Genomic DNA, 72089 nt, shown 5'->3' on the forward strand with positions numbered 1-72089 from the left:
CTCGGGGTTCTGCACCAAATTTTGCAACAAGTGTAAAAGAAATGGTCATAGCGCGGCGAAGTGTGAGGTCTACGGACCAGGGGTTAATAGAACGAATGGAACAAATGGTGTCGGAACGAGTAATGGCGGAGGAAGTAGTGTCGGAGCAAGTTATGCCAATGTAGTTTGTTATAAATGTGGAAAACCGGGCCACATTATTAGAAATTGCCCGAACCAGGAGAACACGAATGGACAAGGCCGCGGAAGAGTTTTCAATATTAATGCGGCAGAGGCACAGGAAGACCCGGAGCTTGTTACGGGTACGTTTCTTATTGACAATAAATCTGCTTACGTTTTATTTGATTCGGGTGCGGATAGAAGCTATATGAGTAGAGATTTTTGTGCTAAATTAAGTTGTCCATTGACGCCTTTGGATAGTAAATTTTTACTCGAATTAGCAAATGGTAAATTAATTTCAGTAGATAATATATGTCGGAATCGAGAAATTAAACTGGTTAGCGAAACATTTAAGATTGATTTGATACCTGTAGAGTTAAGGAGTTTTGATGTGATAATCGGTATGGACTGGTTGAAAGAAGTGAAAGCAGAGATCGTTTGTTACAAAAATGCAATTCGCATTATACGAGAAAAAGGAAAACCCTTAATGGTGTACGGAGAAAAGGGCAACACGAAGCTACATCTTATTAGTAATTTGAAGGCACAAAAACTAATAAGAAAAGGTTGCTATACTGTTCTAGCACACGTCGAAAAAGTACAAACTGAAGAAAAGAGCATCAATGATGTTCCCATTGCAAAAGAATTTCCCGATGTATTTCCGAAAGAATTACCAGGATTACCCCCACATCGATCCATTGAATTTCAAATAGATCTTGTACCAGGAGCTGCACCAATAGCTCGTGCTCCTTACAGACTCGCACCCAGCGAGATGAAAGAACTGCAAAGCCAATTACAAGAACTTTTAGAGCGTGGTTTCATTCAACCAAGCACATCACCGTGGGGAGCTCCTGTTTTGTTTGTCAAGAAGAAAGATGGTACATTCAGGTTGTGTATTGACTACCGAGAGTTGAACAAACTTACCATCAAGAACCGCTACCCACTACCGAGAATCGACGACTTATTTGATCAACTACAAGGCTCGTCTGTTTATTCAAAGATTGACTTACGTTCCGGGTATCATCAAATGCGGGTGAAAGAAGATGATATTCCAAAGACTGCTTTCAGAACACGTTACGGTCATTACGAGTTTATGGTCATGCCGTTTGGTTTAACTAATGTACCAGCTGTGTTCATGGACCTTATGAACCGAGTGTGTGGACCATACCTTGACAAGTTTGTCATTGTTTTCATTGATGACACACTTATTTACTCAAAGAATGACCAAGAACACGGTGAACATTTGAGAAAGGTGTTAGAAGTATTGAGGAAGGAAGAATTGTACGCTAAGTTTTCAAAGTGTGCATTTTGGTTGGAAGAAGTTCAATTCCTCGGTCACATAGTGAACAAAGAAGGTATTAAGGTGGATCCGGCAAAGATAGAAACTGTTGAAAAGTGGGAAACCCCGAAAACTCCGAAACACATTAGTGAAGTAGCGTGAGGGTACGAAATAGTATTATTTTTAATACAAAATACTACAAAATATGACACAAGTTTTATTAATTTACGGATGGGATATACCTAAACCTTGCTACAACACTATAGGCAGTGTACCTAATCGTAGAGTAGTGTAGTTTTTAGTAAGTCCGGTTCGTTCCACAGGGAGCTAGTGATTACGTACTATATTTTTAACAACTATATTTATATAAATATATATATATATATATATAAGTAGTAATATTATTATAAAAGGGGGTTTTTTTACCGTTTAATGACCGGTTTGTCGATTTTATATTTTTAAGCGTAAAGATAAATGACAATAATTAAAGTGCGTAAAATATATAAATGACGATAAATAAAATAACAATAAATAAAATTGCGATAGAATATGAAATAAAAGGATTATGCTTATTTAAACTTCCGTAATCATGATGTTTAACGTTTTGATTTTAATTAATTGTTACTCGGGTTAATTGTCCTTTGTCCTGGTTTATTTGATACCTATCTGGTTTTTGTCCATAATAGTCCATCGGTCATAAATATAAAGTGCGAGTGTCCTCGTCAAATTACCCTTATACCCAAAGTCAAATATTCCAACTAATTAAGGATTTAAACTGTGACGCAGTTATCACTTCTGTCAACAACTACACCAGTTATCACTGTATGTAATCCACCCCTGTTTTGATTAGATATGAATATTAATTTACCCACTTGATCAGTTTGAATAATCAATTACCCAACCCGAATAATTAATTAAATGATTATAATAGATTCCATATGAACGTCACTAAATAGGACAACCATAATCATTATTAATTATTAGGATAATTAATTTGAAGATAGGTTCGACAGACTCCAATGAGTTGTCACTCAATTAGACAATACCCCCCCATCTATTAATAGTCAATAGTCCAATTTCCACAAGTGTCGGTCTTTTGCCCAAACCTTAATTATGGTACAAAATCCAATAACCCCATCTTAATATTTTAGCCTAACATCACGATTACTTCGGCTCAAATAAGCATAATAATAACTTAGTTACGAGACATTAAATTAAAAAGGAAGAACATAGCTTACAGTGGTGATTTTGCACGGACAGAATTTCGACTTAAAACCCGTAAAATATTTCTTACAATAACCCAACTAAACCATAACTTTATTATTAAAATTAACTTATATTAAAATTATAATATAAATATATATTACATATTACAGAAGAGAGAAAGAAATATGAAGAAAGGTGTTCTTTTCATTACACCGTGAATTTCATTTTATAGACAATTGGTGATTTGAAATTTTCACTTATGACCCCTTAACTATGCTCAATTAACAACTTTTTATTATTTATTATTATTCTTATTATGAATTATTTAAATATTATATTATATTCTTGAGCATAGTTAACTTGTAATTTTAGCTCCGTTGCGTCGAGCGTTGAAAGTTGGTTCATGTCTCGGTTCCGAATTTTCGAACGTCCTTGCGTACAATTTAATATCTTGTACTTTGCGTTTTGTAACTTGTACTCTTGTCATTTTTAGACGTTTCTCATCAATAATTTGAACCACTTGGATTGTATCTTGTACATTTGAGCTTTTTGGACGTTTGCGTCTTCAAATCTTCGTTTTCGCCTTTTGTCTTCGCACTTATTTATTTAAACAATTACAATGAAAATATAATACAATTACATATGAAAACCTATTATTTAGGAGGGATATTGCTATGAAATATATGTTCCTTTTTAGCCTTATCAAATATCCCCACACTTGAGCGTTGCTTGTCCTCAAGCAATACAGAACTTGAAATAAAAACATACATGAATCACTTTTTTATTCATCACACTTTGTACATCAGTGATTTTGATATGGTGGTATAAACAATGATAGTAACGATAGAACCATGGTTAAAGGTGGGTGTGTCATCCACAGTTGCCTCGGGTTTAGGTCAACGACACTTGCAATCAAATAGCCGATTTACTTTCGGTTTCCAAAGCAAAGTGCACATTTGAAAGGTGGTTTACAGTCCCACATGACTATGAAAATGTAGATCCTTAAGGAAATTGGATCTTTATGAAAACATTTGATCTTTTTGAAAATTTAATCTAGCTTTTACCCTAGGTAAGTTTTCCGGAATAACCCTTCACCGGTGTTTGCAAAATATTTTTGTGGGTTGTGTGGGTTTCAGATTTGAAAATTTTAGCTCAACACTTGTGGTTTTGTGTTACCCACTTGCTAACCTTGTATTAGGAAAGCAACACGTCCAGTTTACTTGTTCCGTATATTACCTTTCGGCAAACTACCGTCCGGTTGTAAAGGAAAGCGATGAACAAGAAACTGTTAAGGCAATGTCCCGTGACATGCTTTTAATTATGGTCCAAAAACGTGTCGGATGCTTTTACTATCCTTTGTAGGAGCAATAGTAAAGCTCACCCTTATAATTTGTCGGTTTGGCACAAGGTCCTGTCTCCGACCATGCTATGCAACCACCGTTCTTACGGTTGACACCCGATTTGGTTCAGGTGACCTAATGAATTCCAATGAATTCTCAGGATTTTATGTTCAATGGTAATGAACGCATTGAAAATAGGTTTTCAGAAAACAAATCGGTTTGTATTTTGATCAAAATATTTTCTCGTTCAAGCTCGAGTTTAGATATCATCGAATTCCATGAGTTTGAATTCTCAATCTTTAAGGTCAATCTCAAGGATTGAGTAATATCAGTCTTAAAAGCTGATTTTTAATCTTTAAGGAGATTATCCTTTCTGGGGATCTGATTCATTAGTCTTATCAAGCTAATTTGCACGGTGCCCCCCCCATTGTGCGAGATAAATCCTTCTCATGGTTAGGATAAATCTGACCACTTGGCGACCCTGTTTGATGCTGAGGTCCGTGGATTTCCTGCTGATTTTAGAGATGACTTTTCTAGATTTTTCGTCAACCCACAGCTGGTCTGGACGACAACTTCTTGACCTAAATCAAGAAGCGCGTGTCTTTTTCGGAAGACGTTACTTCCTTTTAATGATGGATTTGATTCATCATGTAGATCCATCTTTCTTTAAAATATATTACAGTAAACCGGGTAAAACTGATTAGTATCGTCCAAAGCAAAAGTACCTGCAATAATTCTTATACAAAAATGTGATAGATAGTTTTTAATTGAATAACTTGGTACATTCTCCCCACACTTAGCTTTTATTTATTCTTTTCTTTGCCTTTTTATTCTCTTCTATCCCATTTTAAATGAATTCAAGCGTTTTGGGTTGTTTCTCAATTTATGTCCTCAAGGTAACAATAATTTCGGCATTAACATCTAGTTTTATCATTCATAAATATGTATAAACATGATTTTGAATTCATTTAGTTAAAAAATTTTAAAATTTTCATAATATTTAGAAAATAAGCCAAGTATAAACCCGAGAGAATTTATAACCCTTCCCCACACTTGAGATCATGCAATGCCCTCATTTGCATGAAATCAGACTATAATTATAAATTCATGAGGGTGATTAGTGTAGGAAAGTGATTAAAAATACCCAGTTTGTAATTACAAAGCTCGTCGAATGATAGATGGCGCGCCTCATCGTTCATTCCTTCATTATTATATCACATTTGTTGTTTTGCATCTTGTCGTCAAAATCAGTAGCTTTTGCTGAACTTAATGTTAGTCTTTGAAAGTACGTTGTTTTACCCTGTTGTTTACATGATAAAATACAAACATATATACATATTTTTAAAGTTGGGTATATTACCCCACGTTCAAAAATTTATAAAATCAATTTTTTTTTTTTTTTTTTGCATACTTTAAATCAATAAAATTAAAAATAATGATGACCAAATTTTTCGCCCCGCCCTCGGGTAAAGTAATTTCAGCTCAACGTCCTAGTCTTCAACTCACGACGAATTTTAGAAATCATTTTTTTTCAACTTAATGAAATAAAGTAAATTTTTGTTTTTAAATTCACACAAAACTTAAAAAGAAAACATATTAATTTCATATAAAACCTAAAAAACAAAAAAATTCAGAATGGGGGGAGAAAACTAGTTCTTTAGTGTCTGCTAGTGGAAAAGACCAATCGGATTCCATTCTCGGAACTACACAAGAACAGAACAACTAACTCCAAACAGCATTTTCTTTTTAGAATATTTGAATCTCCTCACACTTAGGTAGATGTGGTGTCGAAATTGTGATTAACTTCATCGTCAATTTCTCTTGGTTCATAATCAACTTGCATATCTGTGACTTTTTCTTTAAGCCAGTGACCAGCTTCTTCCGTAATATCCACAAATTCAACTAGTTTCGCCTTTTCTTTAGGCAACAGATTGGATACTAACCGGTTACATAACTTAAAGTTTCCCTTACTTCTAGCATCACAAACCCGTTTAAAAAGTTTCTTCATTGAACTGTTAATAACGGGGTCATTTAATTTCGTATCAACAACGGGGTTCTTTGTTATCAGGTCATCATTAGGTGTTACTTCATTTTCCCCACACTTAGGCGGTTTATTATTGTTAAGCACTACCGTTGGAGTTGGTAAAACAACATGGTTCTTACCAATCGTTTCCGCTGGTTCAACGGTTTTGGTTGGTGGAGATTTAGACTTTCGAATCATAAAGGTGATCGATTGTTCATCATTACTAAGTGTCATTCTACAGTTTCTTACATCAAATAACGCCCCGGTGGACGCTAAGAATGGTCGACCTAAAATTAGAGGAACGTTTGAGTCCTCTTCTATGTCAATGACAATGAATTCGACTAGAAAGGTTAAATTACCTACTTGAACGGGTAGGTTGTCAGCAATTTCAACTGGGTGCTTAATGGTTTGATCAAGGAGTCGAACACTCATATCCGTTGGACTTAACTCACCTACACCTAATCTCTTATATAATGAAAGAGGCATAATACTTACACTCGCACCTAAATCTGCTAGTGCATCATACATGACACAATCACTAAGTAGACAAGGAACAATAAATTCACCTGGATCGCCTATCCTAGGTAGAGGTTTTGGTGGAACTGTCTTCACCGGGTTTACTTCTACGGTTTTTATTTCTTGCACTTTCTTATTCTTCTTCTTCTTCTTCTTTCCAGAGGTATCACAAACTTTATTACCTATCACTTGCTCATACTCAACTCCTTTTCTTGAAAACGGGATGGGTGGTTTGTATGGTGTCACCACTTGTTTTACATACTCAGGTAGTGGTGGTGGTGTAACTTCTTCATTGTTACTTACATCTAAAACCTCCCCATCTTCTGTTGCTGGTTTTTCAGAATTTGTTGAAACCATATTAACATTTTCATTCCGAGGATTTACTTCATTATTACTCGGTAGCTTTCCTTGTTCCCTTTCACTCATCAATCTAACAAGAGTACCTACTTGTTTTTCTAGATTCAAAATGGAAGCTTGTTGAGTTCTAAATGACTGATCAAACCTCTCATTCGTTTGGGTTTGAGTTTCAATAAATTGTGTTTGAGATTCAACTAGCTTAAATACCACTTCTTCCAGATTTGACTTCTTCTCGTCGGTTTGTTGTGGTGGTTAATATAAGCCAGGTCTTTGTTGATTGAAAGTGTTGTTTTGAGTTGGTTGGTTATTCGTACCTTGTTGGTTGTACGAGTTATTGTTGGTTCCATTTGGATTGTAAAGAATGTTTTGATTTCGATTGAAGTTTAGCCTTGGCGGTTGATAATTATTTCCCGACCTTTGGTTCATGTAGACAACATTCTCACGTTGTTCCATCGTTTGTTCAACATTACAATCTTTCGTTAAGTGTGGTCCACCGCATTGCTCACAACTGATTCGTATTGCGTGAATGTCTTTAGTCATCTTTTCCATTCGTCTCTCGAAAGCATCTATTTTTGCTGAAACAGAATCAAAGTTATGGCTAGAATCGGCTCTAGCTGCTTTAGATGATCTAACGATATCTTTTTCTTGGTGCCACTCATGTGAGTGGGAAGCAGTGTTATCAATAATTTTGTAAGCATCAGTTTCGGTTTTCTTCATAATAGAACCACCAGCTGCTGTGTCGATATCTTTTCGTGTAGCGATGTTTACGCCTTTATAGAAGATTTGCACTATTTGAAAAGTATCTAATCCGTGTTGAGGACATCCTCTCAACATTCTTCCGAATCTTGTCCACGCCTCATATAATGTTTCATTTGGTTTTTGCACGAACGTGACAATTTCTCCTTGAAGTCTCACGGCTTTAGATGCCGGAAAAAATCTTTGAAGAAATTTCTCAACTAAAACATCCCATGTGTCAATCGTTCCTTCAGTTAATGATTCTAACCAATCTTTGGCTTCTCCCTTTAAAGTCCATGGGAACAACATAAGATAAATAGTTTCATCCTCAACTTCTCGGATTTTAAAGAGATTACAAATCCGATTAAAAGTTCGAAGATGTTCGTTTGGATCTTTTTTTGTTGTACCACCAAATTGGCACTGATTGGTGATCATGTGTAGGATTTGTCCTTTGATTTCAAAATCTGATGCTCTAACATCTGGCTGAATAATGGCGTGGCCTTGGCCCGTGCGTGTGGCTCTCATTCGGTCTTCCATACTTAGAGGTTCCAGATTTTCCATAATTGAATTTGTTGAATACGAATCACTAGAAGATTCTGATTTAACGGTTTGTGGTTCAGGAGGAATGATTAGTGGTTCAGGATCTTGGAATTGTCCTTGAATATCCTCCGGGTTCTTGGTTGTGAGAGCCTTTATATTTAGGGTTTAAAAATTGGATTATCGGAAATTTGAGTTGGAGTACTTGGTCATCTAGATGATGATTCTAAAGAAAAATCAACGGCGATAATATTGGCTAGATGTCTTGATCGAGGTACAGGTAGTGAATGTATGAAAGGTGGTGAACGTTTTGCTCGGTGCATTCACAGAATATCCTATTAGTTATAAAAATAGAAAAACTTATATAAGTTGTCCAATTAATAGACTTTTCTGATTTTGCCCACGTTTCGAATAGCCAAAAGATGCAGCAGAGGGGCAGGATTCGTTTGGTCTCAATATAATTGAGGACTGTTTGGCTCCAATAACCCGGTCCACGTACAAATCCAACTATTACTACGAACCAGAAAATTTTGATGTCTATCAATTTAACCACTTAAAATAAATTTTCGTAATTTTAAGAAATTTAGATAAGAAGTAGAATAAAAATCTTATCCTAAAACTAGAATAGCGAGAAATAAGAAAGAAAAAAAAAAACGCGTCGAAAAAAGTCGAAAAATAAAAGGTAGAAAAATAGGCGTCGAAAAATAAAAATAAGAAAGTAGCGCGAAAAACGGCGTCGCAAAATTCTAAAGCACATAAATCTTAGTCTAAGGAATAAGCACTTAAGAGATTTTACGGCAAACCTAAAAATTCTAGAAATAAAAATAACTATGGCAAAACTAAACTTAATACTAAAAATTGTAACTAGAGTCTAAAAATCTAAAGGTAATAAAAAAAAAAATTTAATTTTTTTTTTATATTTCATTTTTTAAGGATTTTAAAATTTTTTTTTTTAAATTTTTTATATATATTTTTTTTAAAACCTTTTTTTTTTTTAAAAAAATTTTCTAAAAAAAACGATTTTTTTTACAATTTTTTTTTAAAACGAATTTTTTTTCTTTAAAAAAAATGATTTTTTTTACACAAATTTTTTTTTAAAGGAATTAATAATTTTTTTATTATTATTATTTTTTTTCAAAACTTTTTTTTAACTCATTTACTATTCATGAATAGTAAATGAAAAGAAATTAATTAATTACTATTCACATGAAAGCGACATGATAGAAATTATTAATTATAAGTTACATAATATACTCCTGAAATATTTAATAAATACGACTTTTTAAAACTTTTAAAACTTGTACGTATCAAATTTGATTCTAAAATATTATTATATTATTATATTTTATTTCAATATTATTATATTATTATATTTATTAAATTATTTTATTTAAATTAATATATCTTTAATCAATCAAAAACTAAAAAAAACTTAAATACCCCGTGAAAACACAAAAAGTGTCCCCGAAATTACTTTTTTTATAACTATATTTTTACAGATATAAATTAAAAATATAGCGTTTTAGCGCTCCCCAGCAGCGGCGCCAAAAACTTGGTGATGTAGCGTGAGGGTATGAAATAGTATTATTTTTAATACAAAATACTACAAAATATGACACAAGTTTTATTAATTTACGGATGGGATATACCTAAACCTTGCTACAACACTATAGGCAGTGTACCTAATCGTAGAGTAGTGTAGTTTTTAGTAAGTCCGGTTCGTTCCACAGGGAGCTAGTGATTACGTACTATATTTTTAACAACTATATTTATATAAATATATATATATATATATATATATATATATATATATATATATATATACATATATATATATATATATATATATATATATAAGTAGTAATATTATTATAAAAGGGGTTTTTTTTACCGTTTAATGACCGGTTTGTCGATTTTATATTTTTAAGCGTAAAGATAAATGACAATAATTAAAGTGCGTAAAATATATAAATGACGATAAATAAAATAACAATAAATAAAATTGCGATAGAATATGAAATAAAAGGATTATGCTTATTTAAACTTCCGTAATCATGATGTTTAACGTTTTGATTTTAATTAATTGTTACTCGGGTTAATTGTCCTTTGTCCTGGTTTATTTGATACCTATCTGGTTTTTATCCATAATAGTCCATCGGTCATAAATATAAAGTGCGAGTGTCCTCGTCAAATTACCCTTATACCCAAAGTCAAATATTCCAACTAATTAAGGATTTAAACTGTGACGCAGTTATCATTTCTGTCAACAATTACACCAGTTATCACTGTATGTAATCCACCCCTGTTTTGATTAGATATGAATATTAATTTACCCACTTGATCAGTTTGAATAATCAATTACCCAACCCGAATAATTAATTAAATGATTATAATAGATTCCATATGAACGTCACTAAATAGGACAACCATAATCATTATTAATTATTAGGATAATTAATTTGAAGATAGGTTCGACAGACTCCAATAAGTTGTCACTCAATTAGACAATACCCCCATCTATTAATAGTCAATAGTCCAATTTTCACAAGTGTCGGTCTTTTGCCCAAACCTTAATTATGGTACAAAATCCAATAACCCCATCTTAATATTTTAGCCTAACATCACGATTACTTCGGCTCAAATAAGCATAATAATAACTTAGTTACGAGACATTAAATTAAAAAGGAAGAACATAGCTTACAGTGGTGATTAATCGCGTAGCGTTGCACGGACAGAATTTCGACTTAAAACCCGTAAAATATTTCTTACAATAACCCAACTAAACCATAACTTTATTATTAAAATTAACTTATATTAAAATTATAATATAAATATATATTACATATTACAGAAGAGAGAAAGAAATATGAAGAAAGGTGTTCTTTTCATTACACCGTGAATTTCATTTTATAGACAATTGGTGATTTGAAATTTTCACTTATGACCCCTTAACTATGCTCAATTAACAACTTTTTATTATTTATTATTATTCTTATTATGAATTATTTAAATATTATATTATATTCTTGAGCATAGTTAACTTGTAATTTTAGCTCCGTTGCGTCGAGCGTTGAAAGTTGGTTCATGTCTCGGTTCCGAATTTTCGAACGTCCTTGCGTACAATTTAATATCTTGTACTTTGCGTTTTGTAACTTGTACTCTTGTCATTTTTAGACGTTTCTCATCAATAATTTGAACCACTTGGATTGTATCTTGTACATTTGAGCTTTTTGGACGTTTGCGTCTTCAAATCTTCGTTTTCGCCTTTTGTCTTCGCACTTATTTATTTAAACAATTACAATGAAAATATAATACAATTACATATGAAAACCTATTATTTAGGAGGGATATTGCTATGAAATATATGTTCCTTTTTAGCCTTATCACACATACGCCAGTTTTTAGGACTAGCTGGTTACTACAAAAGGTTCATCCAAGACTTTTCCAGAATAGCAAAACCCTTGACTGCATTAACGCATAAAGGGAAGAAATTTGAATGGAATGATGAACAAGAGAAAGCGTTTCAGTTATTGAAGAAAAAGCTAACTACGGCACCTATATTGTCATTGCCTGAAGGGAATGATGATTTTGTGATTTATTGTGATGCATCAAAGCAAGGTCTCGGTTGTGTATTAATGCAACGAACGAAGGTGATTGCTTATGCGTCTAGACAATTGAAGATTCACGAACAAAATTATACGACGCATGATTTGGAATTAGGCGCGGTTGTTTTTGCATTAAAGACTTGGAGGCACTACTTATATGGGGTCAAAAGTATTATATATACCGACCACAAAAGTCTTCAACACATATTTAATCAGAAACAACTGAATATGAGGCAGCGTAGGTGGATTGAATTATTGAATGATTACGACTTTGAGATTCGTTACCACCCGGGGAAGGCAAATGTGGTAGCCGATGCCTTGAGCAGGAAGGACAGAGAACCCATTCGAGTAAAATCTATGAATATAATGATTCATAATAACATTACTACTCAAATAAAGGAGGCACAACAAGGAGTTTTAAAATAGGGAAATTTAAAGGATGAAATACCCAAAGGATCGGAGAAGCATCTTAATATTCGGGAAGACGGAACCCGGTATAGGGCTGAAAGGATTTGGGTACCAAAATTTGGAGATATGAGAGAAATGGTACTTAGAGAAGCTCATAAAACCAGATACTCAATACATCCTGGAACGGGGAAGATGTACAAGGATCTCAAGAAACATTTTTGGTGGCTGGGTATGAAAGCTGATGTTGCTAAATACGTAGGAGAATGTTTGACGTGTTCTAAGGTCAAAGCTGAGCATCAAAAACCATCAGGTCTACTTCAACAACCCGAAATCCCGGAATGGAAATGGGAAAACATTACCATGGATTTCATCACTAAATTGCCAAGGACTGCAAGTGGTTTTGATACTATTTGGGTAATAGTTGATCGTCTCACCAAATCAGCACACTTCCTACCAATAAGAGAAGATGACAAGATGGAGAAGTTAGCACGACTGTATTTGAAGGAAGTCGTCTCCAGACATGGAATACCAATCTCTATTATCTCTGATAGGGATGGCAGATTTATTTCAAGATTCTGGCAGACATTACAGCAAGCATTAGGAACTCGTCTAGACATGAGTACTGCCTATCATCCACAAACTGATGGGCAGAGCGAAAGGACGATACAAACGCTTGAAGACATGCTACGAGCATGTGTTATTGATTTCGGAAACAGTTGGGATCGACATCTACCGTTAGCAGAATTTTCCTACAACAACAGCTACCATTCAAGCATTGAGATGGCGCCGTTTGAAGCACTCTATGGTAGAAAGTGCAGGTCTCCGATTTGTTGGAGTGAAGTGGGGGATAGACAGATTACGGGTCCGGAGATTATACAAGAAACTACTGAGAAGATCATCCAAATTCAACAACGGTTGAAAACCGCCCAAAGTCGACAAAAGAGCTACGCTGACATTAGAAGAAAAGATATAGAATTTGAAATTGGATAGATGGTCATGCTTAAAGTTGCACCTTGGAAAGGCGTTGTTCGATTTGGTAAACGAGGGAAATTAAATCCAAGGTATATTGGACCATTCAAGATTATTGATCGTGTCGGACCAGTAGCTTATCTACTTGAGTTACCTCAACAACTCGCGACTGTACATAACACTTTCCACGTCTCGAATTTGAAGAAATGTTTTGCTAAAGAAGATCTCACTATTCCGATAGATGAAATCCAAATCAACGAAAAACTTCAATTCATCGAAGAACCCGTCGAAATAATGGATCGTGAGGTTAAAAGACTTAAGCAAAACAAGATACCAATTGTTAAGGTTCGATGGAATGCTCGTAGAGGACCCGAGTTCACCTGGGAGCGTGAAGATCAGATGAAGAAGAAATACCCGCATCTATTTCCAGAAGATTCGTCAACACCTTCAACAGCTTAAAATTTCGGGATGAAATTTATTTAACGGGTAGGTACTGTAGTGACCCGAACTTTTCCATGTTTATATATATTAATTGAGATTGATATTTACATGATTAAATGTTTCCAACATGTTAAGCAATCAAACTTGTTAAGACTTGATTAATTGAAATATGTTTCATATAGACAATTGACCACCCAAGTTGACCGGCGATTCACGAACGTTAAAACTTGTAAAAATGACATGACGATATATATATGGATATACATATGGTTAACATGAGATTATGATAAGTAAGTATCTCCATAAGTATATTATCAATGAGTTATATACATATAAACAAGACTACTAACTTAAGGATTTCGAAACGAGATATATATGTAACGATTATCGTTGTAACGACATTTAAATGTATATATATCATATTAAGATATATTAATATATCATAATATCATGATAATATAATAATTTAACATCTCATTAGATATAATAAACAATGGGTTAACAACATTAATTGAGATCGTTAACTTAAAGGTTTCAAAACAACACTTACATGTAACGACTAACGATGACTTAACGACTCAGTTAAAATGTATATACATGTAGTGTATTTAGATGTATTAAAATACTTTTGGAAGACTTCAAGACATATATCAAAACACTCATACTTAACGAAAATGGTTACAGTTACTTTCCCATTCTTTTCTTTCATCAAGAATTCTAGTCGTATTCTTACCCGTATTATACACAGCTTCAAAACATACTTACTATGGGTATATACCAATAGGAACTAGCATGGGATTCCACTCTTGATTATGTCATGTATGACTAATCAATTTTAACTTCTACCATGAGCTAGTCAACTAACTAGAACTCCTTTTAACCCCACTCACCACTCACCAATTACCACTCATCATTCACTCCATTTCACTTCCAATTCTCTTTCTAATTCTCTCTCAACACACACACACTATTATGAACGTATTTTTCCAGTAGTTAATCATCATCTTCATCAAAAATCACTTCAAGAATCAAGCTATAATCATCATAGGAAGAACACTTCAAGAACACTTCAAAAATCCCTTCAAGTTTACTAATTTACTTCCAAGCTTTCTAATCCATTCCAAGTAATCATCTAAGATCAAGAAACCTTTGTTATATACAGTAGGTTATCTTTCTTATTCAAGGTAATATTCATATTCAAACTTTGATTCAATTTCTATAACTATAAACTATCTTAATTCGAGTAAAAATCTTACTTGAACTTGTTTTTGTGTCATGATCCTACTTCAAGAACTTTCAAGCCATCCAAGATCCTTTGAAGCTAGATCATTTCTTGTCACTTCCAGTAGGTTTACCTACTAAACTTGAGGTAGTAATGATGTTCATAACATCATTCGATTCATATATATAAAACTATCTTATTCGAAGGTTTAAACTCGTAATCACTAGAACATAGTTTAGTTAATTCTAAACTTGTTCGCAAACAAAAGTTAATCCTTCTAACTTGAATTTTAAAATTAACTAAACACATGTTCTATATCTATATGATATGCTAACTTAATGATTTAAAACCTGGAAACACGAAAAACACCGTAAAACCGGATTTACGCCGTCGTAGTAACACCGCGGGCTGTTTTGGGTTAGTTAATTAAAAACTATGACAAACTTTGATTTAAAAGTTGTTATTCTGAGAAAATGATTTTTATTATGAACATGAAACTATATCCAAAAATCCAAAAATTATGGTTAAACTCAAAGTGGAAGTATGTTTTCTAAAATGGTCATCTAGACGTCGTTCTTTCGACTGAAATGACTACCTTTACAAAAACGACTTGTAACTTATTTTTCCGACTATAAACCTATACTTTTTCTATTTAGATTCATAAAATAGAGTTCAATATGAAACCATAGCAATTTGATTCACTCAAAACGGATTTAAAATGAAGAAGTTATGGGTAAAACAAGATTGGATAATTTTTCTCATTTTAGCTACGTGAAAATTGGTAACAAATCTATTCCAACCATAACTTAATCAACTTGTATTGTATATTATGTAATCTTGAGATACCATAGACACGTATACAATGTTTCGACCTATCATGTCGACACATCTATATATATTTCGGAACAACCATAGACACTCTATATGTGAATGTTGGAGTTAGCTATACAGGGTTGAGGTTGATTCCAAAATATGTATAGTTTGAGTTGTGATCAATACTGTGATACGTATACACTGGGTCGTGGATTGATTCAAGATAATATTTATCGATTTATTTCTGTATATCTAACTGTGGACAACTAGTTGTAGGTTACTAACGAGGACAGCTGACTTAATAAACTTAAAACATCAAAATATATTAAAAGTGTTGTAAATATGTTTTGAACATACTTTGATATATATGTATATATTGTTATAGGTTCGTGAATCAACCAGTGGCCAAGTCTTACTTCCCGACGAAGTAAAAATCTGTGAAAGTGAGTTATAGTCCCACTTTTAAAATCTAATATTTTTGGGATGAGAATACATGCAGGTTTTATAAATGATTTACAAAATAGACACAAGTACGTGAAACTACATTCTATGGTTGAATTATCGAAATCGAATATGCCCCTTTTTATTAAGTCTGGTAATCTAAGAATTATGGAACAGACACCCTAATTGACGCGAATCCTAAAGATAGATCTATTGGGCCTAACAAACCCCATCCAAAGTACCGGATGCTTTAGTACTTCGAAATTTATATCATATCCGAAGGGTGTCCCGGAATGATGGGGATATTCTTATATATGCATCTTGTTAATGTCGGTTACCAGGTGTTCACCATATGAATGATTTTTATCTCTATGTATGGGATGTGTATTGAAATATGAAATCTTGTGGTCTATTGTTACGATTTGATATATATATGTTAAACCTATAACTCACCAACATTTTTGTTGACGTTTTAAGCATGTTTATTCTCAGGTGATTATTAAGAGCTTCCGCTGTCGCATACTTAAATAAGGACGAGATTTGGAGTCCATGCTTGTATGATATTGTGTAAAAACTGCATTCAAGAAACTTATTTTGTTATAACATATTTGTATTGTAAACCATTATGTAATGGTCGTTTGTAAACAGGATATTTTAGATTATCATTATTTGATAATCTACGTAAAGCTTTTTAAACCTTTATTGATGAAATAAAGGTTATGGTTTGTTTTAAAATGAATGCAGTCTTTGAAAAACGTCTCATATAGAGGTCAAAACCTCGCAACGAAATCAATTAATATGGAACGTTTTTAATCAATAAGAACGGGACATTTCAAGATACGCTAAGATATGAATTTATCTATACACTGTCTATGCGATAGGGGCAGTAAGACATTTCTAGACTTTAAGGATGATAAGCAATTAATTTTTGACACTAAATGATAAGCAAAACTTTTGACATACAGACACAGTCGAAGTCCAGACTCACTAATGAGTCCTAACGACTTATCAGTTATACACACTAATGTAGACCTGGTTCGCTAAGACCATTGCTCTGATACCAACTATGATAACCCGTCCTAATCCATCTGGACGAAGTCATCAACATCTGGTCCCATGGCGAGGTACTGACCTAAATATGCCTTAAACGACTCCAAGTAATCTCTCTAAAATGAGCAAATGCACAGCGGAAGATTTCTTTCGTACCTGAGAATAAACATGCTTTAAAGTGTCAACCAAAAGGTTGGTGAGTTCATAAGTTTATCATAAAACAATAAAATTCATCATTTTGATAGACCACAAGATTTAAATCTTGCATGGTACAAATGGGCCCGAATCCTATACCCACCTGTAATGTACATGCGATGTCTTTTAAATACAGTACACCTTTCTCGTGTACGAAATACATTTTCATAAATCTTAGTAACCATACACATATCTCGTGTACAAAAATATCATACACATAACCTGTGTATAAAATCATTCTCTCGATACATAACATTCACTTCAATTGGTGGCAATTATCATGTTCACATAATTCAATGGTGGCAATTATCATGTCCACATAATTCAATGGTGGCAATTACCATGTCCACATAATTCAATGGTGGCAATTATCATGTCCACATAATTCAATAATAATCCACAGAACTTCTGTCTGCATAATAATTCATTCGAGAAATGTTTTACTTGTGTCTATTTCGTCAAACATTTATAAAAGCATTTCATGTATTCATAGTTCAAAATATATTTCAAAAGCATTTAATAAAGCAGTTATAAAAAACAGCGCATGTATTCTCAGTCCCAAAAATGTAAAGAGTAAAAGGGAATCAAATGAACTCACCTAATGTATTTTGTAGTAAAAATACATAGGACGACATTGAACAAGTATAGGGTTGGCCTCGAATTCACGAACCTATATCATTTGTATATATATTAATACATATACTCGTAATCGAATAAATCTATTTATTGTTAGTAATGTATTTGTTATATTAATACTTTGTAAGTTTTATTATTTATTTATGTATTTTCATTTTATATATATAAAGAGATTTTTTTTTAATATAGTTAAGTTATGTAATTTAAGTATATTTTTGTATATAAAATCTTTATTTTTATACTTATAACTTTAATAACGTCATTAATACCTTTATCTTCATAATAATAATTATATTACTGGTAATAATATTAATATCTAATAATAACAATAATAACAATAATAATAATATTTAGTATTAATAATCTTAATAATACCAATAATAATAAACATAATACTTATATTAATAGTAAAAATGATAATAATAATAATAATAATATTAATGGTAATGATAATAATATTTCCTATAATAATAACAATACTTATATAATAATAATAATAATAATGATGATAATAATAATAAATATAAATACTACCTTAAAGGAAAAGCTTCAAAAATAAACTATCGCTACCCGGGCTCGAACCCGCAACCTCCCACTAACCTAGAACCACATCAATCCACTCCTCTGTTTTTGTTTTTGCTGATCAAAATAGCTTCTACTTAAATATAAATCGTGTCATCTGGATCATCTTAACCCAACTACAAAAACGGCCCAACAAGTGATTTGATCTCGGCCCAACTGAATAAACTACCATGGCCCAACGAAATATAATTACAGCAGCACAAGGAAAATTATTACGGCCCAATCAACACTTGAATTTGTATTCTGGTAATTCACGAAGCAGACAGGAGTCGAAGAAAGAAGGGAAAAAAAATAACATAGGAGGGATTCGGTTTTAAATTCCTTATCATTCCTACATCATCGTCTTAATCATCAATATCATTTCATATCGTTATCATCAACGAACTTCGTTTATCATAGTGATTTACTCGTACATCATCACCTCATCTTCTTCATAATCATAATCGTTTTTTTTTTACAGAACCCTCATCATCTTTGTGATTCTTGTTCGAATATAGAAGCAAGAAAACAGATTAATCGAGTCTCCACATCATGCATATCATCATGATCACGTCACCATCACCATGATCGATTGTATCATTTTCATCCTCACGAAATCTTGTTTTTCCATTATTATCATCGTACAGAAACAGGATGCAATGAGTAGTAGCCATAATAATAACGTTGCCAACGAATTACACGGATCGTTTAAGATCTACATAAAACGCGTAATTTTTGGTATTCTTTATCATTACACTGTAACATCCTCTTCATATCATCTTGTTATATTATGTATCATCTTAATCGATTCTTTCAACCTTCATCGTCATTCGTTTATCATCAACATTGTGCATTTGATAAACACAACAGTGAATCACGAACCTTTTCTTCATCGTTTGTCTTCAACAAGAAATAGAAAAGAAATAGAAATGTGCGGTAACAGTGACAACCGTAACTACAAATGGGTTTTCGAAAATTATTACAATAACCATAAAGTGATCGAAAGTGTTGAAAGGTTGGGGTTGTACATCACGGTATTCGAGATGGAGATCGTGGTGGTGATGATTGTGGTGTTTTAAACAGAACAAAAGTGGCGAGTGGGTTGGACTTACGATGATGGAGTGGAAATGGTGGTTTGGGTGATGATCGTTGAGTGTTGGTGGATGAAGGTGATCGAAGGGTGGTCGTGGGTTCCCTAAAACGATTATCATGAAAGTTGATGGTAGTTATCAAGGTGTCGGTTATGGTGGCTCGTTGGTGGTGACCGGTGATGTGTATGGTGTAGGGTGGCGGAGCTCAATGGTGATGGTTCAACGAATTGGTAAATAAAATGGTGGTGGTTTTGCCAAAAAGAAACAAGGAGATATATATGTGTGTATATCTAATAGGCATGTATGAATTTTATATTGAAGGAGTGAATGATTAAAACAATGAGCTGTGCCACTTTCACTTCAATAATTAAAACAACGGGCATAATTACCAATAGTATGCCGACACAATTGTAAATATTATATTGTACCCGATTGTTAAATCAGTGGCGGATAAAAAGGTCTCAGAAAAATCCCAAACTTCTAAATTAAATGTCTTTATTTATTTAGATCATTATGGTATAAAATTTAGTCATTTATTTAATAAATAAAAAGTACATCAATTGTCCCTCTTATTTATGAGTAAAATATAAAAAGTGTTAAAATTAAATAATTAGATCCTAAATATACTTTTAATAAGCCTATAACTTATGTAACTCATTTTCGGATCACCGTTTATTTTAAAATGATATAAGTTTGATTTTAATTTACTTATTATTGATCAAATGACAATTGAGCGTTATTGTTGCTTACAAAATAAATTCAAAACTATATATATATTCATTATACATTATTTACATATATAGCTATATTCTAAATAATAGTTATTATATATTATTTTATTTTACGTTATTAATTCTAACAATTACGTCATATAATATTTTAATTTATATTTCAAATTCATATATTTTTAAATATATGTATCTATTTACAAATAGTGGTTCGTGAATCGTCGAGAGCAGTCGAAGGGTAAATGTATACATGAAACAGTTCAAACTTTTTGAGACTCAACCTTACAGACTTTGCTTATCGTGTCGAAATCATATAAAGATTAAGTTTAAATTTAGTCGAAAATTCCCGGGTCATCACAAAATCTACAAAAAACTTTTATACTTTTATGGAGTATTGGTGAGCTAGACACATTAAAACATCGTACGAATAAAGTCATTTTTTCTTTATGGCTTACATCATGGGTGGAATCGATAATTATTGGAAAAAATATTCTTTAATTATTTTAATAATTGCATTTTTTTAACAGGTTGCTAACATCTTAATTAATTCGTTTTGAATTTTATGACTAAGTAATGATAATGAGTTTCTTTGTTTTCAATTCTACAAAAATGTTGTTTCATTAAAGGATAAAAAAATTTAGAACCAAATTCATGGAAGAAATTTGGGAAAAATTACAGAACCAAATATATTCTTGAATCATGGTGGACAAATTATTAATGGTGTTTGATTTAATAGATAAAAAGAAAAGAAATTGATGAATTTTTTTTTCTTTTATTTTTTGGCGAAAAAACTAAAACTCATATATAAACGAGGTCGTTTTCAAAGGAAAACACCCTTAACAGATAATACAAAAGAAACGAAGGAAACGGGGGAGCTCGCACCTAGAAAGCAACCATCTAAACAAAAACTATCGATAAACGAGCCTCCCCTAACTAACCGAAAAACCTTAATACGAAACTATACAATACTAAACCGAAACTATCCGACAGCAACGGGACCCAAACCAAATGAACCACATTAATGAATTTGATTTGCGAATTGAGATAATAATTAATGCCTTCGATTGGATGCCATATAGGATTTGATTGAGAGAATAAGCACTGAAATATTATTTTCGTAGAATTGAAAATAAAGAAACTCGTTATCATTATCTTAGTCACAAAATTCAAAATGAATTAATTCATGTTAGCAACCGAGGTAAAAATGCAACAATGAAATAATAATCAAAATATTTTTCAATAATTATCAATTGCACCCCTGATTTTACTCACATAGAACAAATGACTTTAATCGTAAGATGTGTTAATGCGTCTAGCTCACCAATAAAAGTATAAGAGTTTTTTATAGAGTTTTTGATCATAGTAGATGATACATCAGGTTTAGGTCTTTTCAATGTACTAGAAGATGTTTTGAAATAAGTTGATTTAGATATTACATTATGTAAGAGGATAAGGATACGATAATGGGTCAAACATAAAAGAAAAACATTCAAGTCATCAAGTGTACAAAATAGATTAGTTAGATATAAATCCTAGAGTTTTTTTTTCTTTTTTTTTTCGAACGGCGGATTTTTTTATTAGAAAGCTAAAAGCTAGAAAAGATACAAGAATACAAAAATACAAAAATTACAAAGAGGACAAAGGAGACATCATCCAAGTGTTCCAATTACATCTTTTTTTGCGATATCTAGCATATAACCAATTAAAAGCCGTCGTCACGATAGAGTCGAATACGTGAGATTTTCGGAAGCCCCGATCTTTGAAGATAATGTTGTTTCGTAGCCTCCAAATAGTCCACAAAGTTGCAAAAATTACAGTTTTTACGATGAGCCTTTGATTACCATTTATGGGTACCCGTCGATCCACGCCAAAATATTGTCTAAAGAATGCCAATTCGGGATAGTAAGATTTAACCATCGAGAAACTTTCGACCAAACTTGCTTACTAGTCTCACAATGAAGGAATAGGTGGAGGTCATCTTCATTATGAACATTGCAGAGGCAACATCTCGGGTTATCAATAAGAAGCCCGCGATCCAGTAAATTTGATTTTGTCGCTAACCTTGAGATCTTTAGACGCCATACGAACACGTTTATCCTAGAGTCTTTTTATATGTCATGTGGTTGTTACTGTCTAAATTTAGTTTTATGTGGTATGAAATTTTTTTGTTATAAAGCAAAAACTTTTTGAAACTTGTTAAACAATATATAACGTGTTTTCTCTTACAAAATGGTGAAGTGTTTACTTAAATATATTGACAATTTAACTTTAAAATCATTGTCTCCTACTTGTTAAGAAAGTCATGTAGAAAGTGTAGAAACTATAATAACTCAATTTCCTTGAATAATAGAAGCTTTAATACAATTATATGAGATATGTGAAAATGGAAAAAAGTGTGTAGAGATGCGAAATCATTGATTGATTGTGAATTTTCAAGTTTCAAATTTATTCTAAGTTTGGTTATTTGGTATTAGATTTTATTTAAAATAAATTTAGTTACTAAAAAATTAGAATCGAAAGATATGCTTCTTAATGTTGCGATTAGATGTTTGGATGGATTAGTTACTTTTTTCGATAATTATAGAGAAACTGGTTTTGATAAAGCTATTATTGAAGCTAAAAAATTGCAGGAACTATTGATGTTGAACCTGAATTTCCTATTAGACGTGTTTCTTGTGTAAAAACAATTTGTTGAGATTTCAAATACCGAAAGAGGACAACAATCTGCTAAAGAAAAATTTAAAATTGATTACTTTCTTGTTTTAGTTGATATGGCTCTTTCACAATTTAAGACTAAATTTGAACAAATGAAACAATTTGAATCCATTTTTGGTTTCATGTTTAATGCATTTTGCGATGACTCAGAAAATTTCACATTAACAAATTAATTACAGGATAAAATGTTTCCGACGCGATAAGCGAACCTATTATGTTGAGTCTTAAAACTTTTTGAACTAGTTTACACATTCATGTACCCTTTGACCATTCCCGACGATTCACGAACAACAATTTATAAATGGATATATATATATATATATATATATATATATATATATATATATATATATATATATATATATATATATATATATATATATATCACTTCCCAAATTTAATTTTTATTTTTATATAAATATTAATATGTAACATGATATGTTAATGGAAATCTACATCAATTACACCCTTTAAACTGTAGTATTTAAATATCATATACCAATTCATTGGAGTAGATATTATAATATCATTAATGTTATGATTGATCTTTCAATTGTCAAAGTGATGAGGGACATACATGATTAATGTTATGTCGACAACTTTACAAACAACAACTCACGGACTAATGAACTTGTGATTTTAACTTAGACAAAAATGAGATTTTTATTCACATATGTAAAAGAGATAGGCATATATATATATATATATATATATATATATATATATATATATATATATATATATATATATATATATATATATATATATATATATATATATATATATATATATATATATATATATATATATATACCTATTACATCAGCACATACATGATTACATATGGGACATTGCAAGTAGGGATTTTAATTCAATTAAGCCAAAAGTAAATGAGGTGCATTTGGAGTGTTATGTCTTATTAAAAATGTATTTAGGAGTTATTTGTTAAATTTTAAAAACCTTTTATATTTTACCTGGGATCGAGCACGGACAGTGATTTAAATTTAGTTTAATAATTTTAAACAGTTAATGATCGATATTTTTTTTACAATAATGACTAAAATAAATAAATATAATTACTACAAAAATTTGGGAATTTTTCGAATACTTTTGTCCGCCACTAATTAACAACGGAGTACGAAATACTATCCCAATTAAACTGTCGGTAGAAAGAAACAAATATTAGGCTGCTATACTATTGATTGTGCATGTTCTGAATTATATTATTATTACTATGTGTTTACTGTGTTTGTATGTATATCTATGTAATGTACCAATCAACTGAATCATTCTATCTGTTTCATTTCATCGAATAATTGATTAAATTACTATTCAGTTACTATTGATATCAACTGTGCTTTGTTTGTTTATTTCATACACTGAATCAAATCTATTATATATATATATATATATATATATATATATATATATACACACACACACACACACACACTATCACAATGGACATTACCAATTCACTTATCAAAACACATATCTATATATATATCAATCTAAAGTACTCTCGTTCAGTTAAGGAACAACCGCACACAACAAAATTCATGTTATATTACTCCGTATTATTATTAAACATACAACATATCTATATTGATATATATACTCCTTAGTTATTATTACTCTTATTATTATTATTAGTATTATATTATACATAAAATACTACAACGGGGCCATGCTCGGGTGATTTTCAAAATGAGTTTTCAAACGGATTATAGCTAAGAAAATATTGGGTATTGTTCGTGAATCCAAGACCAACCATACAATCATCCACTATCATTACGCCTACCCAATTTTCCTACAATATTGAATCTCAATATTGAACTGTGAGTTTATAGATCCCTTTTTAAATGATTAAAATATTTTTGGGCTGAGAATACATGCACTTTATTTTATACGCTATGGACACAAGTATTTACTCATTTAATTCTACACTGAATTAAACCAAAAATCCCTTAGCTTTGGTAACTAGTAGCTACCAGTACATAGGATGTGGACTGGTGGGCGTGAATAATTGTATATGGATCCATAGGGCTTGACATCCCCGTTCGATCTAGTAGCGCTAGCCTTTTAACGGACGTATGTTATTTGAGTTTACGACACGTTGGTTTGCGTGTATTAAAACGAATAGGGTAATTGTTATTATAGCGTTAAGTTTAGTTACCAGGGTGCTCTGTTATGTAGAATCGATTGATAAACTTTTGATGAAATCTTGTGGTCCATCTTTATATACTTATGACTCGAGTAATTAAACCTATAACTCACCAACATTCGTTTTGACCTTTTTAGCATGTTTTATTCTCAGGTCCTTAGACTGCTTTCGCTGTGATGTGCTTGTTGCCTGCATGGAGTCTCTCATGCTTTGTATAAAGTTTATTGCATTCGAAATAAAACTACGTTGTGCAATAAATAATTTGACTGTGATGTCAACCTGTAAGATAAAGACTTATGTATTTCCGGGGATTTACTTATACTTAAGTAATCGCCCACATGTTTATAACTTTCTATGTTTAGAAAGTCACTTATTTTAATGAATGCAATATTTTTATTAAAACGTATCATGTAGAGGTCAAAACCTCACTATGGAATCAATGAATAATGTACCGCATCAATAGCGATTTTGATGGGTCGTTACAGTTGGTATCCGAGCTTGAGGCCATAGGGAACCAGAATTTGAATTAGTGTGTCTAACCGGTAATTGTTAGGATGCATTAGTAAGTCTGGACTATGACTGTATCTATTTTTACCTATTTTTGCTTATCATTTTTGTCAAAAACACTATATGTGATATATTTATATGCTAACGTAATTGTTGTTTCAATTATGTGATAGATGACTTCTTCTAATCCCATCATTTTTTACGACTCTGAATCGGACACTGAGTCTATTCTCTCCACAACTAAAAAGAGCGTTCCAATACCTATTAAAGAAGAAATTGTGTTAGCCGGGGAATCTCAACTCCCGGTAAACCCAGAGGAGGATTTCGCTAATGAAATAAAAGAAATCACTAAGAAGGAATTCAAACTTGCTATAAATAATAAAAACAACCAAAATAATAAAAAGTCCTTAATTATTAAAAAGGAACATGACCATTCAGTCCGTAACCACCCTTACTGTATTAAACCCACTGAGGCACCGGGTACCTCAAAACCCGACCAATAATTAAATACACTGCTCGTATGCATGTCGGACCATGCACAAACAAACAATTAGCAGAGAGAACCAAGTGGGAAGAAGCTTCTGATAGTTCTGAATAAACGTCCTCGCAACCATAAATCTTCCATGCGCTATTCTATTGCTTATGTGTGCTACTCTATCTTGTTATGTAAAATAAGCATATGTAAAATATCGGTATTGTATGGTATTTTATTATTTTGGTTTATTAATAATAAAAACATGGAATGATTATTTATATTATTACTACTTCTTATTATTATTACTACATAATAACGTAGTAACTCGCTATAATTTTTCATGCTGGAATATTATTAGGATTTTAGTAGTTAATTCTCTGTACTAGCTATTATGTATGAACTGAATGGGTAGGTACTACCCGAGTTATAATTATAAAGTGCTAATAAAGAAGAAACAGCTTTTATAATAATTGGTTCATATTACCAATATGCTACGATGAACTATTGACTACTCATTATACCTATAATGTTCTATATGATTAATTTATCTCTGTTGTGTTTATTGAAGAAACATGTCCCAAATGTCGGATGCTGAGTTTGAGGAACTAGTCGAGAAACGTGTGAATGAAAGAATTACTGTAGCCGAGGCAGCAAAAGCAGCAGCCGAAGCAGTAGCCGTGAATACAAACTCACGAAATGGATGCTCATACAAAACCTTTCAAGCATGCAAACCACAGACGTTTAGTGGAACCGAGGGACCAGTCGGTCTAACCCGATGGTTTGAAAAGATGGAGTCCGTTTTCAAAATCAGTAATTGTGCGGACGGAGACAAGTCAAAGTATGCTTCATGTACATTGCAAGACGGTGCACTTACTTGGTGGAACAATTATGCTAAAGCAGAAGGAGTAGATACGACACACGATATCTCTTGGGAAGAATTGAAAAAGATGCTAATCGAGGAGTACTGTCCTCGAAACGAGATCAGAAAAATGGAATCTAAGTTACGTAATCTGAAGGTTATCGGTGCGAATCTCACTAAATATGAAAAACGTTTCATGGAACTAGCCTTGTTGTGTCCCGAATTAGTACCAAACGAGAAGCGAAAGATTGAGATGTATATTGACAGTTTGTCACTCAATATCAAGGGAAATGTTACATAGTCCAAACCGAATACGATGCAGGAAGCCATGAGAATGGCACACCAACTCATGGACCAGATCACAGAGAGTTCGATCAAGGCACCAACTACCGAAGTCAAGACAACTGAAGGAAAAAGGAAATGGGAAGACCATAAGGGCAAAATTTCTCACCCGAAGAGGCAAGAGACCTTTAAGGGCAAACAAGATGGGGCAATTGCTAGTCTAAACTACAAGGGACCCCATCCGTTCTGCAAAAGATGTTACACACGTCATTCAAGTTATTGCCAGGTGGTCTGTGATAAATGCAACAGGAAAGGACATGTGGCGAAAGATTGTTATGCCACTGTTTCTGGAGTGAAGACAAACCCGACCGATGTCAAGAAATGTTTTTGATGTGGGAAGCCTGGTCACTTTAAAAATCAATGCCCTGATAAGGAGAATAACAAGGAACCAGCACGTGGGAGGGCATTTAATATTAATGTCAGTGAAGCGCGTGAGGATCCTGATCTTGTTACGGGTACGTTTACCGTTAATAATCAACTAGCTTCTATTATGTTTGATACTGGTGTGTGATAGAAGTTATATGTGTAAAGACTTTAGTTCTAAACTGAAATGGTCATCATTGCCTCTAGACGATAAATATACTATTGAATTAGCTAATGGTAAACTGATAAAAGCCGATAAAATTTTCCATGGTTGTGAGATAAACTTTGGTGGTGAAACATTCAAAATTGATTTGATACCCGTAGAATTAGGAAGTTTTGACGTAATCGTTGGCATGGACTGGATGTCCAAAACAAGAGCGGATGTTGTTTGTGCTGAGAAAGCGATCCACATCCCTCGTAAGGATGAAACTTCATTAATGATTTATGGGGAGAAGAGCAACTCGAAGCTGAACCTTATCAGTTGTATGAAGGCCCAGAAACTTATAAGAAAAGGTTGTTATGCCATTTTAGCACACGTGAAGAAAATTAAAACCGAAGAAAGAAGCATCGACGACGTGCCGGTTGTAAGAGAATATCCCGAAGTATTTCCAGAAGAATTACCTGGGCTACCTCCACACAGATGTGTAGAATTCCAGATTGATCTCGTACCAGGAGCCGCACATGTAGCCCGATCCCCATATAGACTTGCACCTTCCGAGATGCAAGAATTTCAAAGCCAATTACAAGAATTATCGGATTGTGGATTTATTCGTCCCAGTTTTTCACCTTGGGGTGCTCCTATTTTGTTCGTCAAGAAGAAGGATGGATCTATGAGAATGTGCATAGATTACCGAGAATTAAACAAATTAACAATCAAGAAACGGTACCCATTACCGAGGATTGATGATTTGTTTGATCAATTGCAAGGATCAAGTGTTATTCTAAGATTGATCTACACTCCGAATATCATCAGCTGAGAGTAAAGGAAGAAGATGTTCCTAAAACCGCGTTCAGAACCGGTTACAGTCACTATGAGTTTTTAGTCATGCCTTTTGGATTGACTAATGCTCCAGCAGTATTCATGGATCTAATGAATCGCATCTGCAGACTGTATTTAGACAAATTTGTCATTGTTTTTATCGACGACATATTGATTTACTCGAAGAACAAGGAAGAACATGAGCAACACTTAAGACTGGTACTAGAAATACTCAAGAAAGAGGAACTGTACGCAAAATTTTCAAAGTGTAATTTCTGGTTACAAGAAGTACAGTTTTTAGGCCATGTTGTCAGTAAACATGGAATTAAAGTTGACCCTGCCAATGTCGAAGCCATTAGTAAATGGGAAACACCGAAGACTCCAACACTAATCTGCCAATTTTTAGGTCTTGCTGGTTACTACCGAAGATTCATTCAAGATTTCTCTAAAATCGCCAAACCCTTAACTGCATTGACTTAAAAGGGAAAGAAGTATGATTGGTCCACGGAACAGGAATCCACATTTCAACTGTTAAAGAAGAAGTTAACGTCTGCACCCATTTTGTCATTACCGGAAGGAAATGATGATTTCGTGATCTATTGTGACGCTTCGCGCCAAGGTTTAGGATGTGTATTAATGCAACGCACAAAAGTTATCGCATACGCCTCACGACAACTAAAAATTCATGAAAAGAACTATACGACGCACGATTTGGAACTTGGAGCAATAGTTTTTGCACTAAAAATATGGAGACACTATCTATATGGAACCAAGTGTACAGTGTACACTGACCATAAGAGTCTTCAGAATATTTTTGATCAAAAACAACTCAATATGAGGCAACGTCACTGGGTAGAGTTATTGAACGACTACGATTATGAAAACCGTTACCACCCCGGAAAGGCTAATATTGTAGCTGATGCCCTAAGTCGGAAAGAAAGAGTAAAACCTCTTAGGGTCCGAGCTTTGAACATTACAATTCGTACTGATCTTACAAAGCAAATTCAAGCAGCACAGTTAAAAGCTTTAAAAGAAGAAAACGTAAAAGGTGAAATGAGCAAAGGGTTAGAAAAACAACTTGAAGTAAAAACCGATGGAACCCTGTATTTTACTGGTAGGATATGTGTACCAAAACATGATAATCTAAGGCAACTAGTACTGGATGAAGCACACAAAACGAGGTACTCAATTCACCCGAAAAACGGGAAAATGTACCACGATCTCAAGAAGTTCTATTGGTGGCCTAATGTGAAGACGGAAATTGCTACTTATGTAAGCAAATGTTTGACATGTGCAAAGGTCAAAGCTGAGCACCAAAAGCCGTCAGGATTACTACAACAACTGAAAATTCCTCGGTGGAAATGGGAAAGAATAACCATGGATTTCATTACAAAATTGCCAAGGACTGCAAGTAGTCATGATATTATTTGGGTGATAGTTGATCGCCTCACTAAGTCAGCTCACTTTCTACCAATAAAAGAGACAGATAGTATGGAGAGATTAGCACGCTTATATTTGAAGGAAGTAGTTTCCAGGCATGGTGTACCTATCTCCATCATATCTGATCGCGACACCCGATTCATATCACATTTTTGGCAGTCATTACAAAAGGCATTGGGAACTCGATTAGATATGAGCACCGCTTATCACCCATAGACAGACGGTCAAAGTGAAAGAACAATACAAACATTGGAAGACATGTTACGGGCATGCGTGATCGACTTTGGAACCAGTTGGGATCGACACTTACCCTTGGTAGAATTCTCATACAATAACAGCTATCATACGAGCATCAACGCAGCGCCATTTGAAGCACTTTATGGTAGAAAGTGCAGATCTCCTATTTTTTGGAGCGAAGTAGGAGAAAGACAGATTACTGGACCAGAAATTATTCATGAAACCATCGAAAAGATCATTAAAATACAACAGCGATTGAAAATGGCCATGAGTCGTCAAAAGAGTTATGCTGACAAAAGAAGAAAACCGCTAGAATTTCAAATTGGCGACAAAGTCATGTTAAAAGTGTCACCCTGGAAAGGCGTTGTACGATTCGGTAAACGAAGAAAGCTAAGTCCTAGGTACGTAGGACCCTTTGAAATCACCGAAAGAATTGGAACAGTTGTTTATCGATTAAAGTTACCGCAAGAACTTAGTGGTGTTCATGACACATTTCACGTGTCAAATGTGAAGAAATGTTTAGCTGAAGATGATGTCGTAATTCCTCTTGACGAAATACGAATCAATGATAAACTCCATTTTATCGAAGAACCTGTTGAAATCATGGACCGTGAGGTCAAACAATTAAAACAAAGCAAAATACCGATAGTTAGAGTTCGTTGGAACGTTAGACGAGGACTCGAGTTTACTTGGGAACGTGAAGATCAAATGAAGCAAAAGTATCCACATTTGTTCACTGATATCGATCATAAAACAGGTACTACTCAAAATTTTGGGACGAAATTTTCTTTAACGAGGAGGTACTGTGATGACTCAAAAAATTTCGCATTAATAAATTAATTACAGGATAAAATATTTCCGACACGATAAGCGAGCCTATTATGTTGAGTCTTAACACTTTTTGAACTAGTTTACACGTTCATGTACCCTTTGACCATTCCCGACGATTCACGAACAACAATTTATAATTGGATATATATATATATATATATATATATATATATATATATATATATATATATATATATATATATATATATATATATATATATATATATATATCACTTCCCAAATTTAATTTTTATATAAATATTAATATGAAACATGATACGTTAATGGAAATCTACATCAATTACACTCTTTAAACTGTAGTATTTAAATATCATATACCAATTCATTGGAGCAGATATTATAATATCATGAATGTTATGATTGATCTTTCGATTGTCAAAGTGATGAGGGACATACATGATTAATGTTATGTCGGCAACTTGACAAACAACTCACGGACTAATGAACTTGTGATTTTAACTTAGACTAAAATGAGATTTTTATTTCACACATGTAAAAGAGATAGGCATATATATATATATATATATATATATATATATATATATATATATATATATATATATATATATATATATATATATATATATATATATATATATATATATATATATACACCTATTACATCGGCACATACATGATTACATATGGGACATTGTTTCCAAGTAGGGATTTTAATTCAATTAAGCCAAAAGTAAATGAGGCGCATTTGGAGTGTTATGTCTTATTAAAAATGTATTTAGGAGTTATTTGTTAAATTTTAAAAACTTTTTATATTTTACCTGGGATCGAGCGCGGACAGTGATTTAAATTTAATTTTATAATTTTAAACAGTTAATGACCGATATTTTTTTTACAATAATGACTAAAATAAATAAATATAATTACTACAAAAATTTGGAAATTTTTCGAATACTTTTGTCCGCCACTAATTAACAACGGAGTACGAAATACTATCCCAATTAAACTGTCGGTAGAAAGAAACAAATATTAGGCTGCTATACTATTGATTGTGCACGTTCTGAATTATATTATTATTACTATGTGTTTATTGTGTTTGTATGTATATCTATGTAATGTACCAATCAACTGAATCAATCTATCTGTTTCATTTCATCGAATAATTGATTATATTACTATTCAGTTACTATTGATATCAAATGTACTTTGTTTGTTTATTTCATACACTGAATCAAATCTATTATATATATATATATATATATATATATATATATATATATATATATATATATATATATATATATATATATATATATATATATATGTATGTATATATATGTATATATATATGTATATATATATACACACACTCTATCACAATGGACATTACCAATTCACTAATCAAAACACACACACACACACACACACACACACACATATATATATATATATATATATATATATATATATATATATATATATATATATATATATCAATCTAAAGTACTCTCGTTCAGTCAAGGAACAAACCGCACACAACAAAATTCATGTTATATTACTCCGTATTATTATTAAACACACAACATATCTATATTGATATATATACTCCGTAGTTATTATTATTATTATTATTATTATTATTATTATTATTATTATTATTATTATTATTATTATTATTATTATTATTATTATTATTATTATCATTATTATTATTATTATTATTATTATTATATTATACATAAAATACTACAACGGGGTTATGCTCGGGTGATTTTCAAAACGGGGTTTCAAACGGATTATAGCTAAGAAAATATTGGGTATTGTTCGTGAATCCAAGACCAACCATACAATCATCCACTATCATTACGCCTACGCAATTTGCCTACAATATTGAATCTCAATATTGAACTGTGAGTTTATAGATCACTTTTTAAATGCTTTAAATATTTTTGGGCTGAGAATACATGCACTTTATTTTATACGCTATGGACACAAGTATTTACTCATTTAATTCTACACTGAGTTAAACCGAAGATCCCTTAGCTTTGGTAACTAGTAGCTGCCAGTACATAGGATGTGGACTGGTGGGTGCGAATAATTGTATATGGATCCATAGGGCTTGACATCCCCGTCCGAGCTAGTAGCACTAGCCTTTTAACGGACGTATGTTATTTGAGTTTACGACACGTTGGTTTGCGTGTATTAAAACGAATAGGGTAATTGTTATTATAGCGTTAAGTTTAGTTACCAGGGTGCTCTGTTATGTAGAATCTATTGATAAACTTTTGAAGAAATCTTGTGGTCCATCTTTATATGCTTATGACTCGAGCAATTAAACCTATAACTCACCAACATTCGTGTTGACCTTTTTAGCATGTTTTATTCTCAGGTCCTTAGACTGCTTCCGCTGTGATGTGCTTGTTGCTTGCATGGAGTCTCTCATGCTTTGTATAAATTTTATTGCATTCGAAATAAAACTACGTTGTGTAATAAATAATTTGAGTGTGATGTCAACCTGTAAGATAAAGACTTATGTATTTCCGGGGATTTACTTATACTTAAGTAATCGCCCACATGTTTATAACTTTCTGTGTTTAGAAAGTCACTTATTTTAATGAATGCAATATTTTTATTAAAACGTATCATGTAGAGGTCAAAACCTCACTATGGAATCAATGAATAATGTACCGCGTCAATAGCGATTTTGACGGGTCGTTACACATTTGGACAGCAAATTTTCGTTTGGACGCACTGGCATCCAAATGGATCTCATGAGTATATCAAAGTTCAATGAGTAGAAAATATGTCTAATGGGTCTTGTGAATAAGTCAAATGGGTCGAGAATATCATTTATTATGTATATTAATATTTTCTTATATGTGTAATAAATAATATTAACTAAAATAATATAATTGATGTAAAAAATCAACGTATATGACCCGTTTGGACCTATTTGACCCGTTTGGACCCGTTTCACAACCTGACCCATTTGGACCCGTTTGACCCATTACCCATTTCTACCCAAAATTATTTTGACCCGTTACTCAAACGGACCCAACCTGACCCGTTTGTCGAGTATAAGTGTCTCTAAGATGGTATTGTGTATGTTTATGTGTATGACTGTATTCGTGTGTGTTTATGTAGGTCCGGTATGTGTTATCCTGCTGTTAAGATAGGTAGGGTTAATCTAAAATGAATCCTTCAGTTTTGATGTTGATGTAGCGTTTATGTCATTTAAAAAATTCAATGTTAATCGTGACAAACTGACAATCGATAAGTAGCTTAAGAGTCAAAACATCAATTACAGTGCTAACATGGCTGGCGAGCTTGGAGAGTTAAGATATATATGCCATTGTTGCACTGGTTCCGGTTAGTGCTGCTGTCTCATTTGCAGTTGCCCATAACTGCTATAGGCAGTTGGGTCAGGTCAACCATTACCTACTTTTGTTTTGTCAAATATTTGTGTGTTAACATTACTGAATGCGAGTTTTTTTTAGAACGTCAGTATTGGCATCACCCAAAGGGGACTTAACCACTTTCACGATCATATGCCACCCACTCACACATTAGAATGAAACTCCTCACTCACCATCGCTCAATGCGTACTCAGTGTGCTTTGGGCTAAACCGAGTGGCTTACGGCATGCACCTTGTCACCACAACAGAACCCTAGAGAAAACCTCCCCCAAAGATTCTAACCTGCACCGATTCTTTCACGAATACAGACCCACAAACGACGTGAGACTTTTTGCCAGTGAGTAGCTCGGTGGCAAGTGCGAGTTAGTATAATCATGTTATTTTAAATTTAAAGTTTATTTATTTAAAACATATATGATAATATGTAATAATAATATTTTAAGACTGCTCACATTGAAAACAATAATGAAGATGGGAAATACAAAAAAAATAGATGAAGTTGAATATCTTACATTATGAGAATATTAATAATGGAGATGATTACACCAGGTTCAATCTAAATTTCTGATTTCTTTGATAGCTTTGAAGATGTTGTCAGCAGTAACGGGACGAGAAGGTGGAGGATGTGGATGTCGTAAGCAATCGATGAGCTGGCGTACACGATTGCGAATAGGTTGCCACAAAAAGCATAATCCGATTTGGCTAACGACTCCCGTAAACGTAGCAACTACTACAGAGAGCCCCATTGTCTTAACCAGTAGATGTTTAACAAGTTGAGTAATGCATTTATTTATATATGCAAGTAAATGTAAATTTACAAGCATCAATGTATAGTAACTGAATATTTGAAACTTGTCATTATTCGTATATAACAGCTTGCATTTAATAGTGTGACTTGTAACTGATGAATTGTTTTAGAAGTCACGAGTCATAAAAGACTGAACCGAACAAAAGTTTGAGATCTTTTGATAAGGGAAAGGATTAATGTAAAATGTGAAATAACATTGTTTTGGTGTTTTAAAAAGAAATTTTCTAACGACAACTTTTAGGGTTGTCATTAATACGCTTAAAAGTATTGTACTTCTAGATAACTGTCACCCTAAAAAAAATAATTAACCGTGATGTACACCACTTTCTAGCGTGTTAATGACGGTTCTAAGGACCGTCATTAGAACATAACCTCAACCTCACTGTATCAAGAATCATACTGAACCAATTCGGTTCCAGACTGGTCAAGTTAATGCTTCTTTTTGTTCCAGTTTTTTAGTCGGAACCCTTCTGCGCATCCATACTAATGCATTTTTTTACACCATAACCTTCAAATAATAAGAAAATTAAGAAACTGAAACGAATAATGATAAATGGTACCATATTTTAATACTTGACATCTCCCTCTATTACATTCATCCAAAAAAAATGAGCATCAAATACATTTTGACATCAATGGTCAAGTATACTAAATAACTATCAAGGGAGAGACACAAGAGAGGAAAGCCACAAAACTTGCCCTCATTAAACCCAGTTTTAAACATACAACATAACCTTAACCTCACTGTAATCATATTTTATAATTTAAATTATCCGTAATTTAAGTCACAAAAAGTTTACACATCTAACCACAACTTTTCATTTCTTATCTTTATCTTCATTTATGGTAAGATCTTCAAGTTTACCATCAACCCCATTCTGGTCCCTAAACTTCTGGAATTCAGATTGTATAGTTTGTGCAATCTTTTCGTCATCCGGGTCAGGTTCAGGGAATGCAACATGAAACGACTGCTGCTTGATTGGGGCAACTGGGGACCCGCACGACCCAGCTTGTTGGTTAATGTACTTATAAAGTTCCTGATGAAACCCATGGTCAAACGAGAAACAATTATCATCACCATTACTGTTTCTAGAGTGTCGTGATGACCCGGATCCACTGCCTGTTCTTCTACAAAAATGGGGGAGAGATTCGTAATCCATTATCTGCCATTTCATGTCACAACGTTAAAATTTTAATAATAATAATAATCTGTACTTTCATAAGAAATATTAAACACATTGTTTATTACTTTCAACAGCTCATCTCTTCCACAGCCTGAAAGCACCTGCACTTTCTTTCTTGTTCGTTCTTGCAGAAGAGGCCTCACGACCTACAAGAATTTAAATCATCAACGAAAATCTAAAAAAAAAAAATGTTTATGGAAAACGAAGTTAAAATAACGAACCTTCCAACATGCTGAAAATATGTATGGAGCGTTTACAATGTAGTAGGTGTCGGTCTTTTCTGGATAGTTCAAGTCATCAATGCTAGATATTACCGTCAATAGCTGCAACAAATCGACAGATCAGAATTTGATTTGTTACAAACTGTTCCGCTTTATGTTCAAAGCTGCATATATACCTAAATATTTCTTTAAAGATATACTACTATTCCTGTCCCATAAGATGACAACATTTTGATTTTTTTAGTTCATTCTAGTTAGTACTGATTGGGAAAATCTTGTCATTATTAAAGGGTTGATGTGGCCGAAGGGTGTTCTAACCATGGTTGCAAACGGCGGTTGCGGCGGCCGATGCAGCAGTTTGGTGACTAGCTCATCCCGATTCGAAGAACACGGTCAAAAGTCGAGAAATGTCGGGTCAAAGTCGGTCAACGTCGGACAAAAGTAGACAACAAAAGTTGACTTTTTTTGTCTGGCCTTGTTCTAGTATAAACGAAAGTCCAAAACCCAACTAAAACTTAGTTGGGAAAAAACCGACTTATATAGTATCCCTTAAAGATAAATTAATAAATACCTGTAATTATAGAAGACATTATATAAACCTATATATGAGTACTATTTAAATTTACATCACATTATCTTATTTGTAAATCATTTATTTTTAAAATATTTATATTTAAAAGTCAATGTTGATCAACGACCTTCTCGACCCCGTCTCGACCGACTCGGCCTTTCAAGGTCTTGTCCGACTCGTCTGCTTATAGCGTCTTTTTCAACCTTGGTTCTAACAAACGTTATCACGTACTATCAAAACAGTAAACAAGCTAAGAGCCTTGAATGAACAGAATCAAAATTAAATATTTTTATCAGCGTACCTTAAGTTGACTGAGTTGTGAAATTTTTAGTCCAGTCATATCAAGAACCTTGACACATGTGCTAATATGTCGCTCAAACTTCTTTGTTGCAGCAGGCTGGGCAAATATAATAAGAAAAAAGCTATATAAAAAGCTATACTATAACTTACTATACAAAACAAGCTAATCAAATTGATTAATTGATTTATTACCAGTATTATCCGGTCTCTATACTCATTTATTTGGATATGGGATTGAACATAGTAATGTATCTGAGATAAGAGAAAATTACAGTTGTAAGTATTTCACAATAAGTAAATGCATTCAAATATAAAAACTAATCGTCAAACCATAAATTTAGAACATTTTTTTAACGTAATTTTTGTCAAAATATCCTTACAGATGCTTTATCGTATGTGCTGAGCCCTACACCGACAGCAATAACAGGTCTCCCCTTTGAAAAGAAACCAGATAAAAGTTAGCAACGATCACATGGGTATATGTTTATAAACGTACTCTTTTGAGATAATTTTTAAACATAGATCAAGTGAGAAAATAATATGATAATCAACAAATTTGAACTTATAAAATTAATTATATTAAGAAGGAGTACCTCCTTTGTGTAACCTGACATTCCTATAAGCTGAGAATCACGGACTCCTCGGTAAAAGTTAGCAGTAATGATTGGTTTCTGTATAAATAAAACAAAATTTAGCAACAAGTTATGTGACTGCAAACAGAAATGTTCTCGTGTCGAAACCATAAATATTTACATTTCAAACCACATGTTAGATTTAACATTTTTAATCCTTATCATCCGTATATTGCTGGTAAGACATATACTACAGTATTATACTAAACAGGTTTATTGGTAGACAAAATAACAAATGAGAAACCAAGGTGAAAATGGCAAAAAGACATTATAGAATCATAGAATGGATATGAATATGTTTAGTAAAAAAAATCTTGGATTAGCAAGGAAAATGAACGAGCACATTGGCTCCCCCATAGAGGGCAAACCTCGGGTAATCGAGCCCCCTAGCGCGAGACTTGGTACCGGGTGATTTGCGCATTATGCGCACCCTCTGGTCACACTCCCTTGGTAAATTTTTACGTAAACAATATTACAAACTCACCGACAATATATTATCAATTTCATTTTGGATCCTCCAATTTAAGCAATCAACAAGCTGAAAAAGAAGATCATTTCATGTATTTAATACGAAAACAAATACAATAACAGATGAACTTCAAGAAATAAAATCTTGATCTTAACCATTTTGTGGGCCTTGGCAACATTCCCATCTCTTGCTTTAAGAAACCGAACCAAAGCCTCAGTTGGATATCCTTGATGCAGGTTCTGAAAATTAGTAGTTCATTCCGCTTTTAGTATTTTACACATATATATATGGATCATATATACATATATCCATATTTCATTATTGACCAAATTCAACAGTAAAATTCAAAACTTTCATATACATCCCTCAAACTAAATCACAGTTGGTATGCAGGGCTTACTTTTATGTAATAACACACAACAAAAAAAGAAGAAAACAAATGTATTTTGTGTTTTTTAAACACTGGTGAATTAAGATAGTAAAGAATATTATATTTAAATTATGACAATATTTAAAATATGACAATGACATATCAAACCTAATCTCAATAACCACCTACCAAAAACAAAGATTCAAGAGACAAATACAGATTAAATTTATCAACTTTGATTCACTTGACCGAAAAAGAACTCAAATGTTGACTTCTGGTTCAAATAAAGTGGTTCAGATCAGCACAAAAATGAATAAGAATTAGTAAATGGTATCACATGATTTAAAATTTAAGCATTAAGATCAATCAAAAACATATATATAGAGATTAAAAGGGAAGAAACATAAACCTCAAATGTATTCTTGAGTGGCTCATCAACTGAAACATCAAATTTAAATTCATAGAAATGAAAAAGAAAATGTCAGAGGAGCTGAAAATCAAATCAAATTAACATTAAATTAAAAAAAATGAATTAGGGTTTATAGAAAAATAAAAAAACCTACTTGAATCCAATGAATTCTGGAACTGATTTATCATATCCTGGGATATGATCACCATTTTTGTCGAACCAATCAATCAATATGCTTCCAAATCCTAAATCTATTCTAAAAAAATAACAAAGTTATTTAATTTTCTGGGCAGCATTTATCAAATCCACCTGTATATATTTATTTTTTTCTAATGAATGAAAAATGAAACAACAAAAGCGTAGATGGAAGGGAAAGGAAAGGGGTGAAGCGGCATGCGGGTGCAGACACACATCAAATCAAATAAAAATTCAATAATCGGTGGATTAAAAAATTCAATACAATCATCCTTGTCATCTAAATAAATCACAACTATAGTCCTTAAAGAATTGGGTAAAGTCAATATTTCGTTTTTTATGTTGAACTAGTTTTTTTTTTTTTTTTTTTGAGTTGTTTACAAGTCTTCAAGGATTAAACAATTAGATTTTGGACATGTAAGGAAAAATTGTTAATAAAAGAAATTGTTTATTGACCGCAAACATAAAATTATACTAACCTTAAATTATGAAATATGAATTATATTGTGAGGATTAGTTTATAAACACTTAGAGCACTAGGAGTCAGATATAATTTTGGCCGTTAAACAAATTTAACGGTGGAGACGGTGGAAAACACCACTCCGTCCCACTGTTAAAATGGCGTTAAATGCCACCGTTAAATGCCACCGTTGCCAACACAACGGAGTAAAATCTATCCGTTGCCAAAAATTGAGCTGTTTGCAACGGTCAATTTGTGTTTTTTTTAATAATTTATTTTATATCATATATATACTCTACATTTATCATCATTTTATCACACATCTTTCACTCTTTTTCTCTACATTTTTATACTTCAAAATTACCATTAAATCACAAAAAATGTCTAGCAATCAAGGAAATTCCAACTTCTCCAACCAAATTAATTCGAACTTTTCCAACCAAGGCAATCCAAACTATCTCGCAAACCATCCAAACAATTTACACGATCCCTCAAACCCATACTCGAGTCAATGGAATCCGTTTACACCCTTTCAAAATGTACCAAACGCGTTTCAAAATTACGCTCATCAAACACTACTTTCACAAACTCAAGTCCCACAAACCCCATTGATGAGTCCCGAAGACATGGAACAATTTTTGACTTGGAAGTCTAGTCAACAACTTAGCGAATTGAACGCGCAATCGGTTCAAGACGAAGTCCCAACACCAACTTCTCAACGTGTTCACGAAAAAGGAAAAGGAAAGATGGTTGAGGAAGAACCGACCAAAAAAACGAGGGCAAGACGTACTGGAGTCGTGATGAACCCGTGGTCCGAGCTAGATGAGTAACGTTTGAAGGACAAGTCAAAGTGGCTAAATCACGATCCCGTTGTTATCGGTACGAGAAATAAACGACGTGAGACCGTAGTTATTGAAGATATTAGTGAGCCAATTAATTTGAACGAAAATGTTGCAAGTGTTGATGAAAATCCGAATGCGGGAATGTATGGTCCCGATCAATTGAAACATCCAAAAGGAAAGTCAAGAAAATCGAGGAAAAAGTCGTCTGATTCCGACCCTTCATCCCATTCATCTCGTGAGTCTCTATGTGTATCAGTTAAGGAAAATTTTGAACAAACGACCGACCTTAAAAAGAAGTATTTTCAAGATAGACAACTTGAAATGCGTTTAAGGATTTTAAACATTGCTCCCACCGAAGCCGACATGGAACTAATTTATGACCTTAAGGAGCAAATTCGACGTGATGCCCGTACGGATTTACAATCGGGATCGGGTGCGAATGACGACGAAGGCACCGAATCGGAGTAGACGACGGATAATCCAGTTGTTTGTTTTTTTATTTCAATAAGTTCTAATTTAGTTTTTTTTTATTGTATTGTTTTTGAATTAATGTAATGGACTTTTAATTTTTATTTTATGGTTTTTTAATATTTACCTCCATCCCAAATCTATTGTCCCCAGACAAAAAACACACAGTTTTAGGAAATTCCACTAACTTCATTCTCCACCAATAATATATCTTCTCTCTCCTGAATAACCTCTTTTGATTGGTTGAAAAAGAATATGGACAATTAATTTGGAACAATCCAAAATGGAATAATGAACAATAGAATTGGAACGGAGGGAGTATATATTAAATAAAATAAATATTCATTAAAATAAATAATTAAATTTAAAATATAAAATTTAAAAATTAAAATTGAATTTAACACTGAAATTTAACACTGAACGATTTCTCCTATTTTGGCCTCAGTGTTATATCCAGTGTTAAATTTAACACTGAGATTTAACACTGAACGACTCCTAGTGCTGTTAGCCAAACATAACTAATTTATCTTTAAATATAAATTTAACTATAATATAATAATTATCTTATTGTTTGTATATAGTTTCGTACTTACTCATAGGTATTAATGAAAACATTCTTTTTAATTCTAGAGAAATGTAAAACTGTGAATATTTTGTCCGCTCTTAATGAAAAGGTAGTGTTATTTAAGTTGTGTAGTTTAAGTTGGTCAAGTCAAAGCAAAATTAACAACCAACAATTTATCAATTCAATCCGAAAAATTGTTTGGATTAAGTTATTTAGAAACGTACAATTAGGTTAGTTAATTAGGAATTAAAAAAAGACGAAAATTTCCTCACATGTCTAACACGTGACTGAACCTAACGAAGGAGTTTTTGTAAATCACGAGGACTATCAATGTAATAAAAAAGCATTTAGTGATGATACGAGCAAACTGGGGTAACCACACGGATACTATCTGCATAATAATATAATATAATAATTTAGATGAATACAAAAGATAATTACTCTGTGTACATACTTAATTACTGTTTTTTCACTTTTTAAAGATTAAATGAAATTATTATCACGATTCACTAGACAGTAATAACAAATATATCTAGTTGTAATGATTTTGTGAAATTTTCTTGCGAGTTGGTAAAATATTTAAGGAAAATGCTATCGTTAAGATGCTATATGATGTTGTACAAGGCGGTTACTGGTCATTTTTCAAATAGCGGTTATCAATATGTACAACAAACTAAAGCGTGTTAATGACAGCCCTTATGGCTGTCGTTAGCATTATTTAATAGTGTCCCCCAAAGTAAATTCATAACTATATTTCTGAAATATATTTATTTTTTTTAAGACATACTGTTTAAATTTTAGGTAAGTTTTTAAGTCAAAATAAACCCACAACCACAACCTCATCATAAACACATTCATTATGACTATTATTAGCCATTTTGTAACTGCCGTTATGTTTCTAGTCAATAATGTAATGCATCTAATAAAAAAGAAATAACTATTTGACAAAGCAGGGAAACAAAATAGAAATGTTAAAGAAATATAATATGAGCAATGTTTTAAGGTAACTCACCCTATAACAACTTTTATTTCGATCTCGATGCTAGTGATAGTATCAGTATTCATCAGTTGATCAAACAAATCTAAATATTTAAAAAAAAAACATTGACATGTTCAACCTCATGAGAGTAATTGGAGGTAATAAATGCATACACTGCCATGGAACTGTAAAATAAAGAAATCACAGAGATTTCATCTTCAACGTCAACAAACAAAAAACACATCATACCTCAATAACACACATGAAACACATGTATACATAACCTAATTGTGAAGCAGAACCATAAACAAAACTATACAAACAAAAACCGAAAAAAATAATATGGCGAACTAAAACTAGGAGCAATAGTTATATCAGACAGTTGCCAAAACCAAAAGCCATACATAGGCTAACAGAAGCCACTGCCCTAAAATATCCAAACTGCAAATACAAACCTTCAGGCCAACCTGAACAGGAGAATCAGAAAGTGGACAACGCTGAACACCTATTATTAAAATTAGTACTTGTATCTATCAATCTAAACATGAAGCCCATTACCTTTATATTGTATTTACTTCTGGGTTAAGGATTGTTACAGGTGCATTATTTTTCTTATATGGCTATCAAGTGATGGTAGCTGTCAAATGATGGTTGCTGAACTAGAAGAATGTATCTGCAAGTTATGCTGCTAATTTATTTCTTCAATATGTTAAGTTATTGGGTTATTCTTCAAAGTCTTCAAAGCCCATCATAATTAAAAGCTTATTGGACTGAAGCTTATTGGATTGAAGCTATGATTTTGGATTGAAGCCCAAGTTAAGTTATGTTGAAGCAAAGCAAAGCCCATCTAATTTATTTCTCAGTATAAAAGGCTTTTCCTTTTATTATTTATTCATTCTATTCATCTAGATAAATCTGTAATCTAGAACTCTCTCTTTCCCCCCCCCTCTCTCTCTCTCTCTCTCTCTCTCTCTCTCTCGTTCGTTCTTCTGTAACAAATTAGGAAAGTTGTGAGGTTTGAGAGATCAGAAGTTCATCTATTTATGAACTTCCGCTATTATATACTATTTCGTTGTGGTTTTGTGTTTAAGATCATTCTAGATCTTATTCTGTTTGAGATTAGTGAAACAGTTGTTTCTGTGTTTGTTGAAGATCTTTATCATTGTTTTCTACACCTATGCAAGAATAGAAGTACATGACAACTAAATAGACCAAGAACCACAACCTGCACGAATAATAAACAACTCAATAAGTTAAAATAAAAAACCAAAAACAACCATGTTATATACGTAATACATTCTAAACAAAAAGGTGCAATAGAAAAAACCTATAGCGATTAGGTCAGATGGAAACTTAATAGGCACAGGGCTACATGCTGTACCGATAAGCACAAAAATCCTAGAAGCAGATGTGCACGTCAATTGTCTGGTGGCAGCTGACTGCAACTGCAACAATTGAGCACTTATTGAAACTAAATCCAGTGGCGGTGACTGTTGAGATCTGGTTGGTTCTTGTGTTTCTTCTTCTGTATTTGGGTTCGACAAAGACTGTGGGACGTTTTGGGTTTAGGATCTGTTGTTTTTGGGCGTTTTGATTAACAAACCCTAATCTAGTGAAATTAGGGTTTTCTGCAACCCTAGTAAGTGATCTTCCGCTGCAATTACATATGATTTTTCTTTTCTTATATTCAAAGCCCCCACTATAAGTCTTCTTTCGTTTCTCCTCTACATCTGAGTCACACTCGTGAGATTCAAGGGAGATCTGTCATCTTTGATCTGCCAACATCGATTGGTGTGAATGTCACGACCCGGAAAATTTCGACTAATTTTAAACCAAACTCTCAACACGATGTAATATTTTCGACACGATAAGTAAAGTCTGTTAGGTTGAGTTTCAAAATTTTTGAACTGTTTTAATAGTATCATTCAACCTGTGACTATTTCTGACGATTCACGAACACTTAATTGTTTGTAAATATGAGTATATATAAATATATGTATATATATATGTGTGTGTGACTTGATTTATGTAATTAATGTATTATATGCATTTGTTATTATAAATAAATATGTAAAATGAATATATTGATTTTATTTAAAAAAAATGGGATTTTATCGAAGACTTTTATCCGCCACTAGCTAACAACGGGTACCATTTATTAGTCCATGAATTATTGTCGGTAATAAGAATACAAGTGTGTTACTATTTAACTGTTTAAATGTTGAAATTCTTGTATGCACAGTTTATTTTATCTCTTTATCATTTCATTACACATTTAATATATATATATATATATATATATATATATATATATATATATATATATATATATATATATATATATATATATATATATATATATATATATATATATACGACCTATATATGAATGCATACCTATACCCGATCAAACCATCACTAACCATCACCACTATTTTTTTTTATTTTATCTGTTTCCCTTGGTTATTTCGACCATATCCTCATAAATATCGCCACCACTAAACCATCTAAATCACTACTACCTCTGGTCACCGTAGCCAAGCACCAACACAACCCATTCGATTATCAAACCACCTGCAATATCTTGTATTTTTTGTTTTAATCACCTTGAACCATCTCCGAACAGTCACTTTTATCACGACCTACGACTCTCACCATCATCATAACGTCACCCATCCACCTCTATCACTACCATCTTTGAACCACCATTCACCTTGCAAACTTCAAACCTCAATCATCACCGTCACTCTAAACCTCACGACAACCCACCCAAGAACAACTTACAATTGTGTCTTCTTCCTTTCGTTTATCAACCCAACAAGAACAGCACCTGCTACGGTTGTTGTTTCAACTACATATTGCCACTATTCTGTCCGGAAACCCACATCAACCACCTTTCTTTGTTTTATTTTTCTCTTCTCTATAAACCAAACGTCACCATACTAATCTTCCACCAAACCTATATTGCTTATTTTGTTTGTCGTTCGACCCGAAACACAATAACCACCTTAACACACCCACTTCAAACTATGACTGTAATCAATTACAGTTTCGGTTCAAGCAACACTAAGAACACATCTAACCAGGCTATTACTCGTCTCTTTGTTTCTGGGTCAGAATAAAACACCCCGCCTGCCACCATCCATCACCTCCAACCTCCGCTATGAAGCCACCACCACCGCCATTGTAACCTACTGTTGCAATATTCTTGATCATACAGGATACTGCTACTACTACCTTCGGTTTAAATGGTTTAGAATGATACGAGTTATAATAATTGTGTGGATATTAATGAGATTATTAAAGTGTTAAAGATATACTCAATTCACACAAAACATTATTATTTAAAGTGACAGCAAGTTGTCTTTCATGATTATGATAATGAAATTGTGATGAGCTGTAAAGATAAATTGACTAGCACTATGATTTTAAAACACATATCACGGCTTGAACTAGTACTCTAATAGGCTAATTGGACTTCAATTGATTAATGCCGAGAGCCAGCTGTAGGCCTTTATCTTCTAAACAGGTCGTATTATTTATCATCTGTTCGGTCGAGAGGTTAGTGTTATTGGGCCAAGGATTAACTGGTTTTCAATTAGACTGGTTATAATATTGAATGACGATGAATGAATGGCGTTTGATGATCATAATGATTAAGATGAAACAGCTAGATAAATTAGATAAATTGGGTATGATCTTAATAAGGTAAACATAAATGGAAGAGTGGTTTGAGTGTTTGGTGGGTTAGCAAGTGGTCATGGGTTCAAGTCCCGTCGCGGGCAGTTTATCTTTTTCCTATTTTGAGGTAGTTTTCTTTACCAAAACTTTTATTATTACTACTTATTGTTATTTTAATTATTATTATTTTTAGTAAAATCATTATTTGTATAGTTATTATAACTATTATTCATTATTATTAAAAGTAACATTTTATTAAAAAATATCATTTTTATTAAAGGTATCATTTTATCATTTATATTAAAGGTATCACTTTTAACCCTATTATCATTATTATTATTTTTATCATTACTAATATTATTTTAGTATTATATTATAATTTTAACAAACAAACGATATACATATATTCAAAGAAATATTTAATACATATAACATAATAAAATTTATATTTTTATTTATTTATTTATTTATTTTAAATACATAAAATGAAAAATATGAAACATATAGGTTATTAATATAAAAATGATATAACTAATATATATATATATATATAAATTTGTTCGATTACAATTTTGTGTGTTAATATATATATAAATGATATAGGTTCGTGAATCCGAGGCCAAACCTATACTTGTTCAATATAGTCATATGTATTTTTACTACAAAATACATTAGGTGAGTTTCATTTGCTCCCTTTTTAATTGATTTTGTAATATATATTTTTGGGCTGAGAATACATGCGCTGCTTTTATAAATGTTTACGAAATAGACACAAGTACTTAAAAATATATTCTACGTTGAGTTGTACCACTAGCATACTTCCCTGTAGCTTGGTAACTACTATTTACATGTGGTATTGTAAACGCGAATCCTGTTGATAGATCTATCGGGCCTGACAACCCCAACCGGACTGGACGACCAGTATTCAACGGTTGCACAGTACTTCGTTTCGGTGACTACACTTGGTACGGTGTAGTGAGGTTTCATAATAAAGGGAATATGCGACGTGATTAAATGTTAAGTATGGTTTGAAATGTCCCGTTCTTATTGATTAAAAACGTTCCATATTAATTGATTTCGTTGCGAGGTTTTGACCTCTATATGAGACGTTTTTCAAAGACTGCATTCATTTTTAAAATAAACCATAACCTTTATTTCATAGATAAAGGTTTTAAAAAGCTTTACGTAGATTATCAAATAATGATAATCTAAAATATCCTGTTTACACACGATTATTACATAATGGTTTACAATACAAATATGTTACAACAAAATAAGTTTCTTGAATGCAGTTTTTACACAATATCATATAAGCATGGACTCCAAATCTCGTCCTTATTTAAGTATGCGACAGCGGAAGCTCTTAATAATCACCTGAGAATAAACATGCTTAAAACGTCAACAAAAATGTTGGTGAGTTATAGGTTTAACCTATATATATATATCAAATCATAATAATAGACCACAAGATTTCATATTTCAATACACATCCCATACATAGAGATAAAAATCATTCATATGGTGAACACCTGGTAACCGACATTAACAAGATGCATATATAAGAATATCCCCATCATTCCGGGACACCCTTCGGATATGATATAAATTTCGAAGTACTAAAGCATCCGGTACTTTGGATGGGGTTTGTTAAGCCCAATAGATCTATCTTTAGGATTCACGTCAATTAGGGTGTCTGTTCCCTAATTCTTAGATTACCAGACTTAATAAAAAGGGGCATATTCGATTTCGATAATTCAACCATAGAATGTAGTTTCACGTACTTGTGTCTATTTTGTAAATCATTTATAAAACCTGCATATATTCTCATCCCAAAAATATTAGATTTTAAAAGTGGGACTATAACTCACTTTCACAGATTTTTACTTCGTCGGGAAGTAAGACTTGGCTACTGGTTGATTCACGAACCTATAACAATATATACATATATATCAAAGTATGTTCAAAATATATTTACAACACTTTTAATATATTTTGATGTTTTAAGTTTATTAAGTCAGCTGTCCTCGTTAGTAACCTACAACTAGTTGTCCACAGTTAGATGTACAGAAATAAATCGATAAATATTATCTTGAATCAATCCACGACCCAGTGTATACGTATCTCAGTATTGATCACAACTCAAACTATATATATTTTGGAATCAACCTCAACCCTGTATAGCTAACTCCAACATTCACATATAGAGTGTCTATGGTTGTTCCGAAATATATATAGATGTGTCGACATGATAGGTCGAAACATTGTATACGTGTCTATGGTATCTCAAGATTACATAATATACAATACAAGTTGATTAAGTTATGGTTGGAATAGATTTGTTACCAATTTTCACGTAGCTAAAATGAGAAAAATTATCCAATCTTGTTTTACCCATAACTTCTTCATTTTAAATTCGTTTTGAGTGAATCAAATTGCTATGGTTTCATATTGAACTCTATTTTATGAATCTAAACATAAAAAGTATAGGTTTATAGTCAGAAAAATAAGTTACAAGTCGTTTTTGTAAAGGTAGTCATTTTAGTCGAAAGAACGACGTCTAGATGACCATTTTAGAAAACATACTTCCACTTTGAGTTTAACCATAATTTTTGGATATAGTTTCATGTTCATAATAAAAATCATTTTCTCAGAATAACAAATTTTAAATCAAAGTTTATCATAGTTTTTAATTAACTAGCCCAAAACACCCCGCGGTGTTACTACGACGGCGTAAATCCGGTTTTACGGTGTTTTTCGTGTTTCCAGGTTTTAAATCATTAAGTTAGCATATCATATAGATATAGAACATGTGTTTAGTTGATTTTAAAAGTCAAGTTAGAAGGATTAACTTTTGTTTGCGAACAAGTTTAAAATTAACTAAACTATGTTCTAGTGATTACAAGTTTAAACCTTCGAATAAGATAGCTTTATATATATGAATCGAATGATTTTATGAACATCATTACTACCTTAAGTTCCTTGGATAAACCTACTGGAAAATAGAAAAATGGATCTAGCTTCAATGGATCCTTGGATGGCTCGAAGTTCTTGAAGCAGAATCATGACACGAAAACAAGTTCAAGTAAGATCATCACTTGAAATAAGATTGTTATAGTTATAGAAATTGAACCAAAGTTTGAATATGATTATTACCTTGTATTAGAATGATAACCTACTGTAAGAAACAAAGATTTCTTGAGGTTGGATGATCACCTTACAAGATTGGAAGTGAGCTAGCAAACTTGAAAGTATTCTTGATTTTATGTAACTAGAACTTGTAGAATATATGAAGAACACTTAGAACTTGAAGATAGAACTTGAGAGAGATCAATTAGATGAAGAAAATTGAAGAATTAAAGTGTTTGTAGGTGTTTTTAGTCGTTGGTGTATGGATTAGATATAAAGGATATGTAATTTTGTTTTCATGTAAATAAGTCATGAATGATTACTCATATTTTTGTAATTTTATGAGATATTTCATGCTAGTTGCCAAATGATGGTTCCCACATGTGTTAGGTGACTCACATGGGCTGCTAAGAGCTGATCATTGGAGTGTATATACCAATAGTACATACATCTAAAAGCTGTGTATTGTACGAGTACGAATACGGGTGCATACGAGTAGAATTGTTGATGAAACTGAACGAGGATGTAATTGTAAGCATTTTTGTTAAGTAGAAGTATTTTGATAAGTGTATTGAAGTCTTTCAAAAGTGTATAAATACATATTAAAACACTACATGTATATACATTTTAACTGAGTCGTTAAGTCATCGTTAGTCGTTAGATGCAAGTGTTGTTTTGAAACCTTTAGGTTAACGATCTTGTTAAATGTTGTTAACCCAATGTTTATAATATCAAATGAGATTTTAAATTATTTTATTACCATGATATTATCATGTATGAATATCTCAATATGATATATATACATTAAATGTCTTTACAACGATAATCCTTACATATATGTCTCGTTTAAAAATCATTAAGTTAGTAGTCTTGTTTTTACATATGTAGTTCATTGTTAATATACTTAATGATATGTTTACTTATCATAGTATCATGTTAACTATATATATATCCATATATATGTCATCATATAGTTTTTACAAGTTTTAACGTTCGTGAATCACCGGTCAACTTGGGTGGTCAATTGTCTATATGAAACATATTTCAATTAATCAAGTCTTAACAAGTTTGATTGCTTAACATGTTGGAAACATTTAATCATGTAAATATCAATCTCAATTAATATATATAAACATGGAAAAGTTCGGGTCATTACAGTACCTACCCGTTAAATAAATTTCGTCCCGAAATTTTAGGCTGTTGAAGGTGTTGACGACTCTTCTGGAAATAGATGCGGGTATTTCTTCTTCATCTGATCTTCATGATCCCAGGTGAACTCGGGTCCTCTACGAGCATTCCATCGAACCTTAACAATTGATATCTTGTTTTGCTTAAGTCTTTTAACCTCACGATCCATTATTTCGACGGGTTCTTCGATGAATTGAAGTTTTTCGTTGATTTGGATTTCATCTAACGGAATAGTGAGATCATCTTTAGTAAAACATTTCTTCAAATTCGAGACGTGGAAAGTGTTATATACAGTCGCGAGTTGTTGAGGTAACTCAAGTCGGTAAGCTACTGGTCCGACACGATCAATAATCTTGAATGGTCCAATATACCTTGGATTTAATTTCCCTCGTTTACCAAATCGAACAACGCCTTTCCAAGGTGCAACTTTAAGCATGACCATCTCTCCAATTTCAAATTCTATATCTTTTCTTTTAATGTCAGCGTAGCTCTTTTGTCGACTTTGGGCGGTTTTCAACCGTTGTTGAATTTGGATGATCTTCTCGGTAGTTTCTTGTATAATCTCCGGACCCGTAATCTGTCTATCCCCCACTTCACTCCAACAAATCGGAGACCTGCATTTTCTACCATAAAGTGCTTCAAACGGCGCCATCTCAATGCTTGAATGGTAGCTGTTGTTGTAGGAAAATTCTGCTAACGGTAGATGTCGATCCCAACTGTTTCCGAAATCAATAACACATGCTCGTAGCATGTCTTCAAGCGTTTGTATCGTCCTTTCGCTCTGCCCATCAGTTTGTGGATGATAGGCAGTACTCATGTCTAGACGAGTTCCTAATGCTTGCTGTAATGTCTGCCAGAATCTTGAAATAAATCTGCCATCCCTATCAGAGATAATAGAGATTGGTATTCCATGTCTGGAGATGACTTCCTTCAAATACAGTCGTGCTAACTTCTCCATCTTGTCATCTTCTCTTATTGGCAGGAAGTGTGCTGATTTGGTGAGACGATCAACTATTACCCAAATAGTATCAAAACCACTTGCAGTCCTTGGCAATTTAGTGATGAAATCCATGGTAATGTTTTCCCATTTCCATTCTGGGATTTCGGGTTGTTGAAGTAGACCTGATGGTTTCTGATGCTCAGCTTTGACCTTAGAACACGTCAAACATTCTCCTACGTATTTAGCAACACCGGCTTTCATACCCGGCCACCAAAAATGTTTCTTGAGATCCTTGTACATCTTCCCCGTTCCAGGATGTATTGAGTATCTGGTTTTATGAGCTTCTCTAAGTACCATTTCTCTCATATCTCCAAATTTTGGTACCCAAATCCTTTCAGCCCTATACCGGGTTCCGTCTTCCCGAATATTAAGATGCTTCTCCGATCCTTTGGGTATTTCATCCTTTAAATTTCTCTCTTTTAAAACTCCTTGTTGCGCCTCCTTTATTTGAGTAGTAAGGTTATTATGAATCATTATATTCATAGATTTTACTCGAATGGGTTCTCTGTCCTTCCTGCTCAAGGCATCGGCTACCACATTTGCCTTCCCCGAGTGGTAACGAATCTCAAAGTCGTAATCATTCAATAATTCAATCCACCTACGCTGCCTCATATTCAGTTGTTTCTGATTAAATATGTGTTGAAGACTTTTGTGGTCGGTATATATAATACTTTTGACCCCATATAAGTAGTGCCTCCAAGTCTTTAATGCAAAAACAACCGCGCCTAATTCCAAATCATGCGTTGTATAATTTTGTTCGTGAATCTTCAATTGTCTAGACGCATAAGCAATCACCTTCGTTCGTTGCATTAATACACAACCGAGACCTTGCTTTGATGCGTCACAATAAATCACAAAATCATCATTCCCTTCAGGCAATGTCAATATAGGTGCCGTAGTTAGCTTTTTCTTCAATAACTGAAACGCTTTCTCTTGTTCATCATTCCATTCAAATTTCTTCCCTTTATGCGTTAATGCGGTCAAGGGTTTTGCTATTCTGGAAAAGTCTTGGATGAACCTTCTGTAGTAACCAGCTAGTCCTAAAAATTGGCGTATGTGTTTCGGAGTTTTCGGGGTTTCCCACTTTTCAACAGTTTCTATCTTTGCCGGATCCACCTTAATACCTTCTTTGTTCACTATGTGACCGAGGAATTGAACTTCTTCCAACCAAAATGCACACTTTGAAAACTTAGCGTACAATTCTTCCTTCCTCAATACTTCTAACACCTTTCTCAAATGTTCACCGTGTTCTTGGTCATTCTTTGAGTAAATAAGTATGTCATCAATGAAAACAATGACAAACTTGTCAAGGTATGGTCCACACATTCGGTTCATAAGGTCCATGAACACAGCTGGTGCATTAGTTAAACCAAACGGCATGACCATAAACTCGTAATGACCGTAACGTGTTCTGAAAGCAGTCTTTGGAATATCATCTTCTTTCACCCGCATTTGATGATACCCGGAACGTAAGTCAATCTTTGAATAAACAGACGAGCCTTGTAGTTGATCAAATAAGTCATCGATTCTCGGTAGTGGGTAGCGGTTCTTGATGGTAAGTTTGTTCAACTCTCGGTAGTCGATACACAACCTGAAAGTACCATCTTTCTTCTTGACAAACAAAACAGGAGCTCCCCACGGTGATGTGCTTGGTCGAATGAAACCATGCTCTAAAAGTTCTTGTAATTGGCTTTGCAGTTCTTTCATCTCGCTGGGTGCGAGTCTGTAAGGAGCACGAGCTATTGGTGCAGCTCCTGGTACAAGATCTATTTGAAATTCAACGGATCGATGTGGGGGTAATCCCGATAATTCTTTCGGAAATACATCGGGAAATTCTTTTGCAATGGGAACATCATTGATGCTCTTTTCTTCAGTTTGTACTTTCTCGACGTGTGCTAGAATAGCATAGCAACCTTTTCTTATTAGTTTTTGTGCCTTCAAATTACTAATAAGATGTAGCTTCGTGTTGCCCTTTTCTCCGTACACCATTAAGGGTTTTCCTTTTTCTCGTATAATGCGAATTGCATTTTTGTAACAAACGATCTCTGCTTTCACTTCTTTCAACCAGTCCATACCGATTATCACATCAAAACTCCCTAACTCTACTGGTATCAAATCAATCTTAAATGTTTCGCTAACCAGTTTAATTTCTCGATTCCGACATATATTATCTGCTGAAATTAATTTACCATTTGCTAATTCGAGTAAAAATTTACTATCCAAAGGCGTCAATGGACAACTTAATTTAGCACAAAAATCTCTACTCATATAGCTTCTATCCGCACCCGAATCAAAAAAAACGTAAGCAGATTTATTGTCAATAAGAAACGTACCCGTAACAAGCTCCGGGTCTTCCTGTGCCTCTGCCGCATTAATATTGAAAACTCTTCCGCGGCCTTGTCCATTCGTGTTCTCCTGGTTCGGGCAATTTCTAATAATGTGGCCCGGTTTTCCACATTTATAACAAACTACATTGGCATAACTTGCTTCGACACTACTTGCTCCGCCATTACTCATTCCGACACCATTTGTTCCTTTCGTTCTATTAACCCCTGGTCCGTAGACCTCACACTTCACCGCGCTATGACCATTTCTTTTACACTTGTTGCAAAATTTGGTGCAGAACCCCGAGTGATACTTTTCACACCTTTGGCATAGCTGCTTCTGATTGTTGTTGTTGTTGCGGTTATTATTGTTGTTGGGATGATTATTGTAGTTGCTGTTGTTGTTGTTGTTGTTGTTGTTGTTGGACCGTTTGTTGTAGTTGCGATTGATGTTGCGATTGTTGGGGTAATTGTTGCGATTATTGTTGTAATTGCTGTTGTTGTTGTATTGGTGATTCTTATCACCGTTTTCCTTCCACTTTCTTTTGACTTGCTTCACATTGGTCTCTTCAGCAGTATGTTCTTTAATTCTTTCTTCAATCTGGTTCACTAGTTTGTGAGCCATTCTACATGCCTGTTGTATGGAGGCGGGCTCGTGTGAACTTATATCTTCTTGGATTCTTTCCGGTAATCCTTTCACAAACGCGTCGATCTTCTCTTCCTCATCTTCGAATGCTCCCGGACACAATAGGCACAATTCTGTGAATCGTCTTTCGTACGTGGTAATATCAAATCCTTGGGTTCGTAACCCTCTAAGTTCTGTCTTGAGCTTATTGACCTCGGTTCTGGGACGGTACTTCTCGTTCATCAAGTGCTTGAATGCTGACCACGGTAGTGCGTACGCATCATCTTGTCCCACTTGCTCTAGATAGGTATTCCACCATGTTAACGCAGAACCTGTGAAGGTATGCGTAGCGTACTTCACTTTGTCCGCTTCAGTACACTTACTTATGGCAAACACCGATTCGACCTTCTCGGTCCACCGTTTCAATCCGATCGGTCCTTCGGTTCCATCAAATTCCAAAGGTTTGCAGGCAGTGAATTCTTTGTAGGTGCATCCTACACGATTTCCTGTACTGCCAGATCCAAGGTTATTGTTGGTATGTAGCGCAGCCTGTACTGCGGCTATGTTTGAAGCTAGAAAAGTACGGAATTCCTCTTCATTCATATTCACGGTGTGTCGAGTAGTCGGTGCCATTTCCTTCAAAATAGTCAAATGGAACAAGTTAATCATACAGAATATTAAGAGTAGTTAATAGTATTTCGTAGCATAATATGAACTCATTTATAAAAGCTTTTTCTTCATATTAGCGTTTTATAAGTTTAAATTCGGGTAGTACCTACCCGTTAAGTTCATACTTAGTAGCTAATATACAATTCAACTACTACAATTCTATATGAAAAACTGATTATAATAATATTTCACGTTCAAACTTTTACACAATATTTTACAAACTTACAATACCGCTTATTTTACATATAGCATGAAATATAGCACACAATAAATTTGATACAAGATGGTTGTGAAGATAATTCTAGCTAGTACACAAGTCGTTCAGCAAAGGCAATAAAGACACGTAATTCATACGTCCAGAAACAAGTCATGCATTCTGGTTTTACTAGGATTACTTCCCATCCTTGGTCTTGTGGAACATAACCATTATGGCCATTGATAAGACAGCGTGTTGTAACGTCGTCAAAGGGACGAGGGTTACGTAATGTCCAACAGTCCCGTAATAATCTAAAAACCTCATTTCTTACCCCAATTACCGACTCCGTCACTTGTGGAAACGTTTTGTTTAATAGTTGTAGCCCGATGTTCTTGTTCTCACTTTGGTGAGAAGCGAACATTACTAATCCGTAAGCATAACATGCTTCTTTATGTTGCATGTTAGCCGCTTTTTCTAAATCACGAAGTCCAATATTCGGATATATTGAGTCAAAATAATTTCTTAACCCGTTGCGTAAAATAGCATTTGGGTTCCCCGCAATATATGCGTCAAAGTAAACACATCGTAACTTATGGGTTTCCCAATGTGATATCCCCCATCTTTCAAACGAAAGTCTCTTATAAACCAAGACATTCTTGGAACGTTCTTCGAATGTCTTACAAACTGATCTCGCCTTAAATAGTTGTGCCGAGGAATTCTGGCCGACTCTAGACAAGATTTCATCAATCATGTCTCCGGGTAGGTCTCTTAAAATATTGGGTTGTCTATCCATTTTGTGTTTTTAAACTGTAAAATAGACAAGAGTTAGATTCATAAAAAAAATACTTATTAATACAAGCAATTTTTACATATATCATAAAGCATAAGAACACTATATTACATATATTACACCACACGAATACAACTATCTTATTCCGACTCGCTCGTTTCTTCTTCTTCTTCGGTTTTGGTTCGTTTTGCCAAGTTTCTAGGGATATATGATGTTCCCCTAATACTAACTGTCGTTTTCCACAACGGTTTAGAAAAACCTGGTGGTTTAGAGGTTCCCGGGTCATTGTTATAACTTAAGGACTTCGGGGGTTGACGATACATATAAAGTTCATCGGGGTTGGAATTAGATTTCTTTATTTTTATGCCCTTTCCCTTATTATTTTCTTTTGCCTTTTTAAATTCAGTTGGGGTAATTTCTATAACATCATCGGAATTCTCGTCGGAATCCGATTCATCGGAGAATTGGTAATCCTCCCAATATTTTGCTTCCTTGGCGGAAACACCATTGACCATAATTAACCTTGGTCGGTTGGTTGAGGATTTTCATTTACTTAACCGTTTTATTATTTCCCCCACCGGTTCTACTTCTTCATCCGGTTCCGATTCTTCTTCCGGTTCCGATTCTTCTTCCGGTTCCGACTCTTCTTCCGGTTCCTCTTCGGGAACTTGTGAATCAGTCCACGAATCATTCCAATTTACATTCCAAACGTGTTAAAAGATTAATATATCACATAATATTCATATGTTAAAAAATATATAGTTTCCAACAAAAGTTGTTAAGCAATCATTTTTCAAGTAAACACGGTCGAAGTCCAGACTCACTAATGCATCCTAACAAACTCGATAAGACACACTAATGCAAAATTCTGGTTTTCTAAGACCAACGCTCTGATACCAACTGAAATGTCCCGTTCTTATTGATTAAAAACGTTCCATATTAATTGATTTCGTTGCGAGGTTTTGACCTTTATATGAGACGTTTTTAAAGATTGCATTCATTTTTAAAATAAACCATAACCTTTATTTCATAGATAAAGGTTTTAAAAAGCTTTACGTAGATTATCAAATAATGATAATCTAAAATATCCTGTTTACACACGACCATTACATAATGGTTTACAATACAAATATGTTACAACAAAATAAGTTTCTTGAATGCAGTTTTTACACAATATCATACAAGCATGGACTCCAAATCTCGTCCTTATTTAAGTATGCGACAGCGGAAGCTCTTAATAATCACCTGAGAATAAACATGCTTAAAACGTCAACAAAAATGTTGGTGAGTTATAGGTTTAACCTATATATATCAAATCATAATAATAGACCACAAGATTTCATATTTCAATACACATCCCATACATAGAGATAAAAATCATTCATATGGCGAACACCTGGTAACCGACATTAACAAGATGCATATATAAGAATATCCCCATCATTTCGGGACACCCTTCGGATATGATATAAATTTCGAAGTACTAAAGCATCCGGTACTTTGGATGGGGTTTGTTAAGCCCAATAGATCTATCTTTAGGATTCGCGTCAATTAGGGTGTCTGTTCCCTAATTCTTAGATTACAAGACTTAATAAAAAGGGGCATATTCGATTTCGATAATTCAACCATAGAATGTAGTTTCACGTACTTGTGTCTATTTTGTAAATCATTTATAAAACCTGCATATATTCTCATCCCAAAAATATTAGATTTTAAAAGTGGGACTATAACTCACTTTCACAGATTTTTACTTCGTCGGGAAGTAAGACTTGGCCACTGGTTGATTCACGAACCTATAACAATATATACATATATATCAAAGTATGTTCAAAATATATTTACAACACTTTTAATATATTTTGATGTTTTAAGTTTATTAAGTCAGCTGTCCTCGTTAGTAACCTACAACTAGTTGTCCACAGTTAGATGTACAGAAATAAATCGATAAATATTATCTTGAATCAATCCACGACCCAGTGTATACGTATCTCAGTATTGATCACAACTCAAACTATATATATTTTGGAATCAACCTCAACCCTGTATAGCTAACTCCAACATTCACATATAGAGTGTCTATGGTTGTTCCGAAATATATATAGATGTGTCGACATGATAGGTCGAAACATTGTATACGTGTCTATGGTATCTCAAGATTACATAATATACAATACAAGTTGATTAAGTTATGGTTGGAATAGATTTGTTACCAATTTTCACGTAGCTAAAATGAGAAAAATTATCCAATCTTGTTTTACCCATAACTTCTTCATTTTAAATTCGTTTTGAGTGAATCAAATTGCTATGGTTTCATATTGAACTCTATTTTATGAATCTAAACATAAAAAGTATAGGTTTATAGTCAGAAAAATAAGTTACAAGTCATTTTTGTAAAGGTAGTCATTTCAGTCGAAAGAACGACGTCTAGATGACCATTTTAGAAAACATACTTCCACTTTGAGTTTAACCATAATTTTTGGATATAGTTTCATGTTCATAATAAAAATCATTTTCTCAGAATAACAAATTTTAAATCAAAGTTTATCATAGTTTTTAATTAACTAACCCAAAACAGCCCGCGGTGTTACTACGACGGCGTAAATCCGGTTTTACGGTGTTTTTCGTGTTTCCAGGTTTTAAATCATTAAGTTAGCATATCATATAGATATAGAACATGTGTTTAGTTGATTTTAAAAGTCAAGTTAGAAGGATTAACTTTTGTTTGCGAACAAGTTTAAAATTAACTAAACTATGTTCTAGTGATTACAAGTTTAAACCTTCGAATAAGATAGCTTTATATATATGAATCGAATGATTTTATGAACATCATTACTACCTTAAGTTCCTTGGATAAACCTACTGGAAAATAGAAAAATGGATCTAGCTTCAATGGATCCTTGGATGGCTCGAAGTTCTTGAAGCAGAATCATGACACGAAAACAAGTTCAAGTAAGATCATCACTTGAAATAAGATTGTTATAGTTATAGAAATTGAACCAAAGTTTGAATATGATTATTACCTTGTATTAGAATGATAACCTACTGTAAGAAACAAAGATTTCTTGAGGTTGGATGATCACCTTACAAGATTGGAAGTGAGCTAGCAAACTTGAAAGTATTCTTGATTTTATGTAACTAGAACTTGTAGAATATATGAAGAACACTTAGAACTTGAAGATAGAACTTAAGAGAGATCAATTAGATGAAGAAAATTGAAGAATTAAAGTGTTTGTAGGTGTTTTTAGTCGTTGGTGTATGGATTAGATATAAAGGATATGTAATTTTGTTTTCATGTAAATAAGTCATGAATGATTACTCATATTTTTGTAATTTTATGAGATATTTCATGCTAGTTGCCAAATGATGGTTCCCATATGTGTTAGGTGACTCACATGGGCTGCTAAGAGCTGATCATTGGAGTGTATATACCAATAGTACATACATCTAAAAGCTGTGTATTGTACGAGTACGAATACGGGTGCATACGAGTAGAATTGTTGATGAAACTGAACGAGGATGTAATTGTAAGCATTTTTGTTAAGTAGAAGTATTTTGATAAGTGTATTGAAGTCTTTCAAAAGTGTATAAATACATATTAAAACACTACATGTATATACATTTTAACTGAGTCGTTAAGTCATCGTTAGTCGTTAGATGTAAGTGTTGTTTTGAAACCTTTAGGTTAACGATCTTGTTAAATGTTGTTAACCCAATGTTTATAATATCAAATGAGATTTTAAATTATTTTATTACCATGATATTATCATGTATGAATATCTCTTAATATGATATATATACATTAAATGTCTTTACAACGATAATCCTTACATATATGTCTCGTTTAAAAATCATTAAGTTAGTAGTCTTGTTTTTACATATGTAGTTCATTGTTAATATACTTAATGATATGTTTACTTATCATAGTATCATGTTAACTATATATATATCCATATATATGTCATCATATAGTTTTTACAAGTTTTAACGTTCGTGAATCACCGGTCAACTTGGGTGGTCAATTGTCTATATGAAACATATTTCAATTAATCAAGTCTTAAAAAGTTTGATTGCTTAACATGTTGGAAACATTTAATCATGTAAATATCAATCTCAATTAATATATATAAACATGGAAAAGTTCGGGTCACTACATGGTTACCAAGTGCTCAACCACTTAGAATGCTTTACATACACTTGCGAGTGTATTATGTTTATGATTATGAAATCTTGTGGTCTATTAAAATATTGAAATGATTGTTATGATAAACCTATGAACTCACCAACCTTTTGGTTGACACTTTAAAGCATGTTTATTCTCAGGTACGAATTAAGTCTTCCGCTGTGCATTTGCTTAATTTAAGGACATTACTTGGAGTCGATCATCGCAATGGGACCAAATGTTGATGACTTCGTCCAGGTGGATAAGGACGGGTTGTCACAGTTGGTATCAGAGCGTTGGTCCTAGAGAACCAGGTCTTGCATTAGTGTGTCTAACTGATAGTTGTTAGGATGCATTAGCGAGTCTGGACTTCGACCTTAGCTGCATATTATACGTATTGATTATCATTCCTAGTGGAAAATTACCTGCTTATTATTCCTAAGTCTAGACACGACTTCTTGTACTTATTTGATAGATAATGTACAAATAAATTCATATCTTAGCGTATCTGTTACTGTAGACTTTATCTGACACGTTTCCTTAAATCCCTTCGTAATCTACGTGATCTTCTGTACTATGTATAGGTATTCTATGTAATTAGGATATCATCCGACATCCAAAAATCATTTCATATCGAAAAACCCTTTACTCAATCATACGAAGTGGAACTCACCACTACCTCAAATTCCTCGGATTTCGACAGCTATTCCGATATAGAGTTTCACCTAAGGTCCGAAAGCAGCGTCACCAGAACAAATCAACCAATCAGCCATCTCCAATTTATCTGATGGGTTCGTAGTCTACTAAATCATTGGAGACAAGAAGAAGGTGATCCCTTTCATCAACCGAATTCACCTCTTGGTGAAGAACCTGAAGTACTTACCGGCGAACCTGTTCGTAATACCATTTTCTCTCTCATTTCCAGAGTATCTCGTCATGATTATATACTATCTCGAATTCTAAACCTTATTCATTCGCTCGTTCTGACCGACAATCATCCCGGAGTAATAAAAGAAGTCAACGAGCTTCGCGCTCGAATAGTGGCTTTGGAGAATATGGTGCAAAACTTACCAGCACCAGCAGCATCACTGACACCAACAGCACCACCAACATCGACACTAGTACCACCAACAACCCAAGTTTCAACAATCCATGCCTCACCATCTCATTCTGTACCTCGAGTATAATCATCGTTCTACGAATCGTTCTACATCAATTACCTTCGTTCGACATGACTATTATGTAATCTTTAATGTTTTAGAGATTATATATTCTCGTTCTAACGGTAAATTAAATGAGATGAATATCATATTAACTCATTAAATCCATGATTACATCTGAAGAAAATATATATGCAAGTATATTTTCATAAAGATTGTAATTAAAAATTCGTTTGTACAAACTGTTAATGGTGAAAATATTTTAACGGGTAGGTAATACCCGAGGAATATTTAGATTTCACATTAATAAGTTGCACTGTACATTCTTCGACTCTGATTCAACAGTCAGTCACTATTCTACTTATATCCATAGATATACGTATCCGTTCATCACAGAATCCATTTTCGTTCAATTTCATATTTGGATTTTGACCTATCAGGATCCAACAAGTGGCATAATGAAGAAAACATCGGACAAAGTAAAATTTGTTAGAAACAAACGAACTAACTAATTGAAATATTGTTAAGAATCCACGCTAACTGTTCCTAGCTAACTGGTTACATTTTATTTATCGCAATTTACATTCTCGCAATTTATATTCTCGCAATTTACATTCTCGCAATTTTATTTATCGTCATTTAATTTCTGTATTTATTTTACGCACTTTAAATAACGGGACACGTATACAAGGTTTCAACATATCATATTGACCCATCTATATATTTATCTTGGAACAACCATAGACACTCTATATGCAAATGACGGAGTTAGCTATACAGGGTTGAGGTTGATTCCAAAATATATATATAGTTTGAGTTGTGATCAATACTGAGACCGGTACACGGGTCACGATACGTATTAATTAATTCGAATGTTATATATTAAATTATATATGAACTATTGGACTATTGGACTACTAACTTTGGACAATTAAAATGAATTAAAATATTGATTATAATATATGAAACTAAATAATTCTTCAAGTTTGCCACTTGATTTTCATCTTAAACCTCATTCGTATCTTGACGATTACAATTTGCGTTCAAACCTTTCATGATTCTTGAAAACATCTCAATCGAGAGGATGAACCAGCTGCATTTCATCTACGGAAGAAAAGATGATGCATATAGTTATGCACCTGAAAACACTTAAAACCTGAGTAAACGTTTAACACGTATCTGTGCTAGCTCCTTTGGCGTTGTTATTTTCGAAAATAACCTTACAATCCCACTCCCAATTTGCCAAATTTTGTCACAGCTCCAACAAGTCAACTCCAACATTTCATCCGAAACAACCTTATTATAACCTTTATATATATTCGTACTCTTTTATCGTTACCGGAGAACCTTTCATATTCCACCATACTACCATCAGCATTTAATCATCTCAAAACGCAATTCTCCTGAAAACACCTCGGTTTGATAACCGATGACCCAGATCCATTAACTTTGAAAATGTTGACGAAGCAGCATGTTGTAGATGGTCTTAATGGCCAAAAGTTGATGATAAAGAAGGAAGTGTTTGGAACGCTCGGTAGAAAATTTAGTACTGAAAATCGGATTGAGCACACCAGGAGGGAAACAAGGAACAAATACAAAGACCAAACTCTATATTCAAAGAATCCAGATAAATCTGGAACCGAAGAAATCTTTAGAGAATATCTTGCTCCATACCCACATTAAAATCTTGCGGAAAAATTTTCTTCATCAACTCTCGAACTTAGAAATTCCAAAATATCATCATAAATATCTTTGATATTTCTGAGGATATTTTCATAACTATTCTTGTCTGAAATTATCCACCTCTTCATGCTTTCTGTATTCCATTATATTGGAAACTTCTGTAAAGTCTAAGTATAAATTATGAATGAATTGTGGAAAAGTGTTGGGAATTGAAGCATGAGTTAGTATAATATAATGCGCTTGGCCAATGTGATTATATTACAGTAAATCATGCTAAATTTCTAATGTAACGTGATGATGATTCACAGACCTTATCCTCATCATGTGTCATGTTACAGGACTCTTTCATTCTACTTAATCTCTAAGCATATCACGGGAATATTTCCTTGATATTCCCGTTCTTCCGTAATTCCAACAGTTTGCTAATAAATCGTGCTATTACATTTTCTTTCTGATTAGAAGATTTCCTTAAATTCCTTGAATTAACTTTTGACTCTTTTGTGATAGCTTCACTCGTACGCTTCGCATGATCGAATTGTTTTATCTATATTACTCAATGATGATAAGACTCCATTATCACCTCATATTCGTCATGAAAACATTTTTATTGTTATCCATGACGACCTCTATCAAATTTCGGGGACGAAATTCCTTTAACGGGTAGGTACTGTCACGACCCGAAAAATTTCGACTAATTTTAAACCAAACTCTCAACACGATGTAATATTTTCGACACGATAAGTAAAGTCTGTTAGGTTGAGTTTCAAAATTTTTGAACTGTTTTAATAGTATCATTCAACCTGTGACTATTTCTGACGATTCACGAACACTTAATTGTTTGTAAATATGAGTATATATAAATATATGTATATATATATATATATATGTATATATATATATATATATATATATATATATATATATATATATATATATATATATATATATATATATATATATATATATATGTGTGTGTGTGTGTGTGTGTGTGTGTGTATGTGTGTGACTTGATTTATGTAAATAATGTATTATATGCATTTGTTATTATAAATAAATATGTAAAATGAATATATTGATTTTATTTAAAAAAAATGGGATTTTATCGAAGACTTTTATCCGCACTAGCTAACAACGGGTACCATATATTAGTCCATGAATTATTGTCGATAATAAGAATACAAGTGTATTACTATTTAACTGTTTAAATGTTGAAATTCTTGTATGCACAGTTTATTTTATCTCTTTATCATTTCATTACACATTTAATATATATATATATATATATATATATATATATATATATATATATATATATATATATATATATATATATATATATATATATATATATATATATATATATATATATATATATATATATATATATATATATATATATATATATATATACGACCTATATATGAATGCATACCCATACCCGATCAAACCATCACTAACCATCACCACTATTTTTTTTTATTTTATCTGTTTCCCTTGGTTATTTCGACCATATCCTCATAAATATCGCCACCACTAAACCATCTAAATTACTACTACCTCTGGTCACCGTAGCCAAGCACCAACACAACCCATTCAATTATCAAACCACCTGCAATATCTTGTATTTTTTGTTTTAATCACCTTGAACCATCTCCGAACAGTCACTTTTATCACCACCTACGACTCTCACCATCATCATAACGTCACCCATCTACCTCTATCACTACCATCTTTGAACCACCATTCACCTTGCAAACTTCAAACCTCAATCATCACCGTCACTCTAAACCTCACGACAACCCACCCAAGAACAACTTACAATTGTGTCTTCTTCCTTTCGTTTATCAACCCAACAAGAATAGCACCTGCTACGGTTGTTGTTTCAACTACATATTGCCACTATTCTGTCCGGAAACCCACATCAACCACCTTTCTTTGTTTTATTTTTCTCTTCTCTATAAACCAAACGTCACCATACTAATCTTCCACCAAACCTATATTGCTTATTTTGTTTGTCGTTCGACCCGAAACACAATCACCACCTTAACACACCCACTTCAAACTATGACTGTAATCAATTACAGTTTCGGTTCAAGCAACACTAAGAACACATCTAACCAGGCTATTACTCGTCTCTTTGTTTCTGGGTCAGAATAAAACACCCCGCCTGCCACCATCCATCACCTTCAACCTCCGCTATGAAGCCACCACCACCGCCACTGTAACCTACTGTTGCAATATTCTTGATCATACAGGATACTGCTACTACTACCCTTTCATTTTGCTTCGGTTTAAATGGGTTAGAATGATACGGGTTATAATAATTGTGTGGATATTAATGAGATTATTAAAGTGTTAAAGATATACTCAATTCACACAAAACATTATTATTTAAAGTGACAGCAGGTTGTCTTTCATGATTATGATAATGAAATTGTGATGAGCTGTAAAGATAAATTGACTAGCACTATGATTTTAAAACACATATCACAGCTTGAACTAGTACTCTAATAGGCTAATTGGACTTCAATTGATTAATGCCGAGAGCCAGCTGTAGGCCTTTATCTTCTAAACAGGTCGTATAATTTATCATCTGTTGGGCCGAGAGGTTAGTGTTATTGGGCCAAGGATTAACTGGTTTTCAATTAGACTGGTTATAATATTGAATGACGATGAATGAATGGCGTTTGATGATCATAATGATTAAGATGAAACAACTAGATAAATTGGGTATGATCTTAATAAGGTAAACATAAATGGAAGAGTGGTTTGAGTGTTTGGTGGGTTAGCAAGTGGTCATGGGTTCAAGTCCCGTCGCGGGCAGTTTATCTTTTTCCTATTTTGAGGTAGTTTTCTTTACCAAAACTTTTATTATTACTACTTATTGTTATTTTAATTATTATTATTATTAGTAAAATCATTATTTTTATAGTTATTATAACTATTATTCATTATTATTAAAAGTAACATTTTATTAAAAAATATCATTTTTATTAAAGGTATCATTTTATCATTTATATCAAAGGTATCACTTTTAACCCTATTATCATTATTATTATTTTTATAATCACTAATATTATTTTAGTATTATATTATAATTTTAACAAACAAACGATATACATATATTCAAAGAAATATTTAATACATATAACATAATAAAATTTATATTTTTATTTATTTATTTATTTATTTATTTTAAATACATAAAATGAAAAATATGAAACATATACATTATTAATATAAAAATGATATAACTAATATATATATATATATATATATATATATATATATATATATATATATATATATATATATATATATAAATTTGTTTGATTACAATTTTGTGTGTTAATATATATATAAATGATATAGGTTCGTGAATCCGAGGCCAACCCTATACTTGTTCAATATAGTCATATGTATTTTTACTACAAAATAGATTAGGTGAGTTTCATTTGCTCTCTTTTTAATTGCTTTTGCAATATATATTTTTGGGCTGAGAATACATGCGCTGCTTTTATAAATGTTTACGAAATAGACACAAGTACTTAAAAATATATTCTACGTTGAGTTGTACCACTAGCATACTTCCCTGTAGCTTGGTAACTACTATTTACATGTGGTATTGTAAACGCGAATCCTGTTGATAGATCTATCGGGCCTGACAACCCCAACTGGTCTGGACGACCAGTATTCAACGGTTGCACAGTACTTCGTTTTGGTGACTACACTTGGTACGGTGTAGTGAGATTTCATAATAAAGGGAATATGCGACGTGATTAAATGTTAAGTATGGTTACCAAGTGCTCAACCACTTAGAATGCTTTACATACACTTGCGAGTGTATTATGTTTATGATTATGAAATCTTGTGGTCTATTAAAATATTGAAATGATTGTTATGATAAACCTATGAACTCACCAACCTTTTGGTTGACACTTTAAAGCATGTTTATTCTCAGGTACGAATTAAGTCTTCCGCTGTGCATTTGCTCAATTTAAGGACATTACTTGGAGTCGATCATCGCAATGGGACCAAATGTTGATGACTTCGTCCAGGTGGATAAGGACGGGTTGTCACAGTGAAACCCTAGCTCTGACAGTCTCAGTCCTTGCTTCTTGCAGGTTTTGGAGTAGTCAAGAAGGAAAACGTTCTTGACATTGTTACTATGTTCTGTATCTTTGAGTCTTTCTTTTACATTTTTTTTGTGTATTTGTTTGTACTCATCGTTTTTACAGGAAGCCTAACTAGTATTCAGTTTTTTCTTTGCTGTAGTACTCTATAACTGATCTTATCCTTACATGTGTCTGAACCGTGGATTTGTTGCGGTTTTATGTGTTATTTTGAATATTCTGCATGTTAATTTCTTACTGGTTAATTAAAACTGTATGATATTGTTTGTTTTTTGTGATCTATCTGTGTTATTTGCTACTTGCTATTTGTTGTTTCTTTGTATTCTTTTCTGTATTTGTTGTCTAATTAATCTGTTGTCATCATGAGTGAATCTGATGGTAGCCAACTGGTTACTAAGATTAGTTCTCTTGAGTTTAATGACCCTTTGTATCTCCATCCTAGTGACACCACTGATGCTGCATGTATCACACAAAAATTAAAAGGGACCGAAAATTATAATGTGTGGCGTTGTGCAATTAAATTGGCTTTACAAACTGTAAATAAAGTTGGATTTATAGATGGTTCTTGTCCTAGGTTTCAATTTGAGGATGATGATGTGTTACTTAGTCAATGGGCTAGATGTAATTATGTGGTTCAATCTTGGATACTTGTGTCTTTAAGTGAAGAAGTGTATAATGGACAATTTTTTTCTAAGACTGGTGAACGTATGGCAAGAATTAAATTAAAACTATGATAAAGTTGATGTTTCTGTGACTTTTAATCTATATCAACAGATTAATTCTTGTAGTCAAAACGGTCAATCATTATAAGATTATTATCACAAGTTAAATGCAATGTGGAGACAGTTTGATGAAATGATAAAAATTGATGATAACCCGTTAAGGCCTCTAAGTCTTTTCAGGATCATAATCAATTTTTAAAACTACTGCAATTTTTAATGGGATTGGATGAAGTATATACTCCTATAAGGAGTCATATTCTTACATCAGATCTTGTACCTACTGTTAAAACTGTTTTTTCAATTATCTCAAGAGATGAATCACATAGGTTACATTCTTCACATGGTAATATATCAAAGAGTCAGACTTCTGCATTTGTTGGGAAGGTGGGTAATACCGTGCCTAAAAGAAAATATAAAAACCCACATCTTAAATGCTCAAATTGCAATATGCTTGATCACACTGTAGACATATGCTATGAATTAATAGGTTACCCATCAGGGTATATTAAAAACCCATTTAATCAAGGATCACCTAGGTTTAATAGCAATAACTGTTCTACTGGAAAAAATTGATGGTTGTAGTTCTTCTGTTCAACTCACTAGTGATCAAATAATGAAGCTTTTGAGTTTTATTAAGGAACAACTTGTTACTGAAAAATGTGGATGCCAATATGGCAGGTAATTTCATTAATAATAATACCTTCTTTAATGATAATTTTGACAAGTTATTTTCAAGTAATAAAGTTCAAAATTCTAAAAATTCCACCAATGGCTGGATAATAGATTCAGGTGCTAATCAACACATGGTGTCTTCTAATTAGAGTTTAATAAATGTTGTTGATGTGTCAGATTTAAATCTAACTGTTAATCATCCTAATGGTATTGCTGCTATTATAAAAGGAATGGAGAATTTAGAACTGTCAGATATATTGAACTTAAAGATGTTTTGGTTATTCCACAATACTGTGTTACTTTATTATCTGTAAATAAATTAATAAAAGACAATAATTTGGTTATTAGTTTTGACATGAATAAATGTTACATTCAGGATTTAGCTCAAAGAAAATTGATGGGGACTGGTTGTGAGTCTGGTGGTTTGTATTTCTTTGATGAATTGTGTGAAAGTAAGTTGTTTTCTTCAAATATGTCTTCTAAAACTAGGCAACTGTGTTATCTTTGGCATAGCAGACTTGGTCACCCTTCAGACCAAGTTATGAGTGTTTTAAAAAGTAAACTTAACCTTGATAAAATTACCTATAACAGTCCCTGTGCCATTTGCCATAAGGAAAAACAAACTAGGGAACATTTTCCAATAAGTGATCACAAAACTAATAAAGTTGGTGAACTTATACACTTAGATGTTTGGGGACCTTACAAGGTGAAGAGTAAAGAAGGTTTTAAATATTTCTTACCGTTGTTGATGATTATTCCAAGGCTATATGGGTTTATTTATTTAAGTCTAAAGAAGATATTTTTGAGTGTTTTGAAATATGTTATAACATGCTTTTAACACAATTTGAAAGAACTGTAAAAATAATAAGAAGTGATAATGGCACTGAATTTGTAAACAATAAAATGAATTCTGTTACAAATCTAAAGGAATAATACACCAAACTTCATGTGCGTATACACCTCAACAAAATGGAATAGCTGAAAGAAAACACATACATCTGTTAAATGTTGCTAGGTCTCTTTTGTTTCAAGGGGGAGTTCCCTTATATCTTTGGTCTGAATGTATATTAACTGCAACTTATATTATTAACAGGCTACCCTCTGCAGTTCTGAATGAAAAGTGTCCTTATGAGTTGGTGTATCGTTCAAGTCCAAATCTCTCCCACTTAAACTCATTTGGTTGTCTTTATTTTGTAAATGTTTTAAATAATTCTAATAAGTTTTCATCCAGGTCTTTGAAATGTGTTTGTTGGGGATATTCTAATTTTTAAAAAGGATATAAACTTTTTTGTCTAGGAAGAAAAACTTTATTATTTTCTAGAGATGTAAAGTTTTATGAAAACATTTTTCCTTTTAAATTGGATTATGCTTATAAAACTGTTTTTGTAGAAGAAGAAGTTAATGTTTTAAACTTTTTTGATTCTCCGTACTGTGATTTTGAAAATACTGAAAAAGATTTTAATAAGACTCAAATGATTTAAATCCCAATGATGAAGGGAGAGGTAGTCTTATGGATGATGGCAATCACACTTCAACAAGTGATTGACAAGAATCACATGTTGATAGTGTACCTGCAACTTCCAGTAATGAGAGTACATATGCTGAGCATACTGTCCCTGAGGGTAATAATGACAATAAAGAAACTGATACTATTTTACGAAGAACAAGTTGAAAGAGTAGTTTACCATCTAAATTAAATGATTTTGTGTTAGATGGAAAAGTTAAGTATAGTTTAAATAGACACATAAACTACTCTAAACTTGGATCAGAAAATTATTGTTTTATCTCAAGTTTAAATAAGGGTTGTGAACCAACAACCTACTCTGAGGCTGCACTTGATCAGAACTGGGTTAATGCAATGAATGAGGAAATAGAGGCTTTAAACAGAAATGGTACTTGGTATTTGACTGATTTACCTAGTGGTAGAAAACCAATAGGTTGTAAATGGGTTTTTAGGATTAAATATAAGTCATCAGGTGAAATTGAGAGGTATAAAGCTAGGTTAGTGGCTAAGGGTTTCAATCAAGAGAAGGTCTAGATTTTGATGAAACATTTAGTCATGTTGTGAAAATGGTTACTGTGAGAACCCTTATTTCTATTGCTGTAAGTAGAAGTTGGCCTCTTTATCAACTTGATATTAACAATGCATTCTTATAAGGTGATTTAACTAAAGATGTTTATATGTCTCTTCCTGAAGGGTATTTTGATAAAAGTGATAAAAGAGTATGCAAACTTGTTGAGTCTTTGTATGGTTTAAAACAAGCTCCTAGGAAGTGGAATGAAAAGTTTTGTGATGATTTATTTGAATTTGGTTTTGTTAAAAGTTTAAATGACTACTCTTTATTTGTTAGATGTAAAGAAGATGTTTATACTTTTTTACTTGTTTATGTGGATGATATTAAGTTAACAGGAAGTAGTGAATCTGAGATTAAAAAATGTAAAGAATTTTTTAATACCAAATTCAAAGTTAAAGATCTAGGAAATTTAAAATACTTTCTTAGAATTGAGCTTATTGATCAGTTAAATGGTGTTTTTTGTCACAAAGAAAATACTGTTTAGAAGTGATTTCAGAATTTGGGTTACTTGCAAGTAAACCTGCAATAACACCTATGGGAAGTGGTGTAGTTTTGGCAAATGCTAATGAGCATAGTAGTTCAGATTTTCTATTAAACAATATAAGTGAATATCAAAAGCTTGTTGGGAAATTAATTTATATTACACTTACAAGACCTGATATTTCATATGTGATAGGTCAGATCATGTTGAGATTAGAAGAAAAGACAAGTGAGAATGAGATTCGGTAGGTGTGAAGGAGATTCGGTATTAGAGAGAATTAACAAGATTTACATTCCACAGCTTCTAGAACTCAGTTACA

The 72089-nt window shown here is 32.9% G+C and overlaps 1 protein-coding gene across 1 annotated transcript; it reads right to left on the minus strand.

The window, feature by feature from the left end:
• Positions 1–36010: 36010 nt before the first annotated feature.
• LOC139885850 (SEC14 cytosolic factor) lies at positions 36011–39946 on the minus strand. Its single transcript, XM_071869606.1, has 11 exons — positions 39732–39946; positions 39578–39606; positions 38954–39037; positions 38814–38867; positions 38291–38368; positions 38078–38131; positions 37890–37949; positions 37699–37794; positions 36827–36928; positions 36671–36751; positions 36011–36584 (listed from the first exon to the last, which is right to left on the minus strand). Exons 1-11 carry the CDS (start codon positions 39784–39786, stop codon positions 36240–36242), a joined length of 1038 nt encoding a protein of 345 aa, XP_071725707.1. The 5' UTR covers positions 39787–39946; the 3' UTR covers positions 36011–36239.
• Positions 39947–72089: the final 32143 nt, after the last annotated feature.

Source organism: Rutidosis leptorrhynchoides, chromosome 1 (genome assembly GCF_046630445.1).
Source record: "Rutidosis leptorrhynchoides isolate AG116_Rl617_1_P2 chromosome 1, CSIRO_AGI_Rlap_v1, whole genome shotgun sequence".
NCBI lineage: Eukaryota > Viridiplantae > Streptophyta > Magnoliopsida > Asterales > Asteraceae > Rutidosis > Rutidosis leptorrhynchoides.

Bases quoted from the DNA above. Each gene is read 5' to 3' on its own strand.
- LOC139885850 (XM_071869606.1), bottom strand. From the start codon at position 39,786: ATGGTGATCATATCCCAGGATATGATAAATCAGTTCCAGAATTCATTG. The intron at 39,607-39,731 runs GTAGGTTTTTTT...TTGATGTTTCAG, and splicing joins CCAGAATTCATTGGATTCAA to TTGATGAGCCACTCAAGAAT. The intron at 37,950-38,077 runs GTAAGGATATTT...CTCTTATCTCAG, and splicing joins GCACATACGATAAAGCATCT to ATACATTACTATGTTCAATC.